The sequence below is a fragment of the Oncorhynchus kisutch genome, linkage group LG27 (genome assembly GCF_002021735.2).
Source record: "Oncorhynchus kisutch isolate 150728-3 linkage group LG27, Okis_V2, whole genome shotgun sequence".
Lineage (NCBI taxonomy): Eukaryota > Metazoa > Chordata > Actinopteri > Salmoniformes > Salmonidae > Oncorhynchus > Oncorhynchus kisutch.
In genome coordinates this window covers 8,662,228-8,734,316 of record NC_034200.2, presented here as the reverse complement: position 1 = coordinate 8,734,316, position 72,089 = coordinate 8,662,228, and the positions used below count along the sequence as shown (strand labels likewise).

Below are 72,089 nucleotides of genomic sequence, written 5' to 3'. Positions count from 1 at the left end.
AATGCATTATTGTTATGTGACTGCTTTATATAAAAGTATCATGTATGTGTATGTCAAATGTAAAATGTGTATGTAATATGTATATCAGCAAAAAAATAAACGTCCTCTCACTGTCAACTGCGTTTGTTTTCAGCAAACTTAACATCTGTAAATATTTGTATGAACATAACAAGATTCAACAACTGAGACATGAACTGAACAAGTTCCACAGACATGTGACTAACAGAAATGGAATAATGTGTCCATGAACAAAAGGGGGGGGTCAAAATCAAAAGTAACAGTCAGTATCTGGTGTGGCCACGCATTAAGTACTACATTGCATCTCCTCCTCATGGACTACACCAGATTTGCCCTTTCTTGCTGTGAGATGTTACCCCACTCTTCCACCAAGGCACCTGCAAGTTCCCGGACATTTCTGGGGGGAATGGCCCAGGCCATCACCCTCTGATCCAACAGGTCCCAGACGTTCTCAGTGGGATTGAGATCCGGGCTCTTCGCTGGCCTAGGCAGAACACTGATATTCCTGTCTTGCAGGAAATCATGCACAGGATGAGCAGTATGGCTGGTGGCTTTGTCATGCTGGAGGGTCATGACAGGATGAGCCTGCAGGAATGGTACCACATGAGTGAGGAGAATGTCTTCCCTGTAACACACAGCATTGAGATTGCCTGCAATGACAACAATCTCAGTCTGATGAGGCTGTGACACACCGCCCCAGACCATGACGGACCCTCCACCTCCAAATCGATCCCGCTCCAGAGTACAGGCCTCGGTGTAACGCTCATTCCTTCGACGATAAACTGTGATGTTCGGATGTACCGACGGATGTACCGACCCTGTGCAGGTGTTGTTACACGTGGTCTGTCACTGCGAGGACGATCAGCTGTCTGTCCTGTCTTCCTGTAGCACTGTCTTAGGCGTCTCACAGTACGGACATTGTCATTTATCTGCAGTCCTCATGCCTCCTTGCAGCATGCCTAAGGCACGTTCACGCAGATGAGCAGGGACCCTGGGCATCTTTCTTTTGGTGTTTTTCAGAGTCAGTAGAAAGGCCTCTTTAGTGTCCTAAGTTTTCATAACTGACCTTAATCGCCTACCGCCTGAAAGCTGTTAGTGTCTTTAACGACCGTTCCACAGGTGCATGTTTATGAATTGTTTATGGTTCATTGAACAAGCATGGGAAACAGTGTTTAAACCCTTTATAAGGAAGATCTGTGAAGTTATTTGGATTTTTACGAATTATCTTTGAAAGACAGGGTCCTGAAAAAGGGCGTTTCTTTTTTTGCTGAGTTTATATGTGGGGAAAAAAGCTGTAACTAAAACTAAGATATTTGTCCTCTGAAGAGGGGGGTGGTGGGGGGGTTAATAAAAAATATATTTAAAAAAAAGATCCTCTGTTCTGAATGCAAAGCGTCACCATCTTTACAATGAAGCATGGTGGTGGCAGCATCATGCTGTGGGGATGTTTTTCATTGGCAGGGAGTGGGAGACTAGTCAGGATCGAGGGAAAGATGAACGGAACAAAGTAAAGAGAGATCCTTGATGGAAACCTGCTCCAGAGCGCTCAGAAACTCAGACTGGGGTGAAGGTTCTCCTTCTAACAGTGCAACTACCCTAAGCACACAGCCAAGACAATACTGGAGTGGCTTCGGGACAAGTCTCTGAATGTCCTTGAATGACCCAGCCACAGCCCAGACTTGAACCCGAATGAACATCTCTGGAGAGACCTGAAAATAGCTGTGCAGCGATGCTCACCATCAAACCTGACAGAGCTTGAGAGAATCTGCAGAGAAGAATGGGAGAAACTCCCCAAATACAAGTGTGCCAAGGTTGTAGCGTCATACCCAAGAAGACTCAAGGCTGTAATCGCTGCCAAATGTGCTTAATCAAAGTACTGAGTAAAGGGTCTGAATTCTTATGTAAATGTAATAAATTCTAAATGTTTTTGCATTGTCATTATGGGGTATTGTGTGTAGATTGATGGGGGGTGACAATTTAATCCATTTTCAAATAAGGCTGTAATATAACAAAAAGTGGAAAAGTCAAGGGGTCTGAATACTTTCTGAATGCACTGTATACAGTTCCAGTCAAACGTTTGGACACACTTACTCAATTCCAGGGTTTGTCTTTACTTTTTACTATTTTCTACATTGTACAATAATAGTGAAGACATCAAAACTATGAAATAACACATATGGAATCACGTAGTAACCAAAAAAGTGGCTACCTTGCTGGCGAACACAGTCAACAGACATTCACCTATGATGGAGTGGTTTGCAGGTCAGGAAGGTTACATTTGAATTAACCTCTCTTATACCGTATGATTGACACCACTGAGTAAACTGTCCTGCTAACATCTCAAGAGTATAAAGTCAATGTCTGTCAAGTACCTAGGTCTCTAAAGCCAGCTCTTCAAATGGTTTTACACGTCACATTCTATTCCTCTCAGGTGGCTATGGCAAGGCCTGAGAATCAATTGGATGATTCGTACTCCTTATCCAAGGGCCTTTGAGCAAACCGAACTACCCAAGCACTTCACAGTTAGAATTGCACAGTGTGTTTAGATTAATTCTCTCTATTTTCAGGCTTCCTTCTTTAATAGTGCCGTCCACAACTGCAGTGGTTTTCATCCTCCTCTCAAACACCCACCGTGAAAAACCAATCTCACCCCAGAGATACTATTTGGAAGACTACATCAATGCTGGATCAGTTCCCCCTGTCCGTTCATTGTTAATCTAAAAGGCAAAATGTGTCCTAGATCAGCACTCCTACTCTGAGATGCTTTTTGAATACGGGCCCTGGTGTACGTGAAACCACAACCAGTGCCTCTCAGGCACAACGTGGAGCTCTTAGAGTTTCAGGATTGTCCTATAAGGGTTATATGTAATCAACAACAACAATAAGTATTTACCGTATAACATTTCTCTCTCTCTCACTCTTTCTCAAAGTGTACTTTTTGCTCCATTAAAGCACACTTATCTATGAAATGGGACACAGATTTATCTGTATTTGTAACAGTATGCTAGCTGAAATCCTGTATCTTTATTGTTGTTCTATCTGGGAAGTTTAGAGATCCAAAGTACACATACATTTATTGCGCAACCAGGTCAGAGCAATAAATAGTAGCTATACATGTATTTCCACCCTATTCATGTACAGTATATGAGGGTTAGAATACATTACCAATGTACTAATACCTGTATTAGTATTTAGATCCAGTCCAGAATGACTTTACAGTAAGCGTTTTGAAGGGGGGGGGGGACTATTTAATCCAATTTAATCCAGTTCTGTATTGTCGTCACCAACTGAACTAAGCCATGACATCACAGGTTCTCTTCCTATCATGTAGTGGTGCTGTAAATACACGTGTAGCCTATGTGCCATTTTATGGGTGTATCTCAATCGCTAGTAGCTTCTTCTCCCCGACTCTTCTATCTACACTGATATTAAATAACTGGATAGGTGGGGAAATCCCACCTGCTGGGCATTCACCATATTATTTTAACCTGTGCTGTGTTGTCAGATCAGTAAAGATGAAGGAGAGGAGACAAGGACAGGATGTAACTTTAGACCAATATTCCCTAGATGGATTGCGGACCGGGCCTAGGACGGGATCCATATGGGCCGTGGATCCCAACCAAAAAAGAGGGGGGGGGGGGGGGGGAACTCAGTCGGGCTTTCAACCTTCTGCACAATTTCTAAATTTAGTAGTTCATGGGCAGTTTTCATAGGCAGACCTTAGAGAGCTATTTATAACATGTCAAATTCCATTTGAACAACTAGCCCATGTTAGCTAGGTAGGTAAATTAGGCTAACCATCTATATCTTGTAGGTTATGCCAGGTTATGTGACCAGCTGCCTCAACTCTCAGGGGGCCTCCATTGATTTTGTTGAGTCACTCATGTATCATGTAAACGCACTAAAGACATGGCAAAACATGTAGAATTTGAGGAAATTAGCTTAAAACGGCAAGATTTTCCCTCCACACCATGGCAAAATGTCTAGAATTGCAGGAAATGATTGTCTTTCCACCAAGAAGAGGAGTGTGAACAGTTTAAACAGTTTGGGGTAGCATTGGTCATGAGGTGGGGGTTTGTCACTACGCAGATGAATGAAAATATATATCTGAACCTTCAAGTCACCGGACCTTCTCAAACAGTATTTGAGTACCCCTGCTTCAGACTATTGATACGCAGCCATATGTATGTGTGTTCCTAAGCATCCCACTTTATCATTACACTACACACTCAAAGAGCTGGATCTTATCTTCAGTCTTCTGTGATAAGTACAGTTGAAGTGGGAACTTTACATACACCATAGCCAAATACATTTAAACTCAGTTTTTCACAATTCCTGACATTTAATCCTAGTAAAAAGTCCCCGTCTTTGTCAGTTAGGATCACACATTTATTTTAAGAATGTGAAATGCCAGAATAATAGTAGAGAGAATGATTTATTTCAGTTTTTATTTCTTTCATCACAATCCCAGTTGGTCAGAACTTTACATACACCCAATTAGTATTTGGTAGCATTGCCTTTAATTTTTTTTTAACTTGGGTCAAATGTTCCGGGTAGCCTTCCACAAGCCTCCCACAATAAGTTGGGTGAATTTTGGCCCATTCCTCCTGACAGAGCTGGTGTAACTGAGTCAGGTTTGTAAGCCTCCTTGCTCGCACACGCTTTTTCAGTTCTGGCCACAAATTTACGGGTTTGAGGTCAGAGCTTTGTTGTCCTTAAGCCATTTTGCCACAACTTTGGAAGTATGCTTGGGGTCATTTTCCATTTGGAAGACCCATTTGCGACCAAGCTTTAACTTCCTGACTGATGTCTTGAGATGTTGCTTCAATATATCCACATAATTTTCCTCTCTTATGATGCCATCTATTTTGTGAAGTGCACCAGCCCCTCCTGCAGCAAAGCACCCCCATAACATGATGCTGCCACCCCCATGCTTCACAGTTGGGATGGTGTTCTTCGGCTTGCATGCAACCCCCTTTTTCCTCCAAATATAACGATGGTCATTATGGCCAAACAGTTCTATTTTGTTTCATCAGACCAGAGGACATTTCTCCAAAAAGTATGATCTTTGTCCCCATGTGCAGTTGCAAACCATAGTTTTGCACCAAAGTACATTAATCTCTAGGAGACAGAACGCGTCTCCTTCCTGAGCGGTATGACGGCTGCGTGGTCCCAAGGTATTTATACTTGCGTACTATTGTTTTTACAGATGAACGTGGTACCTTCAGGCATTTGAAAATTGCTCCCAAGGATGAACCAGACTTGTGGAGGTCTACAATTCTTTTTCTGAGGTCTTGGCTGATTTCCCCGTGATGTCAAGCAAAGAGGCACTGAGTTTGAAGGTAGGCCTTGAAATACATCCACAGGTACACCTCCAATTGACTCAAATTATGTCAATTAGCCTATCAGAAGCTTCTAAAGCCATGACATCATTTTCAGGAATTTTCCAAACTGTTTAAAAGCACAGTCAACTTAGTGTATGTAAACTTCTGACCCACTGGAATTGTGGTACAGTGACTTATAAGTTAAATAATCTGTCTGTAAACAATTGTTGAAAAAAATTTATTGTGTCATGCACAAAGGAGATGTCCTAACCAACTTACCAAAACTATAGTTTGTTAACAAGAAATTTGTGGAGTGGTTGAAAAACGAGTTTTAATGACTCCAATCTAAGTGTATGTAAACTTCCGACTTCAACTGTATGTCTACCCCAATATAACATTCTGGCTGTGATGGAAGGAATGACTTGCTATATGCATTTCAGGCTAAATAAATGAAAGTGATAGTGGATGATAATGAGTCAATGGTCACAGTTTAAACTTTATAGCGCTCCAAGCAATTGCTTTACTATATGCAACTATTACAGCAACATTACTTGCCCTTTTATGATTTTATTTGGATGCACGTGTGTGTGTGTGTGTGTGTGTGTGTGTGTGTGTGTGTGTGTGTGTGTGTGTGTGTGTGTGTGTGTGTGTGTGCATGCGTGCGTGTGTGTGTGTGTAAGAGTGTGTGAGAGTGTCTGTGTCTGTGCCTGTGTTTTTGTGTGTGTGCGTCCCAGTCCCGAAACAACCCCTATAGGACCTAGCTCCTAGCACTTCTGTTTTGGAGCCTTTTTCAGATGTCTTTGATAATATTGTGGATACTCATGCTCCCTTCAAAAACGAAAGGTTAAAGGTATATTGAATGCCTGGTACACTCCGGAGTTATCAGAAATCATTCATAAAAGAGATTAGGTCAAGGCCAGGAAAACAGGCTTAGGAAAACTGGCATGTTTTTAAGCAATTGAGGATTCGTTGTGTAAGACAAATCAGAAAGGCTAAATCTGATTATTATGTAACCGCTCTTTCGGATTGTAATGGGAACCCGGCAAAATTCTGGAAAACTGTTAAATCCCCAAAGGGTTCTACTTCCTCCTCTCTGCCACAACAAATGAGTTTAGACACTGGCCGCATAACGGGAAAAATGTCAATCATTGATACATTTAATCAGTATTTTATTTCAGTGGGCTATCTCTTTGAAATAACTTCTATGCCAATTCACAATGATATTGGGCCAGATGCTGATAGGGGAAACCTGCTGAATGATAAGAGAAATTATAGTCAAAGCTTTTCTTTAAGGCTATTTCCAGAAAAATAAGTCCTGGATGCTTTGCTAGCAATAGACAACAAGAAATCAACATTTGGATACCAGTCTGCTTAAGTGTACAGTGCCCATCTTTTTTGGCCCACATTTTTTATGTAACTTTTTGTCAGGAAAAATTTAATAAGTATGGAAATCGGATCTTGTGCTGCCACTCCATAAGGGCGTATATAGTTGTGATCGTAATCATTATCGCCCCATTTCTTGCTTTTCTAGGCTAATATTCTTGAATTCTTAGTAAATGTACAACTTTGCTTTTTTTTATCTTGACTGTAAACCAATCAGGGTTTAGGCCTCCATATAGAACTATTAAAGCAACCACTTTAGTTGCTAATGAACTTCTCAGTGCTTAAGGCACTTAAAATAAATGTGCTGCTTTGTTTGTGGACCTGTCAAAAGCGTTTGATACTGTTGATCATGATATTTTATTGAATAAGTTGTTCTCAATAGGCCTGAGCTCTGACGCCTGTTCATGGTATAATGATTATCTTAGTGACAGAAGTCAGGCCATCGTGATTGATGGGGTTAAGTCTGAATTTCTTGATGCACATAAAGGTGTACCACAGGGGTTGATTTTGGGACCTGTTCTCTCACTATTTATATAAACACCATTGGTCAATCAGTAAAAAAAAAAAAAGGTATCTATACTGAACAAAAATATAAACACAACATAGAAAGTGTTGGTCCCATGTTTAATGAGCTGAAATAAAAGATCCCAGAAATCTTCCATACGCACAAAAACCACTCAAACGTTGTGCACACATTTGTTTAAATCCCTGTTAGTGAGCATTTCTCCTTGCCAAGATAATCCATCCACCTGACAGGTGTGGCATATCAAGAAGCTGATTAAACAGCATGATCATTACACAGGTGCACCTTGTGCTGGGGGCAATAAAAGGCCACTCTAAAATGTGCAATTTTGTCACACAATCCAATGCCAAAGATGTCTCAAGTTGAGGGAGCATGAAACTGTTATGATGACTGCAGGAATGTCCACCAGAGCTGTTGCCAGATAATTGAATGTCAATTTATCTAACATAAGTCACCTCCAACGTCGTTTTAGAGAATTTGGCAGTACGTCCAACCGGCCTCACAACCGCAGACCACATGTATGGTGTTGTGTGGGCGAGTGGTTTGCTGATGTCGGTTTGCTGAACAAAATTACATTTTATGGATGGTAATTTGAATGCACAGAGATACCGTGACGAGATCCTGAGGTCCATTGTCGTGCCATTCATCCGCCGCCATCACTTCATGTTTCAGCATGATAATGCACGGACCCATGTCACAAGGATCTGTACACAATTCTTAGAAGCTGAAAATGTCCCAGTTCTTCCATGGCCTGCATACTCACCAGACATGTCACCCATTGAGCATGTTTGGGATGCTCTGGAGTGAAGTGTACAACAACGGTTTCCAGTTCCCACCAATATCAGGAACTTCCCACAGCCATTGAAGAGGAGTGGGACAACATTCCACAGGCCACCATCGCACTGCATGAGGCAAATGATGTTCACAGAAGATACTGACGGGTTTGCTGATCCACGCCACTACTTTTTTTTAAAGCTATCTGTGACCAACAGTTGCATATCTGTATTCCCAGTCATGTGAAATCCATAGATTAGGGACCAATGAATTTATTTCAATTGACTGATTTCCTTATATGAACTGTAACTCAGTAAAATTGTTGCATGTAGCGTTTATATTTTTGTTCAGTATAGACTACCATTCAAAAGTTTGGGGTAACTTAGAAATGTCCTTGTTTTTGAAAGAAAAGCACATTTTTTGTCCAGTAAAATAACATCAAACTGATCAGAAATACAGTGTAGACATTGTTAATGTTGTAAATGACTATTGTAGCTGGAAATGGCTGATCTTTAATGGAATATCTACATAGGCGTACAGAGGCCCATTATCAGCAACCATCACTCCTGTGTTCCAATGGCACGTTGTGTTAGCTAATCCAAGTTTATCATGTTAAAAGGCTAATTGATCATTAGAAAACCATTTTGCAATTATTTTAGCACAGCTGAAAACTGTCATGCTGATTAAAGAAGCAATTACAACTGGCCTTCTTTAGACTAGTCGAGTATCTGGAGCATCAGCATTTGTGGGTTCGACTACAGGCTCAAAATGGCCAGAAACAAAGCACTTTCTTCTGAAATATATATATACCCTTACTATGTCTATGCACACTAGGTAAGACCTGGGCGGACCATCCCCTGTATTTTGGTTAGTGTGCTAGTTACAGTTGAAGTCAGAAGTTTACATACACTTAGGTTGGAGTAATTAAAACCCATTTTTCATCCACTCCACAAATTTCTTTGTGGAGCGGCAGGGTAGCCTAGTGGTTAGAGAGTTGGACTAGTAACCGAAAGGTTGCAAGTTCGAATCCCCGAGCTGACAAGGTACAAATCTGTTGTTCTGCCCCTGAACAGGCAGTTAACCCACTGTTCCTAGGCCGTCATTGAAAATAAGAATTTGTTCTTAACTGACTTGCCTAGTAAAATTAAAAAATCTTGTTAACAAACTATAGTTTTGGCAAGTCAGTTAGTACATCTACTTTGTGCATGACACCAGTAATTTTTCCAACAATTGTTTACAGACAGATTATTTCACTTATAATTCAGTGTATCACAATTCTAGTGGGTCAGAAGTTTACATACACTAAGTTGACTGTGTCTTTAAACAGTTTGGAAAATTCCAGAAAATGATGTCATAACTTTAGAAGCTTCTGATAGGCTAATTGACATAATCTAAAAATTGTAGACCTCCGCAAGTCTGGTTCATCCTTGGGAGCAATTTCCAAATGGAAATTCATGTTCATATGTACAAACAATAGTACGCAAGTATAAACACCATGGGACCACGCAGCCGTCATACCGCTCAGGCAGGAGACAAGTTCTGTCTCCTATAGATGAACGTACTTTGGTGCGAAAAAGTGCAACTCAATCCAGAACAACAGCATAGCACCTTGTGAAGATGCTGGGGGAAACAGGTACAAAGGTATCTATATCCACAGTAAAACGAGTCCTATATCGACATAACCTGAAAGGTTGCTCATCAAGGGAGAATCCACTGCTACAAAACCAAAAAAGAAAAAGCCCGGCTATGGTTTGGAACGTCACATGGGGACAAAGATAATTATTTTGGGAGAAATGTCCTCTGGTCTGATGAAACAAAAATATAATTGTTTGGCCATAATGACCATCGTTATGTTTGGAGGGAAAAAGCGGAGGCTTGCAGGCCGAAGAACACCATCCCAACCATGAAGCATGGGGGTGGCAGCATCATGTTGTGGGGGTGCTTTGATGCAGGAGGGGCTGGTGCACTTCACAAAATAGATGGCGTCATGAGGAAGGGAATATATGTGGATATATTGAAGCAACATCTCAAGACAAAATGGGTCTTCCAAATGGACAATGACCCCAAGCATACTTCCAAAGTTGTGGCAACATGGCTTAAGGACAACAAAGTCAAGGTATTGGAGTGGCCATCACAAAGCCCTGACTTCAATCCTATAGAAAATATGTGGGCAGAACTGAAAAAGCGTGTGCAAGCAAGGAGGCCTACAAACCTGGCTCAGTTACACCAGCTCTGTCAGGAGGAATGGGTCAAGATTCACCCAACTTATTGTGGGAAGCTTGTGGAAGGCTACCCAAATCATTTGACCCTAGTTAAACAATTTAAAGGCAATGCTACCTAATACTAATTGAGTGTTTTCAAACTTCTAACCCACTGGGAATGTGATGAAATATGATGAAAGAAATAAAAGCATAAATAAATCATTCTCTCTACTATTATTCTGACATTTCACATTCTTAAAATAAAGTGGTGATCCTAACTGGCCTAAGACAGGGAATTTTACTAGGATTAAATGTCAGGAATTGTGAAACTGAGTTTAAATGTATTTGGCTGGTGGTTAAGTGGTTAAGGGCGCTGTACTGCAGCGCCAGCTGTGCCACCAGAGACTCTGTGTTCGCGCCCAGGCTCTGTCGCGACCGGGAGGTCCGTGGGGTGACGCACAATTGGCCTAGTGTCGTCCGGGTTAGGGAGGGTTTGGCCGGTAGGGAAATCCTTGTCTCATCAGGCACCAGCGACTCCAGTGGCGGGCTGGTGCGCGCTAACCAAGGTTGCCAGGTACACGGTGTTTCCTCCGACACATTGGTGTGGCTGGCTTCCGGGTTGGATGGCGCTGTGTTAAGAAGCAGTTCGACTTCGTCTCTCCTGAGCCCGTTGTAGCGATGAGACAAAAAATGTTGTATGCAGGGCACATTTGAAAAAGGTCTCAATATGTCTTCCCTGTTAAAAAAAGGTTAAATAAATAAATAATAATGATAAAAAGTCTTACCATCCCCATAAGAGGGTAATAATATATACAGGGGGTCCCAGGACTGAGTCAATGTTAGTCGAGGTAACATTGAGTCAATGTTAGTCGAGGTAATTGAGATAGCCATTTGATTAGATGTTCAGCAGTCTTATGGCTTGGGGGGCCAGAAGCTGTTCACATGCCTTTTGAACTTAGACTTAGCACTCCGGTACCGCCTGCTGTGTGGTAGCAGAGAGAACAGTCTATGACTTGGGTGGCTGAAGTCTTTGGCAATTTTTAGGGCCTTCCTCTGACACCGCCTGGTATAGAGATCCTGGATGGCAGGAAGCTTGGCCCCAGTGATGTACAGAGCTACCCTCTATAGGTCCTTGCGGTCAGCAGCCAAGCAGTTGCCATACCAGGCGATGATGCAACCAGTCAGGATGCTTTCGATGGTGTAGCTGTAGAACTTTTTGAGGATCTGAGGACCCATGCTAAATCTGTTCAATCTCCCGAGGGGGAATAGAAGTTGTCATGCCCTCTTCACGACTGTCTTGGTTTGTTTGAACCATGATAGTTTGTTGGTGATGTGAACACCAAGGAACTTGAAGCTCTCAACCTGCTCCACTACAGCCCCGTCGATGAGAATGTGGGTGTGCTCGGCCCTCCTTTTCCTGTAGTCCACAATCACCTCCTTTGTGTCACTGGGCAGCTTGCGGCTGGGCTTTATTTTGTAGTCCGTAATAGTTTGCAAACCCTGCCACATCCGACGAGCATCAGAGCCGGTTTAGTAGGATAGGAATCTTAGTCCTGTATTTACGCTTTGCCTGTTTCTGTGTGTGCCAATCTTTATAAAGATTATGGAGGGTAGACCAATTTTATAATATACCATGCAACATATTATTTTGGCGTGAGACAGATTGTGTTCCATTTATTAACTGGAAACTATGTGAATTGACAAAATATTTTTGGACTAATAGTGCCTCCGTGTGGATTTCATGCCTGTATTACATGTCATAGCCTGGTCATAGCAAGTCGCACCGCTCAAAGTACCCCTCACCGCAGCACACTGAATGAACATGGCTGGTCGGCTGTGGGCGGAAGCGGCCTGATCCGGCCCCGCCCACCACAGGTTTTCATTGGTTGAGGGTCATTCGCATTCCATCCAGCATGCATGTTGATACTTCAGCAGTCACTGCATCATGTAACTGTGTTTTTCCCACTCAAGCTAACAATACAAATCTTTGTTTTCTTATCAATTTTGTGGTTATTCATTTATGATGACTGTAAATACGTTTTATGAATGATGGTGTTCACTTTCCACACGTCGAAAATGTTTGTTTACTCCTTTGGGCTATGGTCACCGGTTGCTGTCATTCTCCATGTGTGGAATTTGCGGTGCGGTTTCAGAATAAAAGTGCAACATTAAAAGTGACACAAACGAATAAAAACAGTGCAATCGTTCCATTTTTGAACTATATAATTATTAAAACAAGGTTGGAATATTGTTGCATAATTTAAAGTCATTTATAAGAATTAATTAGTTTGACAAGAAACAGAAAATAACTGTTGAAATTCCATTAGACTGCATATTGAACTCTATGGATTGTGCACCCATAAAATGGTGTATCAGCCTACTCAGTGACACCCAAAGAACACAACTATGCAGAGTTTACACAAGTATTAGTGTCATATATTTTACTGCAGGACTCTGAAAACACTTTGAAATGAGCCACATATTTTAAACTTCAATTAATAGCCCAGGCGTTTATTTGCTTAAATCACTGAATACAACATGCGCTTATTAGAGACAGGCTTCTATTTGAGCCAGGCGTCTATTTCCTTAATGTACACAGCTTTTGCTCATTTGCATAGTTAATTGTTTAATTCTAGAAGTAATTTCCAGCATTTTAATCTATTTCTTCATTTCCTCCACTAATGTGTTATCATTTACACACTGTGCTCCGTTTATTTTGTCTTGGTATACCTCTATTTAAAAAATTATAATAATAATAATAATAATAAATAAAAAAATCCTTGACAGAATAATTATTCTCCTCTTTTCGGCTGTGCATTTATGGCAGTTCTTACTTTCGCCACTAGAGGACGACGGACGATTTCCGTGGGTCTGTACTCCCGAAGTTGTTGACAGTTCTTGTACTTGTCAGTTAGCTAGGTGTTCCCAGCTGTTAGCAGCAAATGGCTAGCAGTTTCTTACTGGCGATGAAAACGGATGATTGCCATCATTTTTGTTGAGTCATTACTGAATTATTTAATGCAACAAATCAAACATTAAACCTTGGAAACAATTAATGGTAATTCATGGTAACCTTGTAAACAATTCATTTAGACTCAGGAGGCTGAAAAGATTTGGTATGGGCCCTCAGATCCTCGAAAACTTCTACAGCTGCACCATCGAGAGCATCTTGACTGGCTGCATCACCACTTGGTATGGCAATTACACTGTCCTTGACCGCAAAGCGCTACAAAGGGTGATGCCGACAGCCAAGAACATAACTGGGGTCGACCTCCCTGCTATTCAGGACCTCTATATCTGTTTCAGAGGAATGCCCAAGAAATTGCCAAAGACTGTTCACTCTATATAGCTAAATTATTGTGCATTTGATTTTATTCCTTGTGTTAGTTACTTTTGTATTTTGTATATTATTTATATATTTTTAGCTCTGTTGGGAAAGGTTTCTAAGCAAGCATTTCACAGTAAAATTTACACCAGTTTTATTTGGTGCATTGTGATAAATAAAATGTGATTTTATTTGACTTGCTGTTTATTTGAAACAGGCCTTTATTTGCTGCAATGTGTGTCATTGCCCAGCTGAAAGGGACAGGCGGCTTTTGAGACAGCAGTTAATTGAAGTTTTAGGGTAAGTATGCCTCCAATGCAATTATGCAGTCTAATACATCCACAATGGGATTTCAACAGCCTTTTATGTTTATTTGTCAAACTAATGAATTATTGTATTTCATTTTAAATTATATAACAATATTCCAACCTTATTTAGAATTATATTGTTCAAATATGGCACAATTACACTATTTGTATACGTTTGCATCGCGTTCAATGAGGGACTTTTATTTTATTTTGAAGGATCGACCTCCAATTTCCCTATTGTTGGTAATCGTTATTGTGGCTAGCTTCACATAAGTAGGGACAAGCGGGTACCAGGGCCGCGTTCAACGGGAGAACGCAGACAACATTGGCCAACGTTCAGATATAAATATAGAATGTGAACAAACATGCCTATCTGATTCTAAGGATTCATGTCAGAATAATTAATGCCATCTCTACCAACGTTCCAAAATGTTTTTTGTACTGAACCTGCCCAGGCGAACCCACTGAACTATATGAGCGCGGCTCTTGCCCATAGCTTGTCTGTCTGGAAAACCTCCGCAAATGAAAACGTTTGGGGAATTGGGGTCGGCCCGGGCAGAACTCGCCCATAACTAAGCCCGCCCCGTTCGGTGGCGAAGGGCTACTACACCGAGTTTATCAAATAAACGTGATACAATGCAGCGTAGGCTGTCATAAGCGTTCTCTTTCCTGCCTTGCCTTGGACGAGGAAGGCGGTGTATTCGCAGTGTTCATTTGACCAACAAGTTCATCTACGAACATCAGGCAAAATGGTAAGTCGAGTTTGAAGTGTTTTACCATAATTAGGTGAACCGGAAATTCTGTGTTGTCAGTGGGTAAAGAGTTGGCTCATGTCCTTCGTCCGTGACCGGTGAAATTAACCGGGCCGGGTGAAGCAGCCTCCGAACCGAAGATGGATGCTCCATCTGTTCGAACGGCATGACGATGTTTAGAAAACCGCGGCGGACAACGCTAAATAAACCTCAATTTGAGTTACTGATTTGAAAGCTTCCAATGTTTCTGAATAATTTCGTTTGAGGAATATGAGGGATGTCTGAATCTACGCAGCTGTCATGTTGGTTTTTATTATCTAGTTAGCCATCTTTAGAGGTTGTATGTCTTGTCTGTAACTGTCACCCGCTTTGCTTTTGGGAGGACAGGACTTTACGGTGTTTTTGACCACAGTAACTTTAACTGTTCACAAGTGTTATTGTATCGGTATTCAAAACAGTTGGTAACTGTGTCCCGTGTCTAATTGTAAATGAATGACGTACATTAGCTAGCACAAGTTCTCTAAATTGGCCACCTGCAGTAAAACGTCAGTTATTTGGTCAAAGGGGGCATTACTTTGTTTGCGAGAAATTGGCTAGTTACGGGTATGTGCTGGAATCGCAAAAAATGTAGGCCTGCAAGTGCAGAGTGATGCAGTTGTGCACAATGGGCAATTCCCTTTAGTGCGTCACCGTTTTCTATTATAGTAGGCTGGACACATTAAATGTTTACATTCTCTGATTTAAAATTAGTTTATTGCATCCGCCATGGAGCCCAGTTAAATAATACCGTATGCCCCAGCTGCTTGCCGTAGTTTTGAAGTAATCGCGAAAAAACATACCTAATTTGAGTGAATTTTTCACCCTCCCATCTCGTATTAATAACACCGTGGCACCAACTCGCCTCCCAAACGTTCTGTTCCCATCCCATTGTTCTGCGTCACATTGCAGCTTCGTTATTGTTAGCAATGAGATCTACCCGCGTAAACCTTGTAACACAGGAGGTTGGTGGCACCTTAATTGGAGAGGACCGGCTCGTGGTAATGTCTGGAGCGCAATATGTGGAACGTGTCAAATACTTTAAAGAAATGGGTTCCATGTGTTTGATTCCATTCGCTCCTCTCCAGCCATTTTATGAGCCGTCCTCCCCTCAGCAACCTCCACTGCCTTGTAGGCTTCAAATCTAATTTTATTATTCACATGTGCTGAATACAACCAGTCTACACCTTACTCTGAAATGCCCATAACCAACAATGCAGTTCAAGAAATCGTTAAGGAAATATTTACTAAAGGAAAGTTAAAAAGTAATACAATAACAAGGCTATATACCGGGGTACTGGTCAATGTGAGGGGGTACAGGTTAGTCGAGGTAATTTGTACATGTAAAGTGACTGCATAGATAATAAGCAGTGAGTAGCAGCAGCGTAAGAACAATGTAAATAGTCTGGGTGGTAATTGTTCAGCAGTCTTATGGCTTGGGGTTAGAAGCTGTTAAAGAGCCTTTTGGACCTAGACTTGGCGCTCTGGTACCGCTTGCCATGCGGTAGCAGAGAGAATGTCTATGACTTGGGTGCCTGGAGTCTTTGACCATTTTTGGGCCTTCCTATGACACAGCCTAGTGTGTATATAGGTCCTGGATGGCAGGAAACCTGGCCCCAGTGATGTACTGTAGCGCCTTACGGTCTGATGCCGAACAGTTGCCATTCCAGGCGGTGATGCAACCGGTCAGGATGGTGCAACTGTATAACTTTTTGAGGATCTGGGGACCCATGCCAAAGCTTACCTCAGGTAAGTTAAAGTGGAACTGATTGTTTAAACTACTTTGCAGATATGAAAATAATCATATCAGTCAGAAATATGAAATTCCTGGTTTATGCTTCAAAACCAACTTTATAAGAGGATTTAAAATAGGTTGGTTCTATTCGACTCAAAATCCCATGACATACAGTAAGGTATTGTTGGCAGAAAAGTTGGATGCAAATCAATACATTTCTTGGTATTCAAAAAAAATATTGCTATCAGGTTGTAAATCACAGCTGGCCTGTACATTGTTTGCTGCCTTCACCCATTCAGCATGCACAAGGCCTGTGGGCTGACTAGGACACACAAGCGAGTGTAAAATGAGTTGTCATCTACTGAGCCTGAATTAGAAACAAGCAAGCCTATTATTACAACATTTGAGCAGTAGCCTAGGTTGGCTACTCGACTACAATACATTTTGAGTGCACCATACAGCAATGCTGCATTCAACCAGACAGCGATCCATGCAGTGCATAAACAATGAAGAACATGTTTAACCCTCCTGCTGTGTTCCAGTCAAATTGGACCGATTCTCTGAAAAATGTCATTCATTTAATCTGATTGTCATAAGGTTCCATGACTTTGTCGACACAGGGCATCTGCACACATGAAAATCATCAAAATATATTTTGTAATATCTTGGCTGTTTTTTGTACGCCACGTTCCCGGTCAAAAATGACCGGTCATTAGAAATGAATGGGTGAGACTACAATTAGTGTGTAAAACTTAATTCGGGCACATGCCCATTACTCAGTTGGACACACTTCCTCTCCCAGACCCCCACATGCATGTGTGTTTGAGCACACACCTCACTCCCCTTCTTAGCTTTCATGGCGTCCCCCACGGGAACCTTTCCCCCAGACGAACCACACCTATTGACAGTCTCACAAACCAATTGCAACATTGGTTCAATAATATATAGAACTTTTCTGGCACCTCTGGTATATAGAGCTTTTTTGAGGCCTTGCTCACAATGCATTCTGTGGCAGAGCAATGACCAAACGGTAAAGTATGTGAGTCTCTTGATCATATCTTTGATCATGACACTGGTTAGGAGGAGAGAGAGTCCGTGTTAAACTTTGACACAAAGTAGTCTGATAAATAGCACAATATGTTACATCTGAGTTTTTTTATAGTCAAAATAATCCATACATAATCCATACATACAAGTTGTATGAGGCCTACAGGCCATAAATAGCAAATAGAAGTTCAAAATTGTAACGTTCACAAGAACTTAAGTTGATAAAAAATATCTAATATTAGATATATTATGGATTTATAATCAGCTATAATGGGGTGGTCATTTTGGACCGGGAACACAGAATGAATTAACATGAAACGAACACAACAGGAGGGTTAAATGTTACAACCTATAGTTTTGTTTTTTGGCGTTAAATACTTTTTGATTAGGGTCACATCATATTATGCACATCTGCAAGCATAGCACCATAGGCTGGACAAATATTTATTTGTTTTTTGTTAGGATGCTAAATATAGCATTTTATGTACATAAGTGGACATTATAAACGGCTATAATTTTTTCAAAATAAGACAATGGCCAGTGAATTCCCTTGTTTTGTTTTTTTCCAATATGGCCCATGCGAATGTTCCCATTCAGTTGTTAAAAATGTGGGTTGGGGCAAGCTGCAGAAGGATGAGCAGGCTACTACTTCCCACTGTTTATCAGTGCAATTTTGACAGCAACTAGCTGAAAGTTTGAGAAGGTTCATCTAATGTTCCCTCGTAAGATTTTTAGCTCCTCTGGCTAGCATTAGTTGTTGATGTGCATAAGAAAGTGAGGGAGAGAGAGAGAGCCTACCTTTTTGTTCATGTTAATTTGATCAATAGGACTGTGACGTTCCCAAATGTAAGAGGACTCCCTTGGTATTTACATATTTGCACAAACCCATTCAGGTGGCTGTTGGCGAATGTGTTCTAACGATCTTAATTTGAGCTGTGGCTACGCCTGTAAATGCTCAGTTCAAAGTGAATGATGGCAGGCCTGTGTGGTAAATTTGATTATTTACATATAGGCGTACTGTAGCTCTGATTGGCTGTAAGCACGTCTGCGTAGACTCCGGTCTTGGACAATATATTTGTATTTATTTACTGTCGTGTCGATTTGTCCAAATGTACGGCTGCTTTCCTGCGCTATATTGCTATAGAATTTTTACAGATGCCTTTACTATATGTAATTCCCCCAAATTCTATGAATTTATGAAAATGTGAAGGATCAAATCTACAGTGCATTTGGAAAGTACCCCTTGACTTTTTCCACATTGTTACATTACAGCCTTATTCTAAAATTTATTAAATTGCCCCCCCCCCCCTTCAATCTTCACACAATACCCCATAAAGACAACGTAAAACCCATTTTAAATATAAAAAAAATGTTTGCAAATGTATAAAATAAAATAAAATCACATTTACCTAAGTATTCAGACCTTTTACTCAGTACTATGTTGAAGCACCTTTGGCAGCGATTACAGCCTCGAGTCTTCTTGGGTATGATGCAACAAGCGTGGCACACCTGTAGTTAGTCAGGTTCTCCCTTTCTTCTCTGCAGATCCTCTCAAGCTTTGTCAGGTTGGATGTGGAGTGTCACTGCTCAGCTTTTCTCAGTTCTCTCCAGAGATGTTCGATCAGGTACAAGTCCAGGATCTGGCTGGGCCACTCAAGGACATTCAGACTTGTCCCAAAGCCACTCCTGTGTTGTCTTGGCTGTGTGCTTCGGGTCGTTGTCCTGTTGGATAGTGAACCTTTCGCCCCAGTCTGAGGTCCTGAGTGCTCTGGAGCAGGTTTTCATCAAGGATTTTTATTTATTTATTTATTTTACCTTTATTTAACCAGGTAGGCAAGTTGAGAACAAGTTCTCATTTACAATTGCGACCTGGCCAAGATAAAGCAAAGCAGTTCGACAGATACAACGACACAGAGTTACACATGGAGTAAAACAAACATACAGTCAATAATACAGTATAAACAAGTCTATATACAATGTGAGCAAATGAGGTGAGAAGGGAGGTAAAGGCAAAAAAGGCCATGGTGGCAAAGTAAATGCAAGTAAAACACTGGAATGGTAGTTTTGCAATGGAAGAATGTGCAAAGTAGAAATAAAAATAATGGGGTGCAAAGGAGCAAAATAAATAAATAAATTAAAATTAAATACAGTTGGGAAAGAGGTAGTTGTTTGGGCTAAATTATAGGTGGGCTATGTACAGGTGCAGTAATCTGTGATCTCTTTGTACTTTGCTCCGTTCATCTTTCCCTTGATCCCAGTCCCTGAAAAATATCTCCACAGCATGATGCTACACCACCATGCTTCACCATAGGGATGGTTTCCAGGTTTCCTCCAGACATGATGCTTGGCATTCAGGCCAAAGAGTTCAATATTGGTTTCATCAGACCAGAGAATCTTCTTTCTCATGGTCTTGGAGTCTTTAGGAAATTTTGGTATTATCCAAGTGGGCTGTCATGTGCTTTTTACTGAGTAGATTCCGTCTCTACCATAAATGCCTGATTGGTGGAGTGCTGCTGAGATGGTTGTCCTTCTGGAAGTTTCTCCCATCTCAACAGAGGAACTCTGGAGCTCTCAGTGACCATCAGGTTCTTGGTCACTCCCCTGACCAAAGCCCTTCTCTCCCGATTGCTCTGTTTGGCTGGGTGGCCAGCTCTACGAAGAGTCTTGGTGGTTCCAAACTTCTTCCATTTAATAATGATGGAGGCCACTGTGTTCTTTGGGTGCTCACGTTCCTGTGGGTGTATATGAACAGATTTGAATTAAAATGTTGCTAAAACACTGTCAGTTCTACTTCAATATTAGCATGTTCATGGCTACTTGGTGAGTGATATCACATTGTGGTGACCCATGGTGCTAGAGATGGCTGGTGCCTATCCAGCAAAAGTGAAACATTTTCCGGTCATGATTAACCATATTTTTCCAGAAAAAGGTATAACGCCTCAACTGGTGTCCCTATCTTTTTCAAGTTGTGGCCGATTTTTTTTTTTTTTGTTATTTTTTCTTTAAAAAAAATTTTTTAAATATTTTTTTTAAACTGCCAGATTTGTTTTATGAAATAATACATTTTTTGTTGTTTTGTTTCTAAATGGCTGCTCTATAATTTGATATGTCAATCTATGTTCATAGGCAACCACTTGAGCGTATGCTGCACATGTTCACGGAGATGCAAACCAAATGGATGAGCCTAGCTCATTGATTTGTAGATCTGATGCACTTTCTGCCTCTGAATTTGAGCCCAGTGAGTGTTGCGAATGAGGTATGTACTACCCGCAAATGACCACAGGGAGTAGCAAGAGCTATAAACCATACTGTTTGTCAGAAGAACTTAACCCTAGCCATAACCATAATTCTAGGGTTTAGTAATAATATTATGCTAGTTAATAGGGATGGGTGTTAACGGGACAGTTATAAATCATGGCAAAAATTCCATGCAATTGTTTGAGGAGCTCCTAACACTTTTTTTTTTATGCGTTAGGTTTGATAACTTCACCTCTGAAGGTGAAATGTGTACTTACATTCTGAAATCTTGCTCTGATTTATCATCCAAAGAGTTCCAGAGATAACGTGAAGTGTTTTGTTAGATAAAATCCTTTTTCATATCCTAAAAAGGTCCAGCACGTATGATTGATTTTGTATTTCCACACGTTCAATTTGCAAGAAAGGTATATGTGAAAATCTCACCCTAAATGTTGTTTCAACGAGTCAAATCACATTTGTCTCTATCCTAGAAGGTAAGACTTCACTATTTCATTAGGGGTGTAGTATATCCTTTAGCCGATGACACGGGTGGCCATCACTTGAAGGACTGTATCCTTGTCAAATAAGCACCAATCGGGGTCAAACAAAGCTAGCTAGATAGCCAATGAGCTGGGTTTTATGTGGGTATCCAGAAACCCCGTCTCGGTTGCAAAATGTAGGCGCTAACCTTTTGCGACAGCATGACTTTTCCTTTTGGACACAACGTAGAAGAATATTCAGAGTTTTGCAAATGTTCATCATATAACATGGATGCTAATACTTGGAAAGCTAAACCAAAGTCCAAGTATACAGGTTTGATGATATTCTTGAAGAAAAATGGAATATGAATGCAAATGTCCCCTTTGCACCCAAATGTACTTGGGGACTTTTCAAGATATCCATCTGAAACTTCACACATACACTGCTGCCATCTTGTGGACACTATCGTAATTACAACCAGAGTGATGGCTAGAACTGGGACAATTCTCTTGCATTTTTTTGTTGTTGTTGTATTTACTTCTACCAGATCTATTGTTATTATCCTACATGCAATTCACATTTTCACAAACTTCAAAGTGTTTCTTTTCAAATGGTACCAAGAATATGCATATCATTGCTTCGGGGCCTGAGTTACAGGCAGTTAGATTTAGGTGTGTCATTTAGGTGAAAATTGAAAAAAGGGGTCTATCCCTAAGTACCAGTAGTAAATGTTATTTTATCAACTTATAAGTATTAGCTTTTTTAAATTATTTGTTATTGTAATGGTATTTTATTATTGCAAGGCAAAACAGTTGATAAACAAGCCACATTTTATTTCAAATGTGGTTTGAACTGGGTGTGACCAAGTAATCTCGGTGAAACTCCAGCAATCGGCGTAGGATAGGTGGGGCTGGGGCCTTCCGAGTGGCGCGTTGGTTTAAGGTCACTACAGACCCAGGTTCAATCCCAGGCTGTGTCACAACCGGCCGTGAATGGATGTCCCATAGGGCGGCGCACAATTGGCCCAGCATTGTCCGGGTTAGGGGAGGGTTTGGCTGGGGGGGCTTTACTTGGCTTATTGTGCTCTAGCGACTCCTTGTGACTCCTTTGGTAGTCAGTTAAACAGTGTTTCCTCCAACACATTGGTGCAGCTGGTTTCTGGGTTAAGACGCGCGGTTTGGCAGGTCAAGTTTTGGAGGACTAAGGATCAGACCGCCACCTCTCCTGAGCCTGTTGGGGAGTTGCAGTGATGAGACGATCAAAAAAGTCAATAAAAGAAATAAGGATAAGTGGGGCAGGTTTGAGACTGATCCTCAAATAATATGAAAATATACTTTATTTCTAAGTTGCCTCAGTGTCTTTACGGTCTGCTGTAAATTAATAACTTTTAATTGCTAAATATTTCCAATAGATGGCAGCATAAGGCCACGAGGCATCAGTTAGGCTACAGTTGAGGCCAGTTGGACATACTACCAAGTTCTCTAAAATGACATTGGAGACCATATGGTATTGAAACTAACATTACATTCTCTGGCAACCGCTCTGGTGGACATTTCTGCAAGCAGCATGCCAATTTCACGCTCCCTTAAACTTGAGACATCTGTGTTATTGTGTTGACACAACTGCACATTTTAGTGGCCTTTTAGTTTCCCCAGCACCTGTGTAATGACCATGCTCTTTAATGAACTTTGGCAGTTTTTCAGCCTTGGATTCATTTTTACTCATTCTATTGTCCAGATGACTTATAACGCATCATATTTCAAAGGTCTGGGGCGGTATATGAACTAGCGCTGACCTGTCCAGTTCAAAGGATAATCGATAATTATAGTGTCAACAAGTAAAATAGCATATGTTGGTGGTCTTTCCCTAAAATAGAGTAATGGGTTAAATTATATTCTGTGAGCCAGACCGTTCTATTCTACTTATAGTGTCATGCCACCCACCCACCAAGATATGACATACCACCTCACCCCATATGACCAGATGTCTAAGGCAAATGTCAGCATCCCACACTAATGTGCTTTCTAAAAGAGCTAGATCATCAGTCAACGTGTTGTTGTATCCCCTTTTTTTTCCTCTAGCTGAGTGTGGTTATCAAATGAAAATGTATGCTGACAGTCCATCAAAGATCATTTTGCTTTCATTGTTGTTTTTGTTGGACCAGGGTTACTGGTGTTAAATGTCAAATGCATATGCACATTACAAATAAAGAAGTGAAGCTTAATGGCCACTCAAATTTTCACTTGGGGTGGATTTACATTTAGTAAAGTATGTCAGATCTTTTTCTAACATCAGATTTGCTACTTTTCACACTAGCCTTGGGTATGGTGTGGCCTAAGCTACAGTCTTGCTTCACGTGAGTGCAGTGTACCATAATAAATAGATGGCTATCCTTATTTTGGTTATTAGAGCTATACAGGAGCTTTTCATCAAAACCATATTGTACATAGTGTTCGCAATGATTTGCATTTTTGTTAACAGCAAAAATGCTCTCTACTGGAATTAAGGTAATTCTTCCAGGGAGATGTGATGTGGGAGAGCCATTATCTTTACACTACTCCTCAGAGGAGGGTATGTGGTGAAGATGTCTCCCACATTACCTCCGGAGGTATCCCTTAAAGAGATTTGAATCTAGATCTCTCTTCACACTATGCAATTATCTCACTTGGACCTAGTTTGTGTCTTCAAAGTAGTGTAAAGAGTCCCATAGTCATGCATGTCATTGGGAGACGTAAGTGAGCATTTGACATGCGTGAGTTAGGGTTCACCCCAAATGACTGAATTAACCCTTTTATTTAGCCGGGCTAGTCATCAAGACGAGAGCATATTTATTTTTTTACAATAATGCCTTGATTGATCTGTGCTCTTCAGGTGAACTTTACAGTGGACCAGATCCGTGCGATCATGGACAAGAAGTCCAACATCCGTAACATGTCTGTGATCGCTCATGTGGACCACGGCAAGTCCACGCTGACGGACTCCCTGGTGTCTAAAGCCGGGATCATTGCAGGGTCTCGCGCCGGAGAGACTCGCTTCACAGACACACGCAAAGACGAGCAGGAGCGGTGTATTACCATCAAGTCCACGTAAGTAGTACAGGGTCATATTCATTAGTGCACACTGTTGCAAAACGTTTTGCAACTAAAATCGAAAGCAAGGGTTTGTTAATGGGGCAAGTTCATGTCGTCCGTCCCAGTTTTGGCCCGTTTGCCTCGGTTTCATTCATGGTGAATAGAACCCAGGAGTGCGTGTGTTTGGATCTTACATCTACAGTATAGGAATTGGTAGGTTGTATGTTGCTTGAGTTTTTTTTGTTAACTTTGTTAAAATCATTGACATTACGACTCATTTGGCCTTCATCTGAATAAATGTAAATTATTTTAAAGTAATTTCTCAAACTTGAAGAGCGAGGTCTGTATCTTCACCACACTCATGTGATCTTCTATAGACTACAGGTCGGTTTCTGATCACTATCTTTTCCCACGGTTGTATATTTCTGTCATATGAACAGTGTTGTACAGAGGACAGTGTTGTAAAATGCACACTTTCATATGGGCTTAGCTAGCATACAGTGCCTTCAGAAAGTATTCAAACCCCTTGACTTGACACATTTTGTTACACCTGAATTTAAAACGGATTAAATAGAGATGGCCACTGGCCTACACACAACACCCCACAATGGAACTATGTTTTTAGATTTTTTTTTACAAATGAAAAGCTGAAATGTCTTGAATCAACTATTCAACCCTTTATGGTAAGCCTAAATGAGTTCAAGAGTAAAACTTTGCTTAGTAAGTTGCATGGACTAGTGTTTTAACTTTTAAATTTTTAATGACTACCTCAATTCTGTGTGGGGTACAGAGATATCTGTAACATCCCTCAAACAGTGAATTTCAAACGGATTCAACCACAAACAGGGAGGTTTTCCAATGCCTAGCAAAAAAAGGCACTATTGGTAGATGGGTAAAATAAAAAAGACAGGATATCCCATTGAGCACGGTGTTAATTACACTTTGGATGGTGTATCGATACACCCAGTGTATCAATACACCCAGTCACTACAAAGATACAGGCATCCTTCCTAACTCTGTTGCTGGCGAGGAAGTAAACCCCTCAGGGATTTCACCATGATGCCAATGGTGACTTTTAAAACAGTTAGAGTTTAAAGGCTGTGATAGGATATTTAAAAAAATGTACTAGGCAAGTCAGTTAAGAACAAATTCTTATTTTCAATGACTGCCTAGGAACAGTGGGTTTAACTGCCTGTTCAGGGGCAGAACGACAGATTTTGTACCTTGTCAGCTCGGGGATTTGCACTTGCAACCTTTCGGTTACTAGTCCAATACTCTAACCACTAGGCTACCCTGCCGCCCCTAACCAATGGATCAACAACATTGTTGCATTTATATTTTTTGTTCATTATACAATTTCAAAGATTTTACTGAGTTACAGTTCATATAAGGATATCAGTCAATTGAAAGAAATTCATTAGGCCCTAATCTCTGGATTTCACATGACTTGGCAGTCGGGGCCACCCAATCAGAGTTCATTGTATTTTTTTCCCACAAAAGGGCTTTATTACAGACCAAAATACTCCTCAGCACTTTTTGGGATAAAAAGAAACAGAATAGAGCTAAGCACAGGAAATTCCTAGAGAAAAACATGGTTTTCAGACACTGGGAGAAAATTCAACTTTCATCAGGACAATAACCTAAAACACAAGGCCAAATATCTACAATAGTGTTGCATTGAATGAGTCCTAGTTTTGAATAAAATTGGCTCAAATCTATGGCCAGACTTAAATGCTGTCTAGCAATGATCAACAACCAACTTGACAATTTTAAAAATGCAAATATTGTAAAATCAAGGTGTGCAAAGCTCTTAGACTTACCCAGAAAGACTCACCGCTGTAAATGCTGCCACATGTGATTTTCTAGCATGTATTGCCTCGGGGGTGTGAATTCAGGCTGTCAAAGGGTATAACTACTTTCTGAAGGCACTGTATGTATGGCTGAAAACAACACTGCCTATACTTATGCCTGAGCTGAAGATTCCAGATTAGAGGTAGAAAACAGTTATTTTACCATGCTTTGGAGATTTGTCTTTGGCTTTACACAGATGACAAACAACAAAGCAAGATCAGTTACAGTGCAGCTTGTTCTGTCATTCCCCCTGCACACATTGACTTGACTACTATCCCTGTTAGTCTGCATCCCACGGCTGACAGGGACACTTGGTTTTAGACACTATATAATAAAAAATATATAATTTAATGTTGAAACATTTACCATTCACCTATCCTCTCCCTCACTCTTCTCAGGGCCATCTCTATGTACTATGAGCTGGGGGAAAATGACATGGCCTTCATCAAGCAGACGAAGGATGGGCTTGGTTTCCTCATCAACCTGATCGACTCCCCGGGCCACGTGGACTTCTCCTCTGAGGTCACAGCCGCCCTCAGGGTCACAGACGGTGCACTGGTGGTGGTCGACTGTGTCTCAGGTAGACTCTCCTTTCTTACTCAGTCTTTGTTTCTCTTGCTCTCTCCTTTCTTACTCAGTCTTTGTTTCTCTTGCTCTCTCCTTTCTCACTGGGAGATTCTCAATTGCAAATGACGTTTACAGAGGTGGAATTACAAATTAAATGTATAAAGTAGTAAAGATCTTTAGCTAGTTGTGCAACATTTTATAGATGAAAGGATAAGTAGCATGTCATTTTTTTAAATATGTGCATACTTTTCTCTGAAAAAACATCTGATTCAAAGGGGGTGTTGCGGATTTCAACTCTTCCGCGAAGGACTGGTAGGATATTCTTGTGCTTCCTTGATGGGAGGAGGCGAGGACACTTCCGTTCACCTACTAACTAATTTTCCTTTTCTATATTGGATTTGCTCAACTCCTGCATGCTCCCTTGCCTCCTTTTGGAGAAAAAAAAAGTCAAAGGCTCCCGAGAGGGGTGGTCTAAGGCACTGCATCTCAGTGCTAGAGGCGTCTCTACAGACACCCTAGTTCGAATCCAGGCTGTATCCCAACCGGCTGTGATTGGGAGTCCCATAGGGTGGCGCACAATTGGCCAAGTGTCGTCCGGTTTAGGATTTGGCCATGGTAGGCCGTCATTGGGGCGGCAGGGTAGCCTAGTGGTTAGAGCGTTGGACTAGTAACCGGAAGGTTGCAAGTTCAAACCCCCGAGCTGACAAGGTACAAATCTGTTGTTCTGCCCCTGAACAGGCACTGTTCCTAGGCCGTCATTGAAAATAAGAATTTGTTCTTTAACTGACTTGCATAAAGGTAAAATAAATAAAGGTAAAATTGAGGTGGCGAGGAGAGGGTGTGGACCAGAAATGGAATTAAACTCCTTCCCCACTCGCGCATCATCAGGCAAATTACGTTTACAGGGGTGGATCCCAAGAAACTACATTTAATTTAAGACATTTCATAGATAAAAAGATGAGTAGCTCATTGTTTTTTAACATGTGCATGCTTTACTTCTCTGACAAAGCTGATTTTAAAGTGGGTGTGGCAGATTGCAAAACGCTTCCGCGAAGGACTCTGGATATTATGGCCCTATAAAATCTGCGTTAAATAGATCACGGATGGAATCACTGAATCTAGACATTAAAACGGAATTCGACAATATCAAACATTTTATTGAACTTGTTAGTAAGAAATCAACTTGATGTTGAATTTTAGAATATACATTATTTTTTCCAAGATGATCAAAATGCATCAGTGATTCATGTTTTCCTTCAACTCTCTGAATAGGCAACGGCACAGGAATGCCCCTGTCTGTGTGCATGCATTTGTCTACCACTTTGTAGCTGTTAGTGACGATGCTAATGTAATGATGACCGTCTTCTGGTTGTTTTGGGGAACCTCCATCTTTCTCAATTAACTGTTAACTACAAAGTAGCTTATGCCTGCCTTGCGGAATGATATCATGATTATTTACATCAATCCAGTGGCCAGTAGTTTTTCCAACTTTGCAATCACATGAGCGCTACAAAAACATCGCTAACACCCCCCAAAATAGGCTGGTGCACAGTTGACTTAGTGTAACTACACCCCAAAATCCATAAAAAGATTTTCCTGGACCTCAAAAGTGGTCTGATGTGGTTTATTAAGCATTGTGGACATAAATGTTGTGTTAATATAATAAAAATGCAAAACTGTATGACGGAAACCCGTTTAAAAACAAAACTGAACAGGATTTGGGGAAAATGTAAACTTATTTGATATGGCCCTAGGATACACATAGCCACATTTCATCAAGGTTAGCTATCGAGGAGGGGAGAGGACCCTTCTGTTCACCTACTAACGAATTTACTTCTCCTCAACAACATCTATCGGTTTCCGGGTCAAGGAGGAGAGGGTGGAGGACAGACCTTTTGCCCATTGTCCTTCTTTCTCTCGCTCAGGCCTCTCTCAATGTCCTTTCTCTCGCTTCCTCTCTCTCATTGTTCCGGTCTCCTTTCTCTCGCTCAGGCCTCTCTCAATGTCCTTTCTCTCGCTTCCTCTCTCTCATTGTTCCGGTCTCCTTTCTCTCGCTCAGGCCTCTCTCAATGTCCTTTCTCTCGCTTCATCTCTCTCATTGTTCCGGTCTCCTTTCTCTCAGGGCAGTCTTTCTTGCTCTCTCAATGTCCTTTCTCTCGCTTCCTCTCTCTCATTGTTCCGGTCTCCTTTCTCTCAGGGCAGTCTTTCTTGCTCTCTCAATTTCTGTGTTTGGATTTTCATATAACAGCCTCATTCTCCATCCCCTGTTCAGGTGTGTGTGTGCAGACAGAGACTGTGTTGAGGCAGGCCATTGCTGAGCGCATCAAGCCGGTGCTGATGATGAACAAGATGGACCGGGCCCTGCTGGAGCTGCAGCTGGAGCCTGAGGACCTGTTCCAGACATTCCAGCGCATCGTGGAGAACGTCAACGTCATCATCGCCACCTATGGAGAGGATGAAGCAGGACCAATGGGTGCCATTATGGTGAGAGGGAGACACACCTGACAAGAATAAGTCTAAGTAGTGATCAGTTGGATTGAATTCCTTGTAAATTCCCGCCAATTTAGGAGTGGAGTTGCACCGCTATAGAGAAAATTAATGTCTAGTTCAACTGACAGATTTAAATGGGACTTGTCTCCAAACTCTGACGTGATCAAAGGGAAACATGTTTGGCCTAAGACAACGACATGGTCCTCTTGTCGTCCCTCAGATTGACCCTGTGATCGGTACTGTAGGGTTTGGGTCTGGCCTCCACGGCTGGGCCTTCACCCTCAAGCAGTTTGCTGAGATGTACGTGGCCAAGTTTTCTGCTGGCAAAGACACCCAGTTGGGACCAGCAGAGAGATGTAAGAAGGTGGAGGACATGATGAAGAAGCTATGGGGAGAGAGGTACACACACACACACATACATGTGTATATATATAACTACACAGACTGTACATGCATACACACACACCACACTGTATGTACTTGCGTATGTAATCGCACACACATTGTATGAGTAAACTTTGGACAACTCCTTATTAAAGGGTTTTACATTGTTTTATTGTCTTCACTATCATTCTATGAAATAACACACATGGAATCATGTAGTAACCCAAAAAAGTGTTAAACAAATCTAAATATATTTTAGATCTTAGTAGCCACCCTTTGACTTGATTACGGCTTTGCATACTCTCAACCAGCTTCACCTGGAATGATTTTTCAACCGTCTTGAAGGAGTTCCCACATATGCTGAGCACTTGTTGGCTGCTTTTCCTTCCCTCTGCGGTCCAAATCATCCCAAACCATTGCAATTGGGTTGAGGTTGGGTGATTTGTGAAGGCCAGGTCATCTGATGCAGCAGTCCATCATTCTTCTCCTTGGTCATATAGTCTTTACACAGCCTGGAGGTGTGTTGGGTCATTGCCCTGTTGAAAAACAAATGATAGTCCCACTAAGCGCAAACCATTTGTGATGGCGTATCGCTGCAGAATGCTGTGGTAGCCATGCTGGTTAAGTGTGTCTTGCAGTGTCACCAGCAAAGCACCATCACACCTCTTCCATGCTTCACAGTGGGAACCACACATGCGGAGATCATCCGTTCACCTACTCTGTGTCTCACAAAGACACCGCCGGTTGGATGTGTAAAATCTCAAATTTTGACTCATCAGACCAAAGGACAGATTTCCACCGGTCTAATGTCCATTGCTCGTGTTTCTTGGCCCAAGCAAGTGTAGTGGTTAGTGGTTTCTTTGCAGCAATTTGACCATTAAGACCTGATTTCAGGCTGGTGACTAATGAACTTATCCTCTGCATCAGAGGTAACTCTGGGTCTTCCTTTCCTGTGGCGATCCTCATGAGAGCCAGTTTCATCATAGCGCTGGTTTTTGCGACTGCACTTTCAAAGTTCTTAATTTTTCGGATTGACTGACCATCTCTTAAAGTAATGATGGACTGTCGTTTCTCTTTGTTCATTTGCACTGTTCTTGCCATAATATGAACTTGGTCTTTAATAGGGCTGTCTTCTGTATATCACCCCTACTTTGTCACAACACAACTGATTGGCTCAAATGAATTAAGGAAAGAAATTTCCCAAATGAACTTTACAAGCCACACCTGTTAATTGAAATGCATTCCATGTGACTACCTCATGAAGCTGGTTGAGAGCATGCCAAGAGTGTACAAAGTTGTCATCAAGGCGAAGGGTGGCTACTTTGAAGAATCTAAAATATATTTTGATTTAACACTTTTTTTTGGTGACTACATGTTTCCATGTGTTATTTCATAGTTTTGATGTCTTCATTATTCTTAACATGTAAAAAATGGTACAAATAAGGAAACGAGTAGGTGTCAACTTGACTGACAGTGTACATGGACAAACACATACTGTACATGTGTAAACACACAAGTGTAATAAGATAGAGGACTTGAGGAAGTATCTGTTCACAGTAGGATCTATGCATCTGACAGAATCGTGGGCCAAGAGGTACATGCTGAGGTGAAAGAAGGGTGGGAGATAAAATGTAGACAGGTGCACACTGACTCGGATTGCGTTCCAGATAGACGTTCTCTGCGGCCTGTGCAGTTTGCAAGATCTTGCAATGTCTTGAACTGTAACATCTCAGGAATCACACGAATGTGGAGTGATCCTATAATTTCTACAGAGCTGCACTGAGAATTTGTATCTGGAATGCACATTCTCCATCTCTCTCTCTCTGGGCGCACTTGATTTAGAACGCCTATCATGCTGGGTAGGTATAGCTTGTACCTTAGGACCAATGAAATGGTTCCAAAGGGGATGATGCTGCCTACCCCAGCATTTCGGACTTATTAAATTAAGTGTGCCTGTTCTCTCTCGCTTTCTCAATCACACGCACACAGGTGAGGGCGTGGCAATATTGAAAAGTGTTTGCAGGTATGTTACGTGACACGGGCAGCCACCTATATGTACAGGGATTCTCTCTGTATTGAGACCTGTTGAAGACAAAGTAAACTCATTTGGGAGCCTAAATCGCAGGTGCGCACTCTTCTCTTATGCTGGCAAACAATCTGACGTGTTGCAAAAATGTCCTGTCTTGGGCTGTTGACTTGTCAAAGCTGATTGTATCGTACTGAATGTAAATGCTTGCGAGTTCCTGGCTGTCATAGTGACATGAAATGTAGTTAACTGTTGAACTTGTCTTTTTTCCTTGACTCTTAATAGCACTGGTTTTCCATTTAACTTCCTGAATAGAGAGACTTCAATTGGAATGGACCTCAACCAAGCTTGCAACTTGTTGAATGCACTGAATGCATGTTTTGTTGACATGTGGGCTGCTCTGGATAAGAGTGTCTGCTAATTGACTGAATTGTCAATTAAAAATATTTGTGTAAATCTATCCATCCATCTGGCAGGTTTTTTGACCCAGCCACTGGGAAGTTCAGTAAGACTGCCACTGGCCCCGACGGTAAAAAGCTTCCCCGCACCTTCTCTCAACTCGTGCTGGATCCAATCTTCAAGGTGAGACCGGCCATGATGACCCTAAGTGTTTTCCTTGATTAATTTATGCAATGATTTGACCAATATTAATGCAATGCATTGATCAGTATTAATGTATCAATATTTTCTTTTGAAAGGATGAAAATCAACTGTCTAAACCCTCACCCGTTCTCCCTCCCTCCAGGTATTCGATGCCGTCATGAACTTCAAGAAGGACGAGACGGCCAAGCTGATAGAGAAGCTGGACATCAAGCTGGACACGGAGGACAAGGAGAAGGAGGGCAAGCCCCTACTGAAGGCAGTGATGCGTCGCTGGCTCCCAGCCGGAGAGGCTCTGCTCCAGATGATCACCATCCACCTGCCCTCCCCCGTCACCGCCCAGAAGTACCGCTGTGAGCTGCTTTATGAGGGTCCAGGAGACGACGAGGCCGCCATGGGTGAGGACAGGCACGCACACCGAGACACATGCACCCCCAAACAACTGACTGGGGGCAGAGAAAAGTACACTGCCTGTCCTAATTAATATAAAGTCTCATACTTAAACCCCCCCCCCCCCCCCCTTTCCTCTTCTCTCAGGTATCAAGAACTGCGACCCCAAGGCACCTCTGATGATGTACATCTCTAAGATGGTGCCCACAACAGATAAAGGTCGCTTCTACGCCTTCGGCCGTGTCTTCTCTGGCTGTGTGTCCACCGGTCTGAAGGTGCGCATCATGGGACCAAACTTCACCCCCGGGAAGAAGGAAGACCTCTACATCAAACCCATCCAGAGGTGTGTGTGGTACCATTTAGAGTGCCAGATACATGTGTGAAGTGAACTTTTAAATATTGTATATTCTCTCCCCTTCAATCTCTTCTCGTCCTCCCTCCGTAGGACCATTCTGATGATGGGGCGCTACGTAGAGCCCATTGAGGATGTACCATGTGGAAACATTGTTGGTCTGGTTGGAGTAGACCAGTATCTGATTAAGACTGGGACCATCACCACCTTTGAACAGGTAGCTTGACATCATCGCATTATACTATAGGAAAACTGAAGGCCACATTGACTTTTAATGACAGAAGGATTTTCCACTCCTAGACTTTTGCTCTGGTCAAAAGTAGTGCACTATATAGGGAATAGGGTGCCATTTTGGATGAACAATAGATGAATATTTCTCCCATTTTGTATGTTCGTCCAACAGGCACACAACATGCGTGTGATGAAGTTCAGCGTTAGCCCCGTGGTGAGAGTGGCTGTGGAGGCCAAGAACCCAGCTGACCTGCCCAAGCTGGTGGAGGGCCTGAAGCGTCTGGCCAAGTCAGACCCCATGGTGCAGTGTATCATCGAGGAGTCTGGCGAGCACATCATCGCCGGGGCCGGAGAGCTCCATCTGGAGATCTGTCTCAAGGATCTGGAGGAGGACCACGCCGGCATTCCACTGAAGGTGAGGGAGGGGGAGGAACAGACTACATATGAGACTGGGTTGAATGCGCTTTCTCCAAGTACAGTACAAATGGTGCACTACAGAGAAAAGGGGATTTTGTTTTCCACTGCCTAACAAAGATAATCTGCCATAGGGAGTGGGTGTCTTTACTCTGTAGACATTACACCATGTGGCAAGACTGCCGTCAAGGAAATATGTCTGACGATTGCTTAACCTCTCTGGGATATGTTGGACGGTAGCTAAAAATGTCATTTTACATTGGCGCGTTACGTTCAGTAGTTCTAAAACATGCGGTGATTGTGCAGAGAGCCACATCTATTTACAGAAATACTCATTATAAATGTTGATGAAAATACAACTGTTATTCATGGAATTAGAGATATACTTCTCCTTAATGCAACCACTGTGTCAAATTTTTTCAACTACGGAAAAAGCATCTGAGTACAGCGTTCAGACAACAAAGCAGCCAAAAAGATATCCGCCATATTGGGTGGTCGACATTAGTCAGAAATAGCATTATAAATATTCACTTACCTTTGATCTTCATTAGAATGCACTCTCAGGAATCGCAGTTCCACAATAAATGTTTGTTTTGTTCGATAATGTCCATCATTTATGTCGAAATAGATTCTTTTGTTAGGGCGTTTGGTTAAACAAATCCAAAAGCATAGCATCAGGTCCTGTCGGACGAAAAGTTAGTTACGTTATACAGCCCGTAGAAACTAAGTATAGAATCAATCTTCAGGATGTTTTTATCATAAATCTTCAATAATGTTCCAACCGGAGAATTCCTATGTCTGTAGAAAAGCAATGGAACGAGACCTAACTCACTCGTGACCGCGACTCAGATCCTGTGGCAATCTGCCAGACACCTGGCTCATTCCTCTCTCATTCGGTCCCACCTCACAGTAGAATCCTCAAACAAAGTTCTAAAGACTGTTGACTTCTAGTGGAAGCCTTAGGAAGTGCAACAACCAATATCCCACTATCTACAATAAGGGGCTGAGTTAAACTACAAGCCTCAGATGTTCCACTTCCTGGTTGGATTTTCTCAGGTTTTCACCTCCCATATTAGTTCTGCTATACTCAAAGACATCATTCAAACCGTTTTAGAAACTTCAGTGTTTTCTATCCAATACTACTAATAATATGCATATATTAGCATCTGGGACAGAGTAGCAGGCAGTTTACTCTGGGAACCTTATTCATCCAAGCTACTCAATACTGCCCCCCTGTCACCAAGAAGGTTAGGCTAGGTTTGGGCATAGTAATTAAAATATCCAAATGGGCGTTAGTATTCGAACACTTGCGAGAGTTCTTTTTTTTTGGGGGGGGGGGGGGGGGGTCATAAAGGCTTTGTCTAAATAAAAGTATGTGACAGAAGGATATATGCTACAGAAGGATATACCATGACATTTTCAATTCTTAATTCAATAAAATAAGCGTTTGAATGTAGTTTGACGTCCATACCGTAGCCTCGGATTTCACACTACCCCATAATGACAAAGAAAAAACATTTTATTTTTTGCAAATAGACACCTTATTTACATATGTACTATTTTTTTATACTGTGTTATTGACTTGTTAATTGTTTACTCCATGTGTAACTCTGTTGTCTGTTCACACTGCTATGCTTTATCTTGGCCAGGTCGCAGTTGCAAATGAGAACTTGTTCTCAACTAACCTACCTGGTTAAATAAAGGTGAAATAAAATAATAAAATTTTGCTATGAGACTCGAAATTAAGCTCTGGTGCATCCTGTTTCAGTTGATCATCGTGAGTCCACCTGTGGTAAATTTAAATTGATTGGACATGACAGATTGAAGCCACTCCTCAGTAAAAGGCACATGACACCCCACCTGGAGTTTGCCGAAAGGCACCTAAAGGACTCTGAGCATGAGAAATAAGATTCTCTGGCCTGAATACCAAGTGTCACATCTGTAGAGAAACTGGCACCATCCCTATGGGGAAGCGTGTTGGCAGCATCATGCTGTGGGGATGTTTTTCAGGGACTGGGAGACGTCTGGATTGAGGTAAAGCTGAACAGTGCAAAGTACAGAGATCTTTGTTGAAAACCTGCTCCGGACCTCAGACTGGGGTGAAGGTTCACCTTCCAACAGGACAACAAACCTAAGCACACAGCCAAGACAACGCATGAGTGGCTTCGAGACAAGTCTGAATGTCCTTGAGTGGCCCAGCAGGTGCCCGGACTTAAACCAGATCAAACATCCCTGGAGACCTAAAAATAGCTGTGCAGCAACGCTCCCCTTCCAACCTGACAGAGCTTGAGATTATCTGCAGAGAAGAATAGGAGAAACTCCACACAGGTGTGCCAAGTAGGGATGCATGATATCGGAATTGTCCAAAATGGCAACATCGGTATCGGCCTGATGTGTAGTTTAATGTCAAAGCGAGGCCTCCCGGGTGGCGCAGTGGTTAAGGGCGCTGTACTGCAGTGCCAGCTGTGCCACCAGAGACTCTGGGTTCGTGCCCAGGCTCTGTCGTAACCGGCCGCGACCGGGAGCGATGAGAACGGCAGCTACTAAACAATTGGATACCATGAAATTGTGGAGAAAAAAGGGAGCTTAGCTTCACGACATGCATACGATGGAACGCCGTTTGGGTCTTTGCGTGTCAAAAAAGATAGTAGCACTGTCAAAGCTGCCCAAAAAGTCTGCAAACACCGACCACGGACGATGTGTTTATTACCAACGCGGTATTGTAAAGAATTTGTTTGATCACAACTTCTTGGGGTAGCTAGCTTTAGCTTGGGACCTAGCTTGCAGCAGTACAACCAGCCTGAAAACGATGACCATTAGAAATTGCAGTCATTTTCATTATTCTTACCAATGATTTAAGAATCCTTGTAAGTATTAGCTAGGTTGGCCTCCCGGGTGGTGCAGTGGTTAAGGGCTGTGTCATCAGAGACTCTGGGTTCGCGCCCAGGCTCTGTTGTAACCGGCCGCGACCGGGAGGTCCATGGGGCGACGCACAATTGGCCTAGCGTCGTCCGGGTTAGGGAGGGCTTGGTCGGTAGGGATGTCCTTGACTCATCGCGCACCAGCGACTCCTGTGGCGGGCCGGGCGCAGTGCGTGCTAACCAAGGTTGACAGGTGCGCGGTGTTTCCTCCGGCACATTGGTGCGGCTGGCTTCCGGGTTGGATGCGCGCTGTGTTAAGAAGCAGTGCGGCTAGGTTGGGTGGTGTATTTTAAGTATTAGCTAGGTTGCCATTTGTTCTCCTATTGAAATTGAACTTCAGTTCATGAAAATAAATAGCTAGCCAGCTACTTAACCCTGTTGCCCTAATCTAACGTTATAAGCAGCCAGCAAGCTTCATCTGGCTAGTGAGGCTCGGGTTTTGTGTTGTGAAGCTAGCCCTATAAGGAATAAGCACAATAGTGGAATCTGTGGTTTGCCTTCAAAATAAAAGTATGTAATTGACAGTGACGCAAGTTAATAAAAATAGTAGAATTATGCCATACTTTTATTTAAGGCTAACCGCAAAGTCCACTATTGTGGCTAATCCTTATTGTGGCTAGCATCACATAGCTGGGTCCGACCACCATTAATCAAATTAATTATTTTAGATGATGACATCTAGATTACGTCGTTTTGCTATGTTTTTTGGGGGAAGAACATTGTTTGCATCCATGAGCTAGCTAGCTTTTTTTTATGACCAGCACTAGGTGCGCGAGACAACTTTACCAGCATCATAGCATACGTATCGATGAATTGTTGTGACATATGAAATACGAGTGATTGTATAATAACTACGTAAAAAAGTGTATGAACGCGTTAAATTATGTGAAGTGCAGTCCTGATAGGTCAAATAGTGTTTCAGGCGTATCTTTTTTTGACACGCAAAGACCCAAACGGCATTCCATAGAAATCCTGGTTGAGAATGAAATGACTGAACAAATGAATGAAACAGCAAGTAAGTGAAATGAATAGCTTTGATTATGTTTTACTGGTAATGGGGACATGAGTACATGCCATCAAAATAACTTTTTGGTGTGTGTGTATTTTTTATTTAACTAGGCAAGTCTGTTAAGTACAAATTATTATTTACAATGACGGCCCGGATCCCGCTGGGCCAATTGTGCACGGCCCTATGGGACTCCCAATCACGGCCGGATGTGATACAGCCTGGATTCTAATCTGACTGTAGTGACGTCTCTTGCATTAAGATGCAGTGCCTTAGACCGCTGTGTGTGTGTTAATTGTACTAGAATGCTTAAAAGGCCGCTAAAATTGTAATTATTGGTATCGTATTTTTTTTTTGCAAGGAAAGTATCGGCCAAAAATGTCATATCGGTGCATCACTAGTACCAAGCTTGTAGCGTCATACCCAAGAAGACTCTGCTGTAATTGCTGCCAAAGGTATTTCAACAAAGTACTGTAAAGGGTCTGAATACTTGTGTAAATGTGATAGTTTAGTTTTTTGTATTTTGCACGTCTCTAATCTGTTATCTTTGTCATTATGGGGTATTGTGTGTAGATTAAGTTAAGTCCATTTTAGTATAAGGCTGTCAAGTAACTGGAAAAAGTCAAGAGGTCTGAATACTTTCTGAAGGCACAGTAGCTGGCTAGCTTCTTTAAATTGATTTGATGCAGTCAAGACTGGCTACTCTCTCCAATATCAAACTCACCATCCACTGTCCATTCCCCGCACTTCTGCAAGCAAAGAAGGAATTCTCCCAAGTCGCGCAGCAAGCCAGTTCCCAAGTTGTAATAAAAAAAAAAAATCACATTTCGACTATCCAGGTATCCCAAAAAATGTCATGATATTAGTGAAGTTGTTTAAAATTTCCATCCCTAGTCCTAACCTGACAACTCTCTATCTTCCCCCTAACAGAAATCCGACCCGGTGGTGTCCTACAGGGAGACTGTGTCTGAGGAGTCTGAAGTGATGTGCCTGTCCAAGTCCCCCAACAAGCACAACCGTCTGTACATGCGTGCCAAACCATTCCCCGACGGCCTGGCCGAGGACATCGAGAAGGGTGACGTCAGCCCCCGGCAGGAGCTCAAGATCCGTGCCCGCTTCCTGGCTGACAAGTACGAGTGGGACGTGTCGGAGGCCCGTAAGATCTGGTGCTTTGGTCCCGACGGCACCGGGCCCAACCTGCTGATGGACGTGACCAAGGGAGTCCAGTACCTGAACGAGATCAAGGACAGCGTGGTGGCCGGCTTCCAGTGGGCCGTCAAGGAGGTGGGTTTAGGTTTACGTTTAGTTAGTTAAGCTTGACAACCAACTAAGGCACAGTCAATTTTCCTTGCTTATTGAAGCATTGCAGTTCAAATCTGCATTCATGACTTCAGTGTGTAAGTAGACTTGAATCTGCAGTTTAGGCCATGCTACAGGTAACACATTTGCGTCGTCTTTTCTCTATCCTGAGTTGTGACGTAGTGTTCCTTCTTCCCTCCTACAGGGTGTGCTGTGCGAGGAGAACATGCGTGCGATCCGCTTTGACATCCACGACGTGACCCTGCACACAGATGCCATTCACCGCGGTGGCGGACAGATCATCCCTACCGCCCGCAGAGTGCTGTACGCTTGCCAGCTCACTGCACAGCCAAGACTCATGGAGCCTGTCTACCTGGTCGAGATCCAGGTGTGTGCATGCGGGTGGTGTGCGACTACTTTGACACTTGAACTTGACCACTGTCTCACATTGAATTGTATGCTAGGCTATTGGGGGCTATAAGTGTGACATGACTGAGTCATGCGTTTCCTGTCTCTGCAGTGCCCAGAGCAGGTAGTGGGCGGGATCTACGGCGTGCTGAACAGGAAGCGAGGTCATGTGTTCGAGGAGTCCCAGGTGATGGGCACGCCCATGTTCATCGTCAAGGCCTACCTTCCTGTCAACGAGTCATTCGGTGAGTGAGAGTTAACTTTATCCATGGCTTACCAGGGAAAATTTTAATTTCAGTGTACTTGACGGAATTGAAATGGAACTGACCCCAACCCGGTGTAGGACATTTATTCTTATTTGATGGGTGATGTATAGAGATGACCCATTGCCTTGACACAACCTTCTGAACATTTCACTGTTTTAGCTCAAGCTACCACCTTATTTTATATACAACAATTACTAACTGGGGTAATTTTGACCCCAAGAAACTATTGGAATCACAGCAACAACTTTCTTATCAAAACATCCTTAAACATGTCATTAATGTCATCAGATTGAAGAAAATACACTTTTGTTTTTGTATGTTCTGTAAAACTTGTGTAGCTTTTTTTTCCAAAGTACAATCCATATTAGTACTAAACTTAATTTAACATCTGAATATACTATAATTTAGTTTTCATGTATGTGGTAAAAAACACTGCCATTTAAAGGGACAGTACACCAACATTTTGAAATGTACTTAATTTGATTTACAAAAAGTGATCCTGAGAAACAACAAATTACATTATTGCTGTTAGTGAAACAATGTTAGCCGTACGGCTATAGCAGCATGCCTAAAATTGATATGCGTTAGTTTACACCAAATGGTATAGCAGCCAAAATATCCTAAGCTACACAAAGAATATTGGATATGAATTCTGGTATTTTATTTAACATTTTCAGTGTTGTTTTTGGAGAATGCACACCAATACAGCAATATTCTTTACATTCAGAGGGTAGCTGGTTTCACCAAGTATTCATACCACTGACAGACTTATGAGCTGTTTTGACTGCAACTTATTCCTATATCTAAAGGTAATTTTAATTTTGTACACAGTCATACCTAGTTATAAGCGAGCACTAGGGATGCAATGACTCACGGATAGGCGTCGGTCCCCGACTCAAAGTATCGGTCGGCGGACCAGGTCAACGATCTACAAGTCATTTTGCATGATGAACAACCCCACAGCATATTAGTTGTGCTATATATTAATTGGCTATGTCATTTGTAAACAAATATTGATGCATTACTTGCTCAAATCGGCAAAAATTTGTTGATTAGTGGGTGACAGTGATGTCAGAACCAAAGGGGGGGGGGGGGGGGACAAAATATAGGTTACGTTGTCACCCCTAATCTGATAGTGGTAGATCCCTAGCTTCCCTTATGGCTCAGGTCAGGTGCCTACTAGGGCAGGATTGTTATGTTGGGCCTCAAGTTTCCACTTCGATGCTATGTTTGTAGCCTAGTGGTTGGAGCGTGGGACTTGTAACCGAATGGTTGCAAGATCGAATCCCTGAGCTGACAAGGTAAAAAAATCTGTCTTTTTGCCCCTGGACAAGGCAGTTAACCCACTGTTCCTAGGCCGCCATTGCAATAAGAATTTGTTCTTAACTGACTTGCCTAGTTAAATAAAGGTTTAAAATAAATGTGGGGGGTGGAAATTTACTAGTTATGGAGTGGTAAATACCATTTGGCTGCATTCATGTGATTTGAACTCGTTGAGAAACGCTGATTCGCCAACAAACTGTCAACCATAAACTAAAAGTTAGTACTACTAACTAAATGGCCTCCAACAGCATTTTCGGCAGTTAAAATGCAACAAAACATTATTTATAAAAAGCAATCTATTAATGTGGTTTTTGAACTGATTTGTTTACAAAGAGGTCCCCATGTGAGAGAAGTGGGTGCTCAGGATGATAGACAAGTTTCCCACTAGTAATTACCAGTTGGGACGGCTGTTCAAGTGGATTTTTCCAAGTTGTATTTTGGTTACGAGCTCAACATAACACTGCCTCCTTCAGTGCCAGATGCACACTTGTGACTCATAAAGGGAAGCGTGTCTGTAGCATAGTACATCTCCTAATCCGTGGTAATGTAATGGGCTGTTCAGTAAGCGCAACACAGGGTGCATTGGCCAATTCATTGAAAGCTTTAGCTTGCTTTATATAGTGGGAACTACCCGTTTGCTGAAAAGGGTGCAAGAGTGAAACCCCCTATTCTCAACCACCAAGAATGGGCGCATATGTGCAGCTATAAACCAAAGACTGTAAAAATATATATATAAATAGCCTACTTATTACTTGTCATTTTATTTTGCTCGGTCAGAATCAGCTGCTTGAATGCAGAGGGGAGACGGTTTCTTTGCTTTTCCATCTTGCACCTGTATACTGGGGTGACGTTGACACATTCACGCTGACATGTTTGAGGTGTTGGCAGCTGCAGAGGCTGTTCTCATTGATCATGGTGACATACTGTTAATGTTTTATCCACAATTCTATGTCCACCTTTAATTAAAAAGGCAAGTCGGTTAAGAACAAATTCTTATTTACAATGACTCTGCCTAGGAACAGTGGGTTAACTGCCTTGTTCAGGAGCAGAACGACAGATGTTTACCATGTCAGCTCAGGGATTTGATCTAGCAACCTTTCGTTTCTGGCCCAACACTCTAACCACTAGGCTACCTGCCTAGTGATTTTAAAATATGGTAGAGAATCTTCCATTTCTCATTTATCGAAGTAGCGTATGAGATCTCCTGTCTTTCTTAACTGATATTTTCATCAGTCACATGAAATCGCATTATGGGCAGTGCCCTTGACAATAGTGTTTTCCTGCTAATTGTGTTATGGAACGAACATCCTCGCGTAACCTCCTTTACTTGAGCGCATTGTTGGGCTTATATGAAGAAATTATTTTTATCAACATTTTAAGCTAAACTTCATGATCTGGGTGGGGGGGGGTGTAGCCTTGGCCTACTAGTTGTATGAATTTGGGATCTATCATCCCACAACTGTCCCAGAGTCTGTTTTGAAATAGGCTATTTCTTTCTTGACAAGCTGACCAATAGAATTTGTAGCCTACATGTTTCTACTATAGTACATTGACATAGGCTACTGATTTTAGTTTGTTACTTGTCGTGTTGGCTGAGGAATAGTAAATGTGTAGTTATCCTACCGTGTTCAAAGTGCACCTCGACTTGCATGTTCTGTTAATATCATCTTAACCCCCCCTCTCCTCCCCCAGGTTTCACAGCTGACCTGCGCTCCAACACTGGTGGCCAGGCCTTCCCACAGTGTGTGTTTGACCACTGGCAGATCCTCCAGGGGGACCCCCAGGACCCTACCACCAAGACTGCCATTGTGGTGGCAGAGACCAGGAAACGCAAGGGACTCAAAGAGGGCATCCCCGCCCTAGACAACTACCTGGACAAATTGTAAATGCTAAGTCTGAATCCCAAATGGACCCCTAGACACAACAACCCCCTCTAGGCACTACAATTTAAGTTGTTGGCTAGGCATAAGCAATATGGGGAAGATTTCACCTAGCCTATCAGAGGGTAATGTGGATCTGTAAGTATATTGCTTATGGTATACCTATCTGACCCTTTCAGATCTACAGTGCCTAAAGGAATGGACTAGGGGTTGGTTTGGAATTTAGTGGATGTCTGACCATTCCTCCCCCCATTCCTTCTATTCCTCCACTGTACGAGTGAGGGATGGGACTGTACAGTGCGCAGTGGCGCTTGCCTAAATGGAAACCTGGTGAAAATAAACCAAGGATACAAATGTGTAAATCATAATAAAAATTAATAGAAATTGTACTTGGGGTGGACTTCTGTTCATATGCTGTTGAATGGTGGTTAACATTTTTATAAAAAATATTACTGAGTTGATTTGACTTGTAGAACAGTGATTCTCAGATGGTGGATCAGGACAGCCAGAGATAAAGTTAAATGCTAGCATAAATTGTATAATTTTGAACACATGATAAAGAAAGCAGCCCAAGACGGATTTTGTTGACAGCGTTGGTACTGTTTCGGGACCTAAAAGGGATAGACCGCAGATGCTACATCCGTTTTTTTTTTTTTATGTACCCATATTATTTTCTTCAAGCTAAACTTATAAATGCCTCATGAGCTTAGTTCAACTGCTGTACCCCATCAGAACCACATACGTTTGTTTACTCCCAATGGTTGTAAAAAGTTAATGTAGACAACCATGTTGAGGTTATAGTTTAAACTTTAGTTTTCGTATCCTGGATGCCCAGTCCTTGCATCCATATGAATGAGTGGTTACATTTCTTCATCCCCATCCTTCCGCTTTTTACTGAAACCGGCACAAAACGTTTTGTTTCTACTGTTGATTGAAGCGTTAACTAGGTTAAGGTCTGGATTCAATCAGTAACATTTTAGCGCGGCTCTAACACGATCAGGTCATTTCAGATTGAGCCGCCATAAACAGAACGCCGTCTCCGCGACCAAAATAACATTGCCTTTCATTGTCAATCGCGTTATAAAGAACATCTTCAGTGCTATGTGGGCTACCTTGGGACGTCCCTACCGCGTATGAAATTTAAAACTGAAAGGGTTTCATTGAGGGTATGGACGTCCCTAATGATCCCAGATATCGCGCTAAAGTACAAAATGGCAGTGTAGGATCTAGATATAAATAATGACAAGAGAAAGAATGTTAATTTGAAAGGGGGGATTTATAGCCTCAGTCTGAGGTGTTACAATAGAACATCACGCATTCGAGTGTTTTAACTTGTAACGCGGATGCAAAGGATATGCAGTCTGGTGTGGATTCGTTGCATCTGATGAATGTGCGATAGGTAACTTGTGGACTAGACCTGGGCGCGCCATCGCACACGCATGTTGATTTTTGTCCATCCACACTAGGACAAACTGGTTGAAATATCACAACGAACTCTGAACCAACTACATTAATTTGTTGCTAGCTAATTTATCCTGGGATAAACATTGGATTATTTTTACCTGAAATGCACAAGGTTCTCTACTCCGACAATTAATCCACAGATAAAAGGGCAGATTAAGTTCCAAATAATGTCTTCACATGGCGGTTGGCAACCAACTAAGGTGCATTACCGCCACCGACTGGAGTGTTGTGGACCTCAATTCATCTTTCAATCACACTCGGGTTTATGCTCTTAAAAGCCAATGATGGGAGAGGCGTGACTTGCAGCGCATCACAAATGGCTCCGAGTTCTATTGAATAGACCGTGCCCCAAACAGGCTGCGCGCGTGCGCACGTTGATTTTGTCCCCCCACACAACGTGATCACGACACGCAGGTTGTATAACAGTGTAGACGTTATGTCCGTCCCCTCGCCCCGACCTGGGCGCGAACCAGGGAAGCTCTGCACACGTCAGTCACCCTCGAAGCATCGTTACTCATCGCTCCACAAAAGCCGCGGCCCTGCAGAGCAAAGGGAACCACTACTTCAAGGTCTCAAAGCAAGTGACGTCACCGATTGAAACGCCACTAGCACGCACCACCGCCAACTAGCTAGCCATTTCACATCGGCTACAGTTGCAATATTAAAAACAAACTCTGAACCAGTTATATTAATTTGGGGACAGGTCAAAAAGCATTAAACATTTGTCAATTTAGCTAGCTTTACAGTTGCTAGCTAATTTGTCTTGGGATATAAACGTTTTATTTTACCTCAAATGCACAAGGTCCTCTACTTCAACAATTCATCCAAACATAAAACAGCCAACCAAATCATCTCCTCCTTCCAGGCTTTTTCTTTGGACTTTATATTGCGATTGGCAACTAACTTGCATAAGTATTACAACCTCTGTCTTTGTCACCCACGTGGGTATCCGCTTCTATAAACAAATGAAATGGGAGAGGCAGGATGCAATCAGCTCACAAATAGAACTGACTTCTATTTTAGCACTTGGCAACGCAGACGCTCGTTATCGTGCAATAATTGAATAACATGTCTACATTTATTTTGCGACATGAGCGGTGTAGTCAGTAAATACATTTTCCAATGCTCTCGGATGTCGGCTAGTGTGGCTCTGATCGAATCTAGCCCTAGGTTTACACATAAATCATTTAATGGCTAGAGTTGTTACAAGGCCTTACCAAGTGCTGAACATCCTGTAGCCTTGTCTTCACCTGATACAAACTGAATTAACATAGGAATAATAAAAGGGACAATCACACAAACTAACATATTTTAATCCATTGTGAATTCAAACTACATTAATGTTAAATGCCAGTATAATATACAACCCACAAACTTATTTTGTGAAAGCAAAGAATTTTCCCAGCTGGACATTTCAAGACAAGGCTGTTAAAGATGGATTTACACTAGCTCTTATTCATGTTTAAACAGGCAGAACAAACAAATCCAAAAGCTTTGTTTTAGTGCTGAATATCCTGGGAGAAGACATTTCGATATGGTGACCTGATGGTTGAAATGTTGTCTTAATAAAATATCAGGTAGGAGGGCAGATATTTCCCCAAGTTTCATTAAGTATAACTCAGAGAGGACTCATCTTTATCTGTGCCATTATAGCCTCAATGGCGCTGCCCATGCTATCTCCATATTGAAGTAGTCAATATTACTCTTCACAATTGGCTGATGATCCAGTTGGACATGTCACCAGGAGGGATCAGCCAATTTAGTTGGAAGTCCAACCCAGTTGACTACATTAAAATTGTGGAAGCCCATGTTAATACAGCTTTTTGGCCACTAGTCTATGGTGTAACTCGAGACTGTCACATGGCCCTGGGCTGTGACTCCCCATTGAAGCAGGGAGAGACTGGGTTATTTCCATCATAACTCCAGTGTGGAATGGACAAAGAGGCCCAATCCCATTCCAGTCTCTTATTTCCTTCCGTGGTACAAGATCTGAAGAGATAGGAAAAGTATAAGCTTGTGATTGCCCCCACCAGCCCTTCAATAGGCTGAGTAGAAAACTTCCACACATTTATCCAGTCCATTCATATTTGTACTCCCTGAAGAGCTAGAGCAAAGGAATAGCGACTGGAGTAGTCTGAAGTATGGTGGGTCACTGATCAGAGATGGAGCCTATTTGAAGAAACCCTTCTGAGTGGTAGTGTAACAGTCTGTACATACATTAGAGCCCCTGGATACATCTCAATCTTTTGTATGCAGGCAGACAGAGGGTGGTATTTAAATGCATGTCAAGCTTTCCTCCTTTTCCCATGTAAATACTTCTGACAAGTTTAAGACTCTTCCACCAGTCCATTCTGGGACTTAACCCCAAGACTCTGGAAGCAGACAAGACGACTGTCATAGTAACAGTAAAAACAACCCGACTCAGAATTTACTCCCCCTCAACATCAAACAGGCTCCTCTCCACGTTCAGTGGGTAATGGAAGGGGGGAGTTGAGAGAAAGAAAAATACCATGTTTGAATAGTTGACAAATGCCTTCTCGCCCCCTCCCTCCGACAGGTCTGAGTGCGTGAAAGCAATGTTTCCCTGTACATTTAACAATCACCTACGATCAGAGATACTGTACATCACCAAGGAAGGTCCACAGGGTGAAGATAGGCTTTTGATACATATTCAAACAGGGTCAGAGTCTCAGCAATCCTGTGATCCCCGAGCCCCCTGAGGTCATAAGGTCAGGTCAGAGGGGACTATGTGTAAAAGATGACCTCGGGGATCTGTCCGTCCTCTACTGAGGTGCCGTTGTTGTTGCCCGCAGCGTAGCAGAAGGTGAAGCAGGTCTTGGTGCCGGTTGAGGAAGACTCGTGGGTCACCTTACGCATGCCCTTGGTCCCGTAGTGTGAGTCAGGACCCTGAGAGAGAAAGGGAGGGAGTGGGAAATGAAAGAGGGGAACAAGGGAGGGATGGAGATAGGAAGAGGGAATAAAGAGGGGGATAACGAGAGAATCACTATGGTTACATAGCCAGAACAGGACCACAGCTATCCAGTGAGGAAATAACATCAAAACCTAAACAAACATGTACAGTAAAGCCTGTACCTTGAGTGTGGCGCAGGCTGTGTAGTTGACGTTGGGCAGGATCTCCACCGGCTCCTTGAACATGACTCTGAAGGTGTTGGACGAGCCATCACAGCTGAAGCCTGTGTCGTTCTGACCCAGCACTGTGTTACTGTCTGTATGAATGATCTGGGACGAGAGAGGGACACATTATAGAAACATCATCTGAGTCCCAAATGGCACCCAATTCTCTTTATTGTGCACTAATATGGGCCCTGGTCAAAAGCAGTGCAATATAAAGGGATCTGGTCGCTATTTGAGACACAGATGTCACACATTCTGTCCCGACACACAGTTGACAGAAACATATATACTGTCATCAATGATTTAGGAGAGACAAATATCTGAGAGGGAGGGGAAGGGAGTCTTCTTTCCAATGTATTTTGTCTATACAAATTAAAATGTGATTGACTGATTTGGTTAGTTGAGGTGGAAATTACCTGGATGTTGACTTGGTAGTCTGTGGGGCCGTGTATGGAGCCGTAGAGGCCAAAGCCCACCACGAAGATCCTCCTATTCACTGAAAATCTGGGAGGAGGATGATAGGTGAGGCTAGGCGGGATAAATGATGTCCAGAGGCAATATTTTTCTAATAAAAATGTGTATCTTTGTGTGTGTCATTGTTAATTTGGGTCTGTGTGTTCTCACCGTATGCGGTCACTGGTTCCGCTGTAGCCCCAGCGGCTCTCCACCTGTCCGAAGCGTGTGATGCTGCACTCCTTCCCCCGGAGGCAACAGCGAGGCCGGTCGATGAACTCTACGTGGGGCTTAGGGTTCACTGTGAAGTGAAGAAACAGACTCACCACCTCCCTGTCTGTCAGGATACTAGACTGGGCTGGCCCTGGTTGAAGACACACAGCGGGGAAAGGAGGACACGTCAGCGTGAGTGTGTGTTCGTGTGAGAGAGATAGTAAGAAAGAGACATAACCCCTGCAGGAGATGGTAAAGGTTCTGCATTCTAATAGTGCAAAATTTACTAAGTGTCTGTTACCTGCAGCGAACTCCTCAATAGTCATGAGTGGGAAGCGGATCAGGGCGAGGGCCTTGCCCAGGACCCTGCGTTTGTTCTCTGGAGTGGGCTGTAGCTGCTGTCGGTGGGCCTCTGCCTCTGCCCAGCGCACCGCCGCCACAAAAAGACGCACCTCCCTCACCCCTAGAGTGTCCCTCTCCAGCACAGCCACCAATGTATCTGAAAGATGGAGAGAGTGAACAAGATGGAAAGAGAGGGAATGAGAGAAGAGGATAAGATGACCCGAGGGAGAGAAGAGAAGGAAAGAAGGGATGACAAAGATAGAAGGGGAGAGAGTGAAATGGAAGAAAAGCAAAGTCATCATGATACACAGAAACATTGCCTTTCAATATGAAGAGTGAACTACAATACCCAGATCTATGTCCGTGAAACCCTCAGCGGCGAGTGCATCTCCAGTGTTCTTATCGATGTTCTCTAGACACAGGCTGGCAAGCTGGGGCTCATCGAACAGTCGAGCCTGAAACACATGCGGTTATACATTGATCAGAGAGACACACCCTGTAAACAGTAGTTCACTTACATGAACTGATCAATAATCTATGCGAATGCTGCTTTGGGACTGACGGGTGCTATTGTTTTGTGATCAGAGAGACACACACAGTAAACAGTAGTTTACTTACATGAACTGATCAATAATCTATGCGAATGCTGCTTTGGGACTGACAGGTTGCTATTGTTTTGTGATCAGAGAGACACACACAGTAAACAGTAGTTTACTTACATGAACTGATCAATAATCTATGCGAATGCTGCTTTGGGACTGACGGGTGCTATTGTTTTGAGACAAATAGACAGACTGTAGTAGAGTTGTTTTGATACTGGGTCAAGCCACACAATCAGACACTGGTGAGTGACTTGTTTAGACACTGCATCCCAGTCAGACATTACAGTAGTAGCTGACCTGAGTGAGCAGCATGAAAGCATTGTCTGCCCGCAGGTTCTTCTTGAGGAACTCCACACAGTGGGCCTCCAGGGCTGGCACTGCATACTTCTTAGCCGTGTACAGAGTGGTCATCACTGTCTCAGGTCCTATCTGAACCTCATCAGAGTACAGAAACCTGGAGGGGGACAAGATTCGATTACTGATAGCAGGGGACCTATAAGTCAATGGACTAACAGTCTGAGCGGCACAAATGACCTGGGTTCAATACCAGGTCAGTGAAGGCTATATTCTGCATACTATATAATGCCAATACCACTTTTGTGTAAAATACTTAGGGTGCGAGTGTATTTAGCCTATTATGATAGGATAATTTCTAAACTAGAAGCCATTTCTTACTTCAGTAATGCCAGAAAGGCTGCAGGTTCGACATCTGGCAGTTCGATTTCCGTTGAAGTGGTCGCCATACCCCCGTTGAACATGGCATCGAAGACTGCGCTGCCCACAGCAAGAACGAATCTAACAAAAACAAAAGCGAAAAGATATCAAAACAATGCCTTTCACCAATATGCATCAACGTCGCTTGGATTAACACACACAAGACGAATTTCTGAACGCTCTACTAACCATACTTTGTTGACAAACTATATAGTTATAAAGGAACAGCCACGTTCGCTCTTACCGGTGTGCGGGTATTCGCTGCACTCCCATACCTTTCCCCACCAGAAAATGAACGTCACTCAGAACTTCGTTATTGAACAGGAAAGCAAACCGTTCCTTAACGGTACTTTTCGTCGCCTGCCAATTGTACACGGGTTCCCGGTAAACCAAAACAGCAGCGGCCGCTGGTGCTGACAATAACGAGGAATGGGTCGTTGGTACACTCGCAGCCGAAGCATTCGACGTCATGTTCGTAGCGGAGGTCTCCATCGCTCTTGCCGAGGCGCTTTGAGCTAGCGCTTGCTGAATCGCGTTATGTGCAGTCGGTGGAGTTCCAGCAACAACACCGGCGCTTTCACCTCCGCCAGGCCCCGATTGCGGGTTGGGGCGCCTTGCAGCCCCCTGAGTCCCTCCGGTAGCACCAACAGGCCCGCCGTTGGACATAGGCATTGAATAAGCACTGTTGCTGGGCTGGCCATTTCCTAAAGGCCCTGGGCCGGATAAATTTAGGCAGGGAGGCCTGCCGCTGTTATCCCCAGAAGCCATCTTGAATCTGATAGAATGTGGGAGTTGCGTGACGTAGACATAAACAAAACGGTCATAACTCTTACCCAGTGGTGTAAAGTATAGTAAAAAAAAAACGTGCTATTTTAATTTTTGACAACTTTTACTTCACTTATGTTACATTCCTAAAGGGAGTAATGATTACTTGACACCCGAAAGTACATTTTGAATGCTTAGCCGGACAGGGAAATAGTCAAATTCACGCACTTTTATTTTTATTTGTTTAATTTGTTTTATTAACAACAAATCAATACATAAAGCACATGAGGGAACACAAGCATACATAGATTACAAACAATGGACAATCGCGCTAGGGGGTACAATATCACATTACAATTACACAAGGACCTTAAGGGACATGCATATACTTACAATTCTAACAGCTTTTTTGTTAGTAGAGCATTTAACCGTCTTAAAATACAGTTCAATTTCTTTTTGTAGGGTACGAAAATGTGGTTTTCTGTTTGTAAATTTACATTTGTGTATATGAAATTTGGCCAAAAGAATAATGAAATTAATTACATAAAAATGATTCCGCTTATTTCTATTGTATGTAAAGAATCCAAACAGTACATCTCTCCACAATAGTGTAAAATCTTCATAAATGTGTTCAATTATAAACCTACTGATGTCTTGCCACAGTTTTCTTACATGCATACAATGCCAAAAAAGATGCACAACTGTTTCTGGGTGGTCATTACAAAATGAGCAATTTGAGTTGATGTTTTCCTTAAACTTCTTCATATAGTGGTTGGCAGGATAATATTTATGAATAATTTTAAAGGAAACTTCCTTAATTTTGTTAACAAGTAGGTGGCAACATCCAAACTTTTTTCCACATAAGGTTGTATCTACATAAGGTATAGATACAACATCCTGCTGAAACAAGGATCGTATCGCTCTGTTGTTGAATGGACCAAAAGAGAAACAAATCTTTCCTACTGATGAGTCAACAGGGTCAATAGAAGGTAGGCTCTGAGGGTCAGGTCTTGACATGTTCCTGAATAGCAACACCTGAGGGAATGGCATCTAAAACAGTTGCAAAATCTTTAGGTGTTACAGGGACCTTGTAAAGTGATAAGAATTCTTTATAACTGAGACCCTCTGCATTTACCAGTTGGCTCACCAATAGGATATTATTTCTGAACCAATATTCTAAAAACAGAGAGGTATTTTTATACAATATATCCCGATTATTCCATATATAATATCTGTGTGGAGAAAAATTGTGTTTATAAATTAAGGACCATGACAAGAAAACCTGCCGATGAAAAGCAGAAAGTTTCACTGGAACTTTGTCAATATTATAATTGCAAAACAACATGAAGTTAAGGCCACCAAAAGTAGAGAAGACATGATGAGGAATAAAATTCCAGATAGAAGTGGGTCTTCTTAGGAATTGTTTTATCCAATTGATCTTGAAAGTATTATTTAAAGTAGTAAAATCCAGAAAATTCAGTCCACCATTTTCATAAGTGTTCATTACAACAGTTTTCCTAATGTAATGGGTACGGTTTCTCCAAAGAAAGTTGAAAAGCATCTGGTCTATCTCCTTGCTTATTTTACGGTCAAGATATAAAGATAGAGCACCATATGTTAGTCTAGAGATACCTTCAGCCTTGGTTATTAGGACTCTACCTTTTAAAGATAAGTCCCTCTGTAGCCATTGATTTAGTTTCTTCTGGTTTTTTTTAATAAGAGGGTTAAAATTTAGTAAGCCTCTAGACTTCTGATCCTTTGTAATGGTAATTCACGCACTTATCAACAGAACATCCCTTGCCATCCATACTGCCTCTGATCTGACGGACTGACTAAACACACGTGCTTCATTTGTAAATTATGTCAATGTTGGAGTTTACCCCTTGCTTTCCGTACATTTTTAAAACAAGAAAATTGTGCCATCTGGTTTGCTTAATATAAGGAATGAACATATATTAAGGGGGTGAACATAAAACACCCTAGATGAAACATTATCTGGCATTATCCACAACAGCATTCTTTCATTGACCGGTTTTGCCAATGTAAGCGCCGCTGTGTCTGCCAGTAGCGAAGGCCGGGACAGAGCCATATGCCGGAGTGGCTCATGTACTGGGGAAGGAAGGAAGGATGGAGGGGATGTAATAATGTCATATTTGGTAGTTAAAATCCCAATGTCATAAAGGTACCGTCTTCATTACATTACCTTGTTTAGGAAGTTCAAAAAATCTCAGATTTGCAGACAGCTAATTTCGTTTTGTTAGTGGTACACTGAATAGTTATAGCTAACGCTAGATGGCTAAACTTTGATCAGCATGGACGTCCGAAAATGGCTGGGCACTGCCCAGTCCAAAAAAACGGAGGACCACCATGTCGAGACGGATGCTGAGCTCACCGAGTAGCCTGCTAGTCAGACGACTGAGGTTGAAGTATCAAAAGTACATGTAATTGCTAAAATATAGTTAAGTATCAGAAGTAAAAGTATAAATAATTTCACATTCCTTAACAGCAGGATTATTATTATTTGTTTTTAAATTTACGGATAGCCAGGGGCACACACCAACACTCAGACATAATTTACAAACAAAGCATTTGTGTTTAGTGAGTCCGCCAGATCAGATGCAGTAGGGGTGACCAGGGATTTTCTCTTTAAGTGTGTGAATTAGACCATTTTCCTGTCCTGCTAAGCATTCAAAATGTAACTAGTACTTTTGGGTGTCAGGGAAAATGTATGGAGTAGAAAGTACATCATTTTCTTTGTGAATGTAGTGGGGTAAAAGTTGTCAAAAATATAAGTAGTAAGGTAAACTACTTATCCAAGATGGCGTAGCAGTCGGACGTGTTTTTGTCTTGTCCAGTCTTGTCCCATGTAAATAGTCGGTTTCGTAAAAAAAAAATCGTATTTATTTTTAATGTCACTTTCCACCTACGATCTAAATATACTTTCCTGCAACCCGCCTCCCCCAATGTGGTACGGATCTGCTATTTTTATACGTTATAACTGGAACCTCCATCAGAAGCTACCCAGCTAACTAGCTACTAGCTAGTAGTCACTGTTAGCCACGGCTAGCGGTCTTCACCTTTAGCTCAGACACCAGCCAGCTTTGCTCGGTCAATACCTGCCAATCTGCACAGTGCGATATCAACCCAGAGCATATCGGACTGCTTTTCTCCACCACATCACCGGATTCCTGCCGCAAGTTCTGGGCCATTACACCGGATCATCGCAGCTAGCTAGCTGCTACTGCTGGCTAATGCCTCTGTCCCGAAGCAAGCACCAGTTAGCCTTGGGCTAGCCTCGAGCTAGGCCCATCTCGCGGCTAGCCGAAGAGGTATACCGGATAATTCGCGGGCTACAATACCTCTTTTGCCAATTGGCCTGGACCCTTTATTGCCGACACGGAGCCCCAGCCGATCCATCATGACTGGTCTGCGGACGTAATCATCTGATGTGGCTTCAACAGGCTTTTCCGTTGTGATGTCGCCTTAGACCCATCTGCTAGCCCCGGCCCGCTAGCTTTCCGAACGGCATGCCTCCTTCTCGCCTATCATAGTAGCGACTACCGAATGGCTACCTGACACACCTCATTGGACCCTATGATCACTCGGCTACACATGCCTGTCAATGTGCTGTTTTGGTTAGTTATTACTGTTTTATTTCACTGTAGAGCCCCTAGTCCAGCTCAACACGCATTAGATAGCTCTTTTGTCACACACTCCACACATGGGGAGACCTCACCTGACTTAACTGGTGTCTCCAGAGATACAAGCTCTATCATCATCACTCAATGCCTAGGTTTACCCCCACTGTACTCAAATCCTGCCATACCCTTGTCTGTACATTATGCCCTGAATCTATTCTACCATGCCCAGAAATTTGCTCCTTCTAATCTCTGTTCCCAACGCACTAGACGACCAGTTTTTATAGCCTTCAGCCGTACCCTTATCCTACTCCTCCTCTGTTCCTCTGGTGATGTAGAGGTTAACCCAGGTCCTGTAGCCCCCAGCTTGACAGCTATTCCCCAGGCGCTCTCATTTGTTAACTTCTGTAACTGTAAAAGCCTTGGTTTCATGCATGTTAACCTCTGAAGCCTCCTCCCTAAATTAGCACACTCCACCAACCCTGATGTCCTAGCCGTGTCTGAATCCTGGCTTAGGAAGGCCACCAAAAATTCTGAAATTTCTGTCCCTAACTACAACATTTTCCGTCAAGGTGAACTGCCAAAGAGGGCGGAGTTAGCCTGCAGAGTTCTGTCATAATATCCAGGTCTGTGCCCAAACAGTTCGAACTTCTACTTTTAAATATCCACCTTTCCATAAATAAGTCTCTCACTGTTGCCACTTGTTATAGACCCCCCTTAGCACCCAGCTGTCCTCTGGACACCATATGTGAATGGATTGCCCCCCATCTATCTTCAGAGTTCGTACTGTTAGGTGACCTAAACTGGGATATGCTTAGCACCCCGGCCGTCCTACAATCTAAGCTAGATGCCCTCAATCTCACACAAATTATCAAGGAACCTACCAGGTACAACCCTAAATCCGCAAACATGGGCACCCTCGTAGATATCTTCCTGACTAATTTGCCCTCTAAATACACCTCTGCTGTCTTCAACCAGGATCTCAGCGATCACTGCCTCATTGCCTGCGTCCGTAATGGGCCCACAGTCAAACGACCACCCCTCATCACTGTCAAATGCTCCCTAGAACACTTCAGCGAGCAGGCCTTTCTAATCAACCTGGCCCAGGTATCGTGGAATATTGACCTCATCCCATCAGTAGAGGACACCTGGTTGTTCTTTAAAAGTGCTTTCCTCACCATCTTAAATAAGCATGCCCCATTCAAAAAATGGAGAACTAAAAACAGATATAGCCCTTGGTTCACTCCAGACTTGACTCACCTTGACCAGCACAAAAACATCCTGTGGCGTACTGCATTCGCATCGAATAGCCCCCGTGATATGCAACTTTTCAGGGAAATCAGGAACCAGTATACACAGTCAGTTAGGAAAGCTAAAGCTAGCTTTTTCAAACATAAATTTGCATCCTGTAGCACTTATTACAAAAAGTTTTGGGACACCATAAAGTCCATGGAGAATAAGAACACCTGCCCACTGCACTGAGGCTAGGAAACTCTGTCACCACCAATAAATATACGATAATCGAGAATTTCAATAAGCATTTTTCTACGGCTGGCCATGCTTTCCACCTGGCTACCCCTACCCCGGCCAACAGCTCTGCACCCCCCGTAGCAACTTGCCCAAGCGGGGGGCGCTTCTCCTTTACCCCCAAATCCAGACAGCTGATGTTCTGAAAGAGCGGCAAAATCTGGAACCCTACAAATTAGCTGGGCTAGACAATCTGGACCCTCTCTTTCTAAAATTATCTGCTGAAATTGTTGCAACCCCTAACCTGTTCAACCTCTCTTTCATATCGTCTGAGATCCCTAAAGATTGGAAAGCTGCCACGGTCATCCCCCTCTTCAAAGGGGGAGACACTCTACACCCAAACTGTTATAGACCTATAGACATATATCCTTCCTGCCCTGCCTATCTAAAGTCTTTGAAATCCAAGTTAAAAAACAGATCACCGACCATTTCGAATCCCACCGTACCTTTTCCACTATGCAATCTGGTTTCTGAGCTGGACATGGGTGCACCTCAGCCACGCTCAAAGTCCTAAACTATATCATAACAGCCATAGATAAAAGACTACTGTGCAGCCATTTTCATCGACCTGGCCAAGGCTTTCGACTGTCAATCACCGCATTCTTATCGGCAGACTCAATAGCCTTGGTTTCTCAAATGACTGCATCGCCTGGTTCACCAACTACTTCTCAGATAGAGTTCAGTGTGTCAAATCGGTGGGCCTGTTGTCCGGACCTCTGGCAGTCTCCATGGGGGTGCCACAGGGTTCAAGTCTCGGGCCGACTCTTTTCTCTCTGTACATCAATGATGTCGCTCTTGCTGCTGGTGATTTTCTGATCCACCTCTACGCAGACGACACCATTCTGTATACATTGGGCCTTTCCTTGGACACTGTGTTAACAAACCTCCAAACAAGCTTCAATGCCATACAACACTCCTTCCGTGGCCTCCAACTGCTCTTAAATGCAAGTGGAAATAAATGCATGCTCTTCAACCGATTGCCGCCCGCACCCGCCCGCCTAGCATCACTTCTCTGGACGGTTCTGACTTAGAATATGTGGACAACTATAAATACCTAGGTGTCTGGTTAGACTGTAAACTCTCCTTCCAGACTCACATTAAGCATCTCCAATCCAAAATTAAATCTAGAATCGTCTACCTCTTACGCAACAAAACCTCCTTCACTCATGCTGCTAAACACACCCTCGTAAAACTGACTATCCTACCAATCTTTGACTTCGGCGATGTCATTTACAAAATAGCCTCCAACACTCTACTCAGCAAATTGGATGTAGTCTATCACAGTGTCATCCATTTTGTCACCAAAGCCCCATATATTACCCACCACTGCGACCTGTATGCTCTCCTTGGCTGGCCGTCGCTACATATTCGTCGCCAAACTCACTGGCTCCAGGCCATCTATAAGTCTTTGCTAGGTAAAGTCCTGCCTTATCTCAGCTCACTGGTCACCATAGCAACACCCACCCGTAGCACACGCTCCAGCAGGTATATTTCACTGGTCATCCCCAAAGCCAACACCTCCTTTGGCTGCCTCTACTTCCAGTTCTCTGCTGCCAATGACTGGAGCGAATTGCAAAAATGACTGAAGCTGGAAACATATCTCCCTCACAAACTTTAAGCATCAGCTGTCAGAGCAGCTTACCGATCACTGTACCTGAACACAGCCCATGTGTAAATAGCACACCCAACTACCTCATCCCCATATTGTTTTTTATTTTTTGCTCTTTTGCAACCCAGTATCTCTACTTACGCATCATCATCTGCACATCTATCACTCTAGTGTTAATGCTAAATTGTAACACCATGGCCTATTTATTGCCTTACCTCCCTAATGTTATTATATTTGCACCCACATAGATTTTTCTATTGTTATTGACTGTACGTTTGCTTATCCCATGCGTAACTCTGTTGTTGTTTTTGTCACACTGCTTTGCTTTATCTCGGCCAGGTCGCAGTTGTAAATGAGAACTTGTTCTCAACTGGCCTACCTGGTTAAATAAAGTGAAGAAAAGAAAATAGTTTAAAGTATTTTTAAAGTGAACCTATGAGCACCAGGCTCAAACTCAAATGAATGGAAGATGTAGACATCAAACAGGGATTGGGTGTTGATTGACGTAAATGTCTGTAAATACAAAATAAATAGTGAGATGGCATTGTCAGTGTGCCTCCATGCTTTGCAAAAGTTCTCATATTCTAAAATCAAATATTTTCTCTAACAGGTTGGGACCAACATGGTTGAGTACCTGCACCAGGCGGAGGTGACCAGATCCTACCCATTTGTGTTGGTTCTTCGGGACTGCTCATGGATGTTTACAGTCATTAGTGGACCGGCAATGGAGCAAGGTACACTGCTTGGGTCACAGGATGTGTGCTTCAAGTCTTATTATGTGTTTGATATCAACTTTCCCACTTTGCCCCAGCATGGGAATTCCTATAGACCATGGTGTATCAGCTGCCAGATACAGTATCTCCTGCAGTAAGACTGTTGCGAGCATGTATTTTTTCCACTGAACAATAGTGGATAAGTATCTGCTCTTGTATGTAGTGTGAGAAGGGACCGGAGGAAACAAGTGTTCCTGTGAATTAATAGATCAATGGATGGATGGATGGATGAGCCACGAGGTTCTCATTCCATTGCTCTTAAGGCACTATTTATAGCTGTTTAAATTGCATTTGTGCCTGCTTTTTGCCTACAGTACAGTATGTATCTCATTTGCCTTTAGTTTAACTACTGAAGCATGTTCTGGTACATATTAATTCTATCGTAACAATTTATTTTAAATACAAATGTTACATTTTGGGGATTGTGATTGAGTCATTTGTCCATGTCCTTAGTATAGTGACCTTCAAATGTAGTATTTTACACTTGTTCTGTGTAACAATGTTTTAATTCGACCCAAATGTAGACCATTATTGTATGGCAAAACAGCATGTGTGTGCTGTCACCTAAGATAGTCGAAGTGTGTCAGTGAACGTGAATATCTACTGATTTACCTCTGCCTTAAGTGGTATTAACACAGATCTGTGTTAATACCACTTAAGACAGACAGTGTCACATGCACGCATGCTTTGTTTTTTCTCCAATTCCAAGTGTGCACATCAATGTCAACTGAGGCTTTAGTCTGATGTTTGGAATGTTTGGTTCATTAAATAATATGAATAAATTCTAATAATCAATCCTATTTTATGAAATCTTATCTTGTGAAATAATATACACAGTATTTAGGACAATAGGGCTTTGTTTCAATGTGCTATTTAAAAATATATATATTCTTGTACATTCTCTGATGTGATGTATGTTCTGAAAAACAGTTAATTGAATATTTTTTTTTGAAATTCAACATTGTATCTTGATTGTGTGTGTGTAGGAAAGGGAGGGGATGGGATGCAAAAATATGCAAGCAAAATTGAAATTAGGATGACACTGAAAACATCCCAAGGATAACATAAATTACCCAGCTGCTGGGTCAATCCCCCAACCCAACACACTGTTTTTTTAAAACCCAGCAATATAGTCTAATTTACCCAGCAGTTGGGTCAAGCGCTCAACCCAAGACACTGGATTAGAAGCACAACCCAAACCTGCTGGGTTGAATTACGGCAATCTGTGTTTGGCCAGTATTGACCCAGTGCTGGGTTGTCAAAATTACCTAAATTGGGTTATCTTTAAAACCTCACCAGGGTACGTGGGTACGCTAGCGGTCCATCTGGCCAACATCCAGTGAAATTGCAGAGCACCAAATTCAAAAACAAATACTCATTATAAAAGTGTTATACATCGGTTTAAAGATTCACTTCTTGTTAATCCAACCATGGTGTCAGATTTCATAAAGGCTTTATGACGAAAGCATATCATGCAATTATCTGAGAACAGAGCCCAGCAGACAAGTCATTACAAACAGTTACCAGCCATGTAGAGGAGTTACACAAGTCAGAAACAGAGATAAAATTAATCACTTACATTTGATGATCTTCATATGGTTGCACTCACAAGACAACAATTTACTCAATAAATGTTTGTTTTGTACGATAAAGTCCCTGTTTATATCCAAAAACCTCAATTTTGTTTGCATGTTTTGTTCAGTAATCCACAGGCTCAAACGCAGTCACAACAGGCAGACAAAAAAATCCAAATAGTATCTGTAAAGTTCGTAGAAACATTTCAAACTATGTTTATAATCAATCCTCAGGTTGTTTTAAGCCTAAATAATCGATAATATTTCAACCAGACAATAATGTTGTCAATATAAAAGGTAAACAAGAAAGGCGCTCTTGGTCGCGCGCATGAAACATCTCTGTGACACTGTAGGGTCCACTCATTCAGAGTGGTCTGACTCTCTCATTTTTCAGAATACAAGCCTGAAACAATTTCTAAAGACTGTTGACATCTAGGAAGTGTAATTTGAGTCCTAAGTCAATGGATACTGTAATGGCATTCAATAGAAAACTACAAACATGAAAAAATCCCACTTCCTGGATGGATTTTTCTCAGGTTTTTGTCTGCCAAATCAGTTCTGTTAAACTCACAGACATTATTTGAACAGTTTTGGAATCTTTAGAGTGTTTTCTATCCAACCAATTACATGCATATCCTAGCTTCTGGGCCTGAGTAGCAGACAGTTTACTTTGGGCACGCTTTTCATCCGGAAGTGAAAATAGTGCCCCCTACCCTAGCATTTTCAAATTTTAATTTAATGGTGGATCAACTTAATATTGCTGATTTGTTGCTTCTATCAATGTAATTGTCTGCATCATTTCCAATCCCCCATATATACAGTTGAAGTCGGAAGTTTACATACACCTTAGCCAAATACATTTATCTCAGTTTTTCACAATTCCTGACATTTAATCCTAGTAAAAATTCACTGTCTTAGGTCAGTTAGGATCACCATTTTATTTTAGGAATGTGAAATGTCAGAATAATAGTAGAGAGGATGACTTATTTCAGCTTTTATTTCTTTCATCACATTCTCAGTGGGTCAGAAGTTTACATACACTCAATTAGTATTTGGTAGCATTGCCTTTAAATTGTTTAACTTGGGTCAAACGTTTCGGGTGGACTTCCACAAGCTTCCCACAATAAGTTGGGTGAATTTTGGCCCATTCCTCCTGACAGAGCTGGTGTAACTGAGTCAGGTTTGTAGGCCTCCTTGCTCGCACACACTTTTTCAGTTCTGTCCACACATTTTCTATGGGATTGAGGTCAGGGTTTTGAGATGGCCACTCCAATACCTTGACTTTGTCGTCCTTAAGCCATTTTGCCAGAACTTTGGATGTATGCTTGGGGTCGTTGTCCATTTGGAAGACCCATTTGCAATTAAGCTTTAACTTCCTGAGACGTTGTGTTAGCTAATCCAAGTTTATCATTTTAAAAGGCTAATTGATCATTAGAAAACCTTTTTGCAATTATGTTAGCACAGCTGAAAACTGTTGTGCTGATTAAAGAACCAATTAAACTGTCCTTCTTTAGACTAGTTGAGTATCTGGAGCATCATCATTTGTGGGTTCGATTACAGGCTCAAAATGGCCAGAATCAAAGAACTTTCTTCTGAAACTTGCCAGTCTATTCTTGTTCTGATAAATGAAGGCTATTTCATGTGAGAAATTGCCAAGAAACTGAAGATCTCGTACAACGCTGTGTACAACTCTCTTCACAGAACAGCGCAAACTGGCCCTAACCAGAATAGAAAGAGGAGTGGGAGGCCCCGGTGCACAACTGAGCATGAGGACAAGTCCATTAGTGTCTAGCTTGAGAAACAGACCCCTCAAAAGTCCTCAACTGGCAGCTTCATTAAATAGTACCCGCAAATCACCAGTCTCAATGTCAACATTGAAGAGGCGACTGGCCTTCTAGGCTGAGTTCCTCTGTCCAGTGTCTGTGTTCTTTTGCCCATCTTAATCTTTTATTTTTATTGGCCAGCCTGAGATATGGCTTTTTCTTTCCAACTCTGCCTAGAAGGCTAGCATCCCGAAGTTGCCTCTTCACTGTTGATGTTGAGATTGGTGTTTTGCGGCTACTGAGGTGCAGTTAACTCTAATGAACGTATCCTCTGCAGCAGAGGTAACTCTGCATCTTCCTTTCCTGTGGTGGTCCTCATGAGAGCCAGTTTCATCATAGGGCATGATGGTTTTTGGGACTGCACTTGAAGAAACTTTGAAAGTTCTTGAGATTTTCCATATTGACTGACCTTCATGTCTTAAAGTAATGATGGACTGTCGTTTCTCTTTGCTTATTTGAGCTGTTCTTGCCATAATATGGACTTGGTCTTTTACCAAATAGGACTATCTTCTGTATTCTAGCCCAACACCATTGAATGGCTGAAATGCATTAAGAAGGAAAGAAATTCCACAAATTAACTTTTAACAAGGCGCACCTGTTAATTGAAATGTAATTCCACGTGACTACCTCTTGAAGCTGGTTGAGAGAATGCCAAGAGCAAAGCTGTCATCAAGGCAAAGGGTGGCTACTTTGAAGAATCTAATTTAAAATCTATTTTGATTTATTTAACACTTTTTTAGTTACTACATGATTCCATATGTGTTATTTCATAGTTTTGATGTCTTCACTATTATTCTACAATGTCACCTGCTGGGGGATGCCAATCCAGTGAATCTAATATTTGGGACTGCGTTAGACCCTCGTGAGGGATAGAGGAAGAGGTTGCCATGTCGAGCAGTGAGAGGAAGAGCATGGTGAGGGACATCAGGAAGAGCCTGCATACGCTGTCGGTGGAGGAAGTCTTCAAGGTCGTCAAGACCGTCGGTCCGGTACCTGATAAAGATCAGTCAGGCTTTGCAAAATAGACATTGACGCCGACACCTTGTCACTCTTGCCTCTTGACATAAACAAATATGTGACTGAGGAGCTGTCACAGGATGCTGTCCTCCCCACCTGGGAAGTGAGCCAGGCTGCTCAGAAGAAGGACGTTGCCTGTGTTGCAGTCTTGAACCTAGCTTCTCAGGATGCTGACCAAGGATCACATGGAGAACAATGAATGCTTACAAGTAAATTAATACATGAGTGGAGTAAACTTCTCTTGGGGATGGATTACTGTATCGAAGGACAAGTGAGAGACGACAGCTTGTTCTCTATGTTAAGTACAAACAAATTGTACTGAAGCATCTCCATGATGACATGGGCCATGTTCGCACAGAACGAGTGCTCAACCTCGCGAGAGAATGATTTTACTGGCCTTTTATGAAAAGAGAGATCGAGAAATATGTCACAAGAAGATGTCTATGTTATAAAACAAAAGAAACCAGTTACCCTCATCCGATCTCCCATGGGAAGCATCACATCCTTCTTTAGACTAGTTGAGTATCTGGAGCATGATGATTGATTCTGTCTGCGGAGCTTTCCAGTGAGGGTCTGTGAGGAAAACTGGTGGCGCATTTTGTGAAGCGTGAGGGAAATTCCCGTCTGACCAAAAGAGGGCGAGGACCTGCCCAGACCAGACCCTTACTGTGAGCTGCCCAGGAGGAGATGCATCATCTGCAAACAATTGAGGGACATGACTTATGAATTTCATTAAGTCAATTTAAATGAATTTGTGTAAAAAGAAAACAAATGATAAAACCAATAAAATGAAGCCGAGTAATGCATAAAAAGGTACCCATAGTCTTATAGGAGAAGGCTATTCACTAGTCTTATGAAAAGACTTGAGGGAAGGTGTAACGGTACCATGGAAAGCCCTGCTGACAACTGTCTGTAGGCATTTATAAGAGAAGTGTCTATGTGGTCTGCAGCCACTACTAATAGCATGTGGCATTATTATATATGTATGTGAAATATACATATGGTGCATAGGAAGTAACGAAGATTACAGAGTGTGTTTGGGAATAGTACTATGTGAATGAAGATAATTAAAGTTGTGTGAGTGTGTAAATTTGGATATTAAGCTGATTGAAGTTTGGATAATAAGAGGATTGAAATTTAGCTCCTAAGAGTATTGAAATTTAGTTATTAAGTACTGAGTGAATGAGAGCTGTCGGGGGACTAGCTCCGGTGTGAAAGAGGTCTGAATGAATACCCCAACCAGTTCTGTGTGAGTTGACATTTTCAGTTCTGTGTGAGCTGTGTGAGTTTTTCAATCTATAACATTATCTACGGTTCTGTTATCTAGGGGTTCCATCCACCACCACCCATCATAGTCTGGGACTACTAGCACGAGGTGTTATTGAGCATGGGGTGTTTAATATGTATGGGAAGTAGCGGCAAGAGAACCGTTGAAGATACATGTGGTGCATAGGATGTAATGATAGAAAAGTCTACGTGGTCTGAAACACTGATAATAGCATGAGGTGTTATTGCTATTGAAGGCATTTACGAATCGTTGAAGATGCACATGGGGTGGTGTGGATGTAAAAACCTAAGTCCACCACTGCCCATCGGATCTACAGGTAGAGGATAACATGTCTAAGGATCGCATTTGAGGGTAACATGTCTCATTGGTAATGAGGCTAACATGATAACACATCTCATTAACAAGGATAGCATGTCTGATCAGTGGAGTATGATGGTATAATGTTATTATGTATGTGGAGATATGAAAGGAGAAAGTTCTATTCTTGAATATGCTGTTACTAGAGATAAAGTAATATATGAAGAATATAATGGGTTACTAGAGATCTGATTAAGAAAAACAATAATAATATACAACTTGCACACGTCTGTACCAAGAGGTACATAAGTGGTGTAAAAAGTATTACGAGAAATTAATGTATAATGGGTTATTAGAGTTTAACTTGCTAGGTAGAGACTTCGTATGGACAGAGCACGCCATCTATAGGGACTGGTAGACAGTGCCAAGTTGTGAAAGTTGATCCCAGAAAGAGACTAGTCTCGAGAGCCACCTTTAAAACAGAAGCTCCCTTCAAAGTTTCTCTTCCCTTCTGAATTGGCCTATGTATTTTATAAATTCAGTGCATTGCATGTTAATCTTAAAATAGACATTTCAATTTGAAGTAGAAAGTGCATATCCAACATAAATTGGTAATAAATATTAAGAGTAACATTGTAAGGGTAGACTGAAAGGAAAACAATACCTTCAACACGGAGAAAGTTTTTTGTGTGTGTGTGTTTAAAAACCTTGCAATAAGGGTGAAAGCAGAACATTGTTTGAGAGTGATCCGTGTGTGTTAGCAGTAGTGATTTGGAGGGTCTTGAGAGTCCTAGTTGAAGGAAACAGACATGGAGACTAGTAAAAGGAACACAGTGAATGGTAATATTAGTTGCTTTCAGATAGCACTCTAATAATGCAATATCAGCCCAAGAGGCATCTCTTATAGCCATGAAAACCAACACAGAGACAGTTGGAGGAACTGAGGAGAGAAAATCAAGGTGAAGTTTGTAGGGGTTTAAAAATGATTTTGATTCATCCTGTTTTGATCATATAGGCCCTGTAAAAAGATTGCCTGGGACCCCGTTGTGAACCCCCAGGTGTCCCCTGACCTATACTGTAGTTCTATAGACTTAGATACTGTAGAACATCCCTACCCTGCCCGCCTGTGGTGGAAAACAACCTATGTTTAGGCCTACCTAGGTTACCCCATTGTATCACAGCAAAAAACGTTACCTTTTTCAAATGCAATTTTCTTGTTGTCTGCTTGTATTATCAAATTACAAAACTAAATTTAAGAGAAGTACAAAATGTCTTTCAACATTGCCTGCTCCCTAGAGTTCTCACTACTTAGAAAAACGTAATATTGTTGGCAGGGGCGCAACTTTGGTTTTACAAGTGGGGGGATATAATAATTTTTTCATCCAGTCAGATAAACACTCCAAACAGCATGGTCCTAAAACACACCATTGCCTCGTTTTGCATCACATTCCAATGATAAAACTGGAGGGGACAAAAATGCAATATCAGAATGTGGGGGGGACATGTCCCCCGTCCCCAGTGAAATTTCTGCCCCTGATTGCAGGGCTCCCTGATGCCCCTTTTCATGACTATGCTAGCAGCGACTTGAGTTAGTGCTAGTTAGTTACCGACCGGACCATTAAGCTAGCCAAGACCAACAACACAAACAAACAGACTACATAACTACAAGTAGTGAGTGGAGTTACAAACTGACTGTACTAAACAAGTTAAATGTCTTACATGTATGTAAATGTTTTCCACACACATAACTACCCCCATTTCCCACACCGAATAGCCTGAAGAGCCCACCTTGGGAGTATTGCAAAACGTAGGTAGGGATTTTTGACCTGGCTACATATATATTGAACACATCTTTTTGGAACGTTTTGTTATTCTGTATAACAACAAAATAGGCGGTGAAGTTGCCTCTTTTACAAAGGTGGTTAATAATAAAGAATGTTTGTTGTTTACCATGTAAAGATAGGACCATTTATTTTGGTCCAAAAACGCATAAACCTAGTAGTATGAAGGATATGAAGAATCAGTGTACAAATATGATTATATGTCAAAGGATGATATGTTAAATGTGTATCTTAACAAATTACTCAAATAAAAAATGTGATCTAGATAGAGAAGATGTGGCTATAGAAGATTGTCGAAGTCACTCTTAGCTGTAAAATAGAATCCTTGGGAAGGGTACTCAAGCCTGCTCTATAGCGGTATTGTTTATTTGACCCTTTGTTGTTCAGAGCTTGGGAGGCCATGATCCATGTAAATAGCATCCCCTTCTAACAGTGTCTGTGCCATTGTGTGTTCAAGCTTACACTTTCCTGTCACGCCTTGGTCTTAGTATTTTGTGTTTTCTTTAATTATTTGTTCAGGCCAGGGTGTGCATGGGTTTGTGTGTTGTGTTTCGTATTGGGGTTTGTAGTATTTGGGATCGCGGCTGATTAGGGGTGTTGTATAGGCTTGGCTGCCTGAGGCGGTTCTCAATCAGCAGTCAGGTGCTTCTCGTTGCCTCTGATTGGGAACCGTATTTAGGTAGCCTGAGTTCGCTTTTTCTTTCATGGGTGATTGTTCCTGTCTCTGTGTAGTGTTCACCAGATAGGCTGTATTAGGTTTCACGTTCCGTTTGTTGTTTTCGTATTTATTTATTTATTTCATGTATCGCCATTTTCTTTATTAAAGATCATGATTAACCACCACGCTGCATTTCGGTCCGACTCTCTCTCAACAAACGAAGAACGCCGTTACATTTTCCTGCCTAGTGGCTACTAGTTTGCCACTACCATGTAAAAGACCGGTATTAGAGGCAGTACTGTATTAATTGTAATTTAGTAAATTCTTTGAAATTGTTGCATTTTGCATTTAGATTTTTGTTCAGTGTATATAAACCACAGGGAAACCAAGCTGCTTACCTATTGCAAATTCAGATTTTCAGGGAAATCACGTTGTCGTATGTACTGGGCCAGCAGTAGAATATTGTTATTTCAGTTTCTATAGACTCCTGCAAAGTTGGAGGATTATTTGGTGGCCTATTTATATTATAAATTGGATCTCGGACTTTCACTAGAGGAACTGCCACTATTCTCGACGGGAGAAGGAAGAGGAGGAGCAAGGCCACTATAAGTTCCCACATGCTTCAAGAGGGCCACCATTGTTCCTGTTCCCAAGAAAGCTAAGATAACTGAGCTAAACGACTACCGCCCCGTAGCACTCACTTCCGTCATCATGAAGTGCTTTGAGAGACTAGTCAAGGACCATATCACCTCCACCCTACCTGACACCCTAGACCCACTCCAATTTGCTTACCGCCCAATAGGTCCACAGACAATGCAATCTCAACCACACTGCACACTGCCCTAACCCATCTGGACAAGAGGAATACCTATGTGAGAATGCTGTTCATCGACTACAGCTCGGCATTTAACACCATAGTGCCCTCCAAGCTCGTCATCAAGCTCGAGACCCTGGGTCTCGACCCCGCCCTGTGCAACTGGGTACTGAACTTCCTGACGGGCCGCCCCCAGGTAGTGAGGGTAGGCAACAACATTTCCACCCCGCTGATCCTCAACACTGGGGCCCCACAAGGGTGTGTTCTGAGCCCTCTCCTGTACTCCCTGTTCACCCACCCATGACTGCGTGGCCACGCACGCCTCCAACTCAATCATCAAGTTTGCGGACGACACAACAGTGGTAGTCTTGATTACCAACAACGACGAGACGGCCTACAGGGAGGAGGTGAGGGCCCTCGGAGTGTGGTGTCAGGAAAATAACCTCACACTCAACATCAACAAAACTAAGGAGATGATTGTGGACTTCAGGAAACAGCAGAGGGAACACCCCCCTATCCACATCGATGGAACAGCAGTGGAGAGGGTAGTAAGTTTTAAGTTCCTCGGCGTACACATCACAGACAAACTGAATTGGTCCACCCACACAGACTGCATCGTGAAGAAGGCGCACAGCGCCTCTTCAACCTCAGGAGGCTGAAGAAATTTGGCTTGTCACCAAAAGCACTCACAAACTTCTACAGATGCACAATCGAGAGCATCCTGTCGGGCTGTATCACCGCCTGGTAGGCAACTGCTCCGCCCACAACCGTAAGGCTCTCCAGAGGGCAGTGAGGTCTGCACAACGCATCACCGGGGGCAAACTACCTGCCCTCCAGGACACCTACACCACCCGATGTCACAGGAAGGCCATAAAGATCATCAAGGACAACAACCACCCGAGCCACTGCCTGTTCACCCCGCTATCATCCAGAAGGCGAGGTCAGTACAGGTGCATCAAAGCTGGGACCGAGAGACTGAAAAACAGCTTCTATCTCAAGGCCATCAGACTGTTAAACAGCCACCACTAACATTGAGTGGCTGCTGCCAACACACTGACTCAACTCCAGCCACTTTAATAATGGGAATTGATGGGAAATGATGTAAAATATATCACTAGCCACTTCAAACAATGCTACCTAATATAATGTTTACATACCCTACATTATTCATCTCATATGTATATGTATATACTGTACTCTATATCATCTACTGCATCTTTATGTAATACATGTATCACTAGCCACTTTAACTATGCCACTTTGTTTACATACTCATCTCATATGTATCTACTGCACTCAATACCATCTACTGTATCTTGCCTATGCCGCTCTGTACCATCACTCACTCATATATCTTTATGTACATATTCTTTATCCCCTTACACTTCTGTCTATAAGGTAGTAGTTTTGGAATTGTTAGCTAGATTACTTGTTGGTTATTACTGCATTGTCGGAACTAGAAGCACAAGCATTTCGCTACACTCGCATTAACATCTGCTAACCATGTGTATGTGACAAATAAAATTAGATTTTATTTAATTTAATTGCAGGGCCCGGGAAGTGAGGTCTCTGTCGGGACTGGGATCTTGCTCGTGGTGGCTGCATAAGTAGGCCGACTAGCTTCCAATTGCGATGGTGTTTGGTCAGTCAAGGATGAGGTGATAGCTTTGCTGATGTGGTTACCTTCAGTCAATTGACATGAGCTTGATCAGATAAAGCTTTTTTACTATGTTTTTGTGCACCACTTGGTCTTGCCTTTTGTTAATCCATCTTGAACAATCCACTCACTCTCCATCGGAGTCGACCTGATTCATCTAACTTTTTTGAACGTGATAGCCATTAGGTGAGGAGTCCGATGCAGGCGGCGACGCTGAGAAGTAAGGTGATTAGATGGATGAAAACTATATTGTCTGTCTGACTCAGCTACTACCAATGTAGATTGGACAACGCTACATGTGGAAATTAAAAAGGAAGTTTGCTGTCAAAATGATTTATTTAAAACTTTTATAACATTTTAACATATAAGGTTTGGACACACCTACTCATTCAAGGGGTTTTCTTTATTTGTACTATTTTCTACATTATGGAATAGTAGTAAAAACATCAAAACTATGAAATAACACATATGGAATCATGTAGTTACCAAAAAAGTGTTTAAAAAAATCTAAATATATTTGACATTTGAGATTCTTCAAAGTAGCCACCCTTTGCCTTGATGACAGCTTTGCACACTCTTGGCATTCTCTCAACCAGCTTCATGAGGTAGTCACCTGGAATGCATTTAAATTTACAGGTGTTCCTTGTTAAGTTAATTTGTGGAATTTCTTTCCTTCCTAATGCATTTGAGCCAATCAGTTGTGTTGTGACAAAGTAGGGGTGGTATACAGAAGATAGCCTTAACTGGTAAAAGACCAAGTTCATATTATAGCAAGAACAGCTCAAATAAGCAAAGATAAACAACAGTCCATCATTACTTTAAGACATGAAGGTCAGTCATCCTGGAAAATGTCAAGAACTTTGAAAGTATCTTCAAACCATCAAGTGATATGATGAAACTGGCTCATGAGGACGGCCACAGGAAAGGAAGACCCAGAGTTACCTCTGCGGCAGAGGATACATTCATTAGCGTTAACCGCACCTCAGATTGCAGCCCAAATAAATGCTTCACAGAGTTCAAGTAACAAACACATCTCAACATCAACTGTTCAGAGGAGACTGCATGAATCAGGCCTTCATGGTCAAATTGCTGCAAAGAAACCACTACTAAAGGACACCGATAAGAAGGAGAGACTTGCTTGGGCCAAGAAACACGAGCAATGGACATTAGACTGGTGGAAATCTGTCCTTTGAGTCCAAATTTTAGATTTTTGGTTCTAACCTTTGTGTCTTTGAGACGCAGAGTACGTGAACTGATGATCTCTGTATACATGGTTCCCACCTGAAGCATGGAGGAGGAGGTGTGATGGTTTTTTGCCTGTGACACTGTCTGTGATTTATTTAGAATTCAAGGCACACACCAGCATGACTACCGCTGCAGGCTACCACAGCATTCTGCAGTGATACGCCTTCCCATCTGGTTTGCGCTTAGTGGGACTATCATTTGTTTTTCAACAGGATAATGACACAAAACATTCCTCCAGGCGGTGTAAGGGCAGTTTGACCAAGAAGGAGAGTGATGGTGCTGCATCAGATGATCTGGCCTCCCTAATCACCTGACCTCAACCCAATTGAAATGATTTGTGATGATTTGGAATGCAGGGTGAAGGAAAAGCATCCAACAAGTGCTCCGCATATGTGGGAACTCCTTCAAGACCGTTGGAAAAGCATTCCTCATGAACCTGGTTGAGAGAATGCCAAAGCTGTCATCAAGGCAAAGGGTGGCTACTTTAAAGAATCTAAAATATTAAATATATTTTGATTTGTTTAAAACTTTTTGGGTCATTACATGATTCCATATGTGTTATTTCATAGTTTTGATGTTTTCACTACTATTATTCTACAATGTAGAAAATGGTAAAAATAAGGAAAAACCCTTGAATGAGCAGGTGTGTCCAAACTTTTGACTGGTACTGTAGGTGAGAGATGAAGGGCACATGGGCACCCAGAGCTCATAGGTCTCCCGCCTCGCGGAGTTCAGTAGCACGAGGTGCCGCGTATTAACCATCGCTTCCCATTAATTTTCAGTGGCGTAGAGGGCAGGGAACCTTTGGGTGGTGCGAACGTGGCGTGGGAGGCGGTGAAAAATAAACTTTCTCAACTTTATGCAAATCACCAGCGGAGACCGCTGGGCGATGACCAATCATATCGAGTAGTTCTCATGACGAATTTGACGCTATGCGACCCAAGGCTGGAGATTTTCTTCAACAAAGGTGGCTGACAAAAATACTAGGATGAAAGCAAACGTGATAACGTCATAACGAATCATGCAAAAAAATGTATAGTTGAGAGAAAAATGTTAGTTAATGTAGAGACAAACAATAATGCATATTTTTTTGTCAAAGTTAATTTACGAAAATCACGATTTAGCAAGCTAGCTGACTAGCTTTATGGGTGTTGTGACATGAGAATGAAATTGTAATTCTGGTTCTTTTAGGGACTCCTGAAACAACCAGCAAACTAGGCTGTCATCTTGTGAAACAGTGGATGTAAAGAATCTAGCTAGCTAAATCATTTACTGCAAATTGAATGTACAATTTTGTAGGCTTGCCTTGCTGATATTTGCCATGCAATGCAGATAGATGAAGTAACGTAGCTAGCTAACTATGTTATTGCTTATTGTGCAGTGGAGAGTAAAAAATACCTTTATGCCTGTGGATGTGTAGCTAGCTATGTAGCCGATCTGTGTCTAAAGCGTTTGGTATACATATTAGTTCAGAACCTAGCTATGAACCTCAGCTGCCATAGACAGTTGTCAACTTCAAAACAGTGTGAATGACATTAATGAAGCCTATGCATTGCGTAGAAAAAAATATAACTCTGTGTCAAGGATGCAAGTCGTATATACATGTAGTTATTACCATGCATGAGATCCCCACATTGTAGCCTGTACATTTAATATATTCACTGATCATGTACTCTACTTTGGAAAATAGAGGTGCAGTTCAGGTGTGAATGTCTTTGAGATTGTTTTTCAGTCATATCCAATACCAGGAGTATCAAATTCCAGTCTTTGAATGATGCTGAGTCTGCATGTATGTATTACAATTATACACTTCAACAGTGTTTAACAATCTTGGTCCTGGGACCTCAATGAGTACACATTGTAACTATGCAATAGACTAGAAACATGATTTAACTAGTTACAGGCTGATTTGTAATTCATATATTTATTTATTTATTTATTTATTTATTTTACCTTTATTTAACCAGGTAGGCAAGTTGAGAACAAGTTCTCATTTACAATTGCGACCTGGCCAAGAT

General features: G+C 42.1%; 2 protein-coding genes across 2 annotated transcripts; one reads left to right on the top strand and one right to left on the bottom strand.

The window, feature by feature from the left end:
* The first annotated feature begins 14,159 nt into the window (after positions 1-14,159).
* LOC109872156 (elongation factor 2-like) lies at positions 14,160-43,011 on the top strand. The gene is made up of 14 exons (XM_020463275.2): positions 14,160-14,608; positions 24,015-24,229; positions 26,464-26,645; positions 28,905-29,116; positions 29,343-29,521; positions 32,009-32,114; positions 32,278-32,530; positions 32,670-32,865; positions 32,968-33,091; positions 33,278-33,520; positions 38,377-38,730; positions 38,951-39,133; positions 39,266-39,398; positions 42,435-43,011. Exons 1-14 carry the CDS (start codon positions 14,606-14,608, stop codon positions 42,626-42,628), a joined length of 2,577 nt encoding a protein of 858 aa, XP_020318864.1. The 5' UTR covers positions 14,160-14,605; the 3' UTR covers positions 42,629-43,011.
* A 2,370-nt stretch (positions 43,012-45,381) lies between these two features.
* Positions 45,382-50,363, bottom strand: LOC109871866 (BTB/POZ domain-containing protein 2-like). Its single transcript, XM_020462873.2, has 9 exons — positions 49,790-50,363; positions 49,507-49,626; positions 49,129-49,285; positions 48,579-48,684; positions 48,189-48,386; positions 47,846-48,038; positions 47,638-47,725; positions 47,180-47,326; positions 45,382-46,993 (listed from the first exon to the last, which is right to left on the bottom strand). The coding sequence occupies exons 1-9, from the start codon at positions 50,311-50,313 to the stop codon at positions 46,832-46,834; spliced, it is 1,695 nt and encodes a 564-aa protein (XP_020318462.1). The 5' UTR covers positions 50,314-50,363; the 3' UTR covers positions 45,382-46,831.
* Positions 50,364-72,089: the final 21,726 nt, after the last annotated feature.

Coding starts and splice junctions, on each gene's coding strand:
- LOC109872156 (XM_020463275.2), top strand. Junction 39,134..39,265: donor TCTACCTGGTCGAGATCCAG/GTGTGTGCATGC, acceptor CTGTCTCTGCAG/TGCCCAGAGCAGGTAGTGGG. Junction 39,399..42,434: donor TCCTGTCAACGAGTCATTCG/GTGAGTGAGAGT, acceptor CTCCTCCCCCAG/GTTTCACAGCTGACCTGCGC.
- LOC109871866 (XM_020462873.2), bottom strand. CDS start 50,313: ATGGCTTCTGGGGATAACAGCGGCAGGCCTCCCTGCCTAAATTTATCC. Junction 49,286..49,506: donor GCCTTTCTGGCATTACTGAA/GTAAGAAATGGC, acceptor GTCCCCCTCCAG/GTTTCTGTACTCTGATGAGG. Junction 46,994..47,179: donor CAGCCTGCGCCACACTCAAG/GTACAGGCTTTA, acceptor TTTCTCTCTCAG/GGTCCTGACTCACACTACGG.